The sequence below is a fragment of the Miscanthus floridulus genome, chromosome 2 (genome assembly GCF_019320115.1).
Source record: "Miscanthus floridulus cultivar M001 chromosome 2, ASM1932011v1, whole genome shotgun sequence".
NCBI lineage: Eukaryota > Viridiplantae > Streptophyta > Magnoliopsida > Poales > Poaceae > Miscanthus > Miscanthus floridulus.
Genome location: NC_089581.1, coordinates 13,571,136 through 13,641,139, shown reverse-complemented (window position 1 = coordinate 13,641,139; position 70,004 = coordinate 13,571,136). Strand labels below are relative to the sequence as shown.

The window sequence follows — 70,004 nt, the reverse complement described above, 5'->3', positions numbered from 1 at the left end:
GTTATGTCGGGTAAGTCTGGCTGAGTACCTTCTAGTACTCAGGGTTTTATTCCCACTTGTTGCAGATGGGCAGATGTATTACGGCTACTATATCAACTGCCTTTATCCTGCGATGGGTGATGCTTAGGACCATGGGCATGATCATTCCTTACGTCTCATCTGATGCTTTTGTTGGAGATGATCATCCGCTGGCACTATATTTCAACTCTGCGTGTGTGTGTGATTTGAACAAAAGACTTCTGCTACTTTCATTCGAACTGGTTTGTAATAACTATGTTGAAACTCTGATGTATTTGAGATTGCGAACTTTTATGTAATATGTGATGGTGACCGCTAAACTTATTACGATCATGGCTGGGACACGAGTTGGTTTGAAATCCTTCGTGATTTCACGGACTACCGGGTTATACGGGCTTAAGTTTGTCAATCGTCTGCTCTGGTGGATGATTTTCTTACTTAATTTCGTATAATTGGTCGGTTCTGTCACAGCTGGTATCAGAGCATGGTTTAGCGTGTTACTGTTCACAAGTGTATTTAAAACAAAAAGGCATTTGGAAAACGTGATTTTAAAACTATAAAGTGTGCCAGTGATCATATCCTTTATGCCCAGTTAAGGACTTTAGGTGGCTTAATTAAGTACTGACTGGGGTTCTTGCATCATATTTCTCTTTCGTCGCTCATACGGCGTGCTATTGTATGAGTGCCACTTGTTTGAGTGGTAATGAATGGATCATTTGCCTCTATGCCTCGGTAAGTGTGAGTTGTGAGAGCATGATCGGATACATCGCCGATCTAGGGTAAATGCTTATATGATGCCGGAGTAATTACATGTTCTACGCATGTTTTACAAAGGTATCTCATGTATGGGTCTTCCGTCTGTGGAGGCGATGCCGTCAATAGGACGATGGTTCGGGTAGTTACTACCGTTGTACACGTATCTGGGGATTCGTGTAGAGCGTGTAGATAAAACTTTACTGCTTTTATGCATTCATTGGGAATTGGGCTGAAATGAATCTTCTGCAGGTACATAACAACGCTATCGTGTAGAACGTATTAGCTACGTATTTGAGAGATCGTTGTTATGCCACCGAATTCATCGTTAGAAATTATTTATTTCCTAAGTTTGTGAGAACGTACGGCACGTACATACATCATGTTACTTGTGCATTTCATGCATGTCATGCATTCCTCCCCTTATAAATTGATTATCTCATTTTGATAAAAGATGTATCACCAAAAATATGTTTCTCTGAAGTAATAAAAGAACTTTTGCTACAGATGGCCCGCATGAAGCAGACCGCCCGTAAGTCCACCGGAGGAAGAGCACCTCGACGTCCGTTGGCCCTGAGGGAGCACCGCACCACGGACACCTTCTTGAGTGAGTTTGGCATGCCAACTTTGCTTTGGAGAGTGCTCCATGATGTGGGGTATCCAGAGGGTCAAGAGCCGGTGTACTCTTGGAATGAGAGCCAGTTGGCAGATGATGGACTTGCAGTGGTGGAGATCACGGTTCCTGCTCTCGGTGATGCTCCAGATTGGGATGGTTGGCATTTGGAGTTTGAAGGTCGCACTTCAGCTGAGGGTGTAGAGGGAGCAGCCTTCCGTGTCATCAGGGACATTATGAGCAGATTTCCTAGTGAGCTTACAGCAGCTCTAGCTGGTACTTTTCCTAGGGATGATCCTCGTGATGCCATTTGGGTTCAGCCTCAAGGAAGTGCATTGGTCAGAGGTCCAGCTGAAGGACAGGCTAGCGACAACCAGGCGATGAGTGCTATGTTCACCGCCATCAGAGCGTATGAGGGTCTTGAGAGTACCTACTGGACTTTGACTGGCTTGCGCAGTGAGGATAAGCAAAAAGGGAAGAAGCAGAAGAAGAGATAGGCTCGAGCTATAGCTAGCTTGCAGGAGCAGTTGGCTGATATGAACTTACAGCGAGATCAGGCGGTTGAGAGAGGTGATAGAGCTATGCAGCGAGTGCATACGTTGACTCAAGCCAACAACAATGCAGACCGCATGATTGGACAGTTGGTTCAGGAAAGGAATGAAGCCTGGAACGCAAGAAACCTTCTGCTGCAGAGGGTCGATGAGCTAGAGGAATACAATGGCTACTTGCATGAGGAGTTTCACGCGCTCTACAATGGGGTTGGCCCATATGCTCCACCAAACGTCGCTGGCATGGACGTTGACAACGACAACAAGAACGAGCCTGCAGTTTCACCTGGGGGTGATGGTGATGTCTCCGATCCCGACGATGGCCCCGAGGAGTAGGCTAGTTGCTTTGCGCTAGTATCTAGGTCCTGTCGCGATGACCTTTCTTTTGTTGGCATGTAATCCATCGTGTGTTGTTTCGAACGTATGAGACTTGGTATGTGGTTGGAACTTGATTCTCGAATGCGATATCTGAACGCATAAAAAGTCCAGTGTATGTATGCTGGCAATGTGATTGTATGGACGCAATGTTTGCCGTTGAAGTAATTCGATTAAGTGCTGTTGTTTTAATTGGAATGCGATTGTTGTGCCTCTGTTTTTATTGTATGAATTTATTCTCTCCAGTAAATTCAGTATGGCATAATTTTTCCTTCACTCGCAATTATTACAGCGTCACTCAATCATACTTGTTGCTGAAATATGCAGATGACAAACACTCGCCGAACCACGTATGAGGCCGCTGAGCCCGGTGCCAACGGTGCGGGGACCGGTGGTGGTGGTGGTGGTGGAAACCACAGCAACAACAATGAACCTCCCCATGAACCGCATTTGCCACCTCCTCCTCCATTTACCCCCGAGATGTTCCTCGCACAGCTGCTCGGGAGTCAGCGCAACACGGAACAATCTCAGAAGAACATGGAGGATCTTCTCAGAACCATCGCCAACAACGTTCAACGTGGTAACAATCAAGGTGGTGGCATAGGAGTGAACCAATATAGCAGCTTCAAAGATTTCATGGACACCAGGCCACCAGTATTCAAGGAAGCAACAGAGCCACTCGATGCTGAGGAATGGATCAACACGATGGAAGATAAATTCTGTGTGTTGAGAATGACTGAGGTGCTGAAAACGGAATATGCTGCACTTCAATTGCAAGGACCGGCGGGAATGTGGTGGAAGCACCATCGCACCACCTTCCCTCCAAATGCTCAAATTTCTTGGAGAGAGTTTGCTGAGGCCTTCCGTGGAGTCTATATTCCACCCGGGCTGACAAAGATGAAGTTGGGAGAGTTTCTGGCATTGAACCAGGGCACCAAGACCATGACGCAATACCTGCATGCTTTCAACAACTTATGTCGCTATGCTCCCGACATGGTTGACACAGATGCTAAGAGAATAGCCAGCTTTAAGAGGGGTCTCAATCCAAAAATGATGAAGCATGTTGGTACCAACAACCGCGTCAGATTCAATGACTTCATCAGCGACTGTCTGAAGCAGGAGAAGAATAACAATGCCAGCACCGTAGCCAAGACACGCAAGAGAGCCTTTGAAGGTGGGCCGTCTCAAGCTAGAGCACCTATGGGAGGTCGTCCTCCATATCGCCCATCGGCACCTGGCGCTAGATTCAGGCCACCTCAGCCAAGAAGTCAGAATTTCTGTGGACCTCAAAAGCCGTACAAGATGGCAGTACAGCCCAACAAAGCAGCCGCAACTGCGGTACAAGGCAGTTCCAAGGGAGCTGTGGGATCTGCCGGGACAGTAAGAGGACCCTGCTATAACTGTGATCAACCCGGTCATTTCTCGAGGTTTTGTCCGTACCCGCCTAAGAAGAAGCAGCAGACTTATAATGCTAGAGTGCATAGTACAACAGTGGATGAAATTCCAGAGGGAGAGCCCGTCACTGCTGGTAAGTTTACTATCAATGAAAACCCTACAGTTGTTCTATTTAATTCTAGATCATCGCATTCTTTTATTAGTCAAGCATTTGCACAGAAACATGAACAACTATGCACAGAATTGGGTTATGGTTACCGTATAAGTTCAGCAGGGGCTGATGTTTTGACCAACCGGATAGTTCGAGGGGCAACCCTTGAATTAGGTAGCAGAAAGTTCCGAGTGAACTTGATAGTTATGCCTGGGTTAGTCTTGGATGTCATTATAGGGATGAATTGGATGAAGGATTGGGGAGCAGTCATAGATACAGGAAGTCGAGTACTTACCCTTAAGGATCCCCTAGGTAAGGGTACTTTCCAAGTACCAGTGCCTCGAAGGACAGACCTTATAAGTGTTATATGTGCTACGGCAGTCACTCCTATTCATCAGATTCCGGTAGTGTGTGAGTTCCCGGACGTATTTCCAGATGAGCTACCTGGTCTTCCACCAGATAGGGAGATTGAGTTTGGAATTGAGCTAGTCCTCGGAACAGCTCCGATTTCAAGGAGACCATATCGGATGCCTCTAGATGAGTTAGCTGAGCTGAAGAAGCAATTAGAAGATTTGTCGAAAAAGGGGTTTATTCGACCAAGCAAGTCTGAATGGGGATGTCCCGCTTTGTTTGTGAAAAAGAAGAAAGAGGGCACGTTGAGAATGTGCGTAGATTATAGGCCACTCAATGCTGTGACCATCAAGAATAAATATCCCTTGCCTCATATTGATGTTCTGTTTGACCAATTATCCAAGGCCAAGGTGTTCTCAAAAATAGATTTGAGATCCGGTTATCATCAGATCAAGATTAGGCCACAGGATATACCGAAAACTGCATTTTTCACCAGATACGGGTTGTATGAGTATCTTGTCATGTCTTTTGGCTTGACGAATGCTCCCGCATACTTTATGTTTTTGATGAATACAGTTTTCATGCCAGAATTGGATAAGTTTGTGGTAGTGTTCATCGATGACATTCTGGTATACTCCGAGAACGAAAAAGATCATGAAGAGCATCTGAGAATTGTCTTGATCAGACTTAGAGATCATCAATTGTATGCTAAGTTTAGCAAATGCGAATTCTGGTTGAAGGAAGTTCCTTTCCTTGGTCACATTCTGTCAGAGAATGGAGTTTCAGTCGATCCAAGTAAGGTGCAAGAAGTTATGAATTGGAAAGCACCGACCACAGTTCCTGAGGTTAGAAGTTTCTTAGGATTAGCAGGTTATTACCGTCACTTTATACCAGATTTCTCGAAGATCGCCAAACCAATGACAAGCCTCCTTCAGAAGGATCATAAATTTGTGTGGACAGAAGAGTGTGAAGTAGCTTTCCACACTTTGCGGAAACTGTTGACCACTGCTCCGGTTCTCGCACAACCAAATATTGAGAAACCATTTGATGTGTTTTGCGACGCATCAAAAACTGGATTGGGTTGTGTCCTTATGCAAGAAAGGAGAGTCATTGCTTATGCATCATGACAGTTGAGAAAGCACGAGGTCAACTATCCAACACATGATCTTGAACTTGCTGCAGTTGTGCACGCCCTCAAAATTTGGAGACATTATCTACTTGGTAATGTGTGCAATATTTTCACAGATCATAAGAGTCTTAAGTATATCTTTACCCAACCAGAGCTAAACATGAGACAACGTAGATGGTTGGAATTGATCAAGGATTACAACTTGAATGTGCAATATCATCCTGGTAAAGCTAATGTAGTGGCAGATGCTTTGAGCAGAAAGTCACATTACTTGAATGTGCAGCCATTACTTGAAGATGGATTCGATCTAATGCATCCTGCTGTGTTACATAGTATTCAGATTAGTTGCTCTTTGGAGAGTAAGATAATAGAAGGTCAAAAAACTGACAAGGGGATATTCCACATCAAAGAGAAAAGAAAAGAAAAGCCGTCTCAACACTTTAAAGTGGATGAACAGGGCGTGTTGTGGTTTGACAACCGTCTTGTGGTTCCCAAGGATCAAGAGCTTAGGAATAAACTCATGGATGAAGCTCACCTTTCTAAGCTATCTATCCATCCTGGAAGTAGTAAGATGTATCAAGAACTAAGATCTCGATATTGGTGGACCAAAATGAAGAAAGAAATTACAGCCTATGTTGCCAGATGTGACACATGTTGTCGAGTGAAAGCCATTCACATGAAACCTGCCGGTATGTTGCAACCCTTATCAGTCCCTAGTTGGAAGTGGGATGATATCAGTATGGATTTTATCACGGGTTTGCCCACTACTCAAAAAGAACATGATTCAATATGGGTAATTGTGGATCGTCTTACCAAGACAGCTCATTTCTTGCCTGTCAAAATAGATTATCGACCACCTCAATATGCCGAGAGATATATTGCAGAAATTGTGAGGTTACATGGAATACCAAAGACCATAGTGTCTGATAGAGGCTCACAGTTCACGGCTCATTTTTGGGAACATTTACACAAAGGCTTAGGAACTAGTTTGATTCGCAGTACCGCTTATCATCCTCAGACAGATGGTCAGACTGAACGAGTAAATGCTGTTTTGGAGGATATGTTGAGAGCCTGTGTATTGTCTTCTAAGGGATCATGGGAGTCATGGTTACCGTTAGCTGAGTTTTCTTATAATAATAGCTATCAAGAAAGCATCAAGATGGCCCCATTCGAAGCTTTATATGGCAGAAAATGTAGAACACTATTGAATTGGGTCGAGCCTGGTGATAGACGGTATTATGGCATTGACTTTGTAGAAGAAGCCGAAAAGAAAGTGCATATTATTCAGCAGAATATGAAAGCGGCCTAATCACGTCAGAAAAGCTATGCAGACAAAAGAAGGAGACCCCTTGTATTTGAAGTTGGTGACTATGTTTATCTGAAAGTCACGCCAATGAAGAAGAAAAGGTTTGGAATCCGAAGAAAGCTTGCCGCGAGATTTGTAGGACCATACAAGATATTGGAACAAAGAGGTCCGGTAGCCTACAAGTTAGAGTTACCTGAGACAATGAGTACAGTTTTCCCAGTTTTCCATGTATCACACCTCAAGAAATGTTTGCGTGTTCCAGAGGAAAGAATAGAACCTCGAGGTATTCAACTCAAATCGGATTTGGTGTATCGTGAGCAACCAGTCCGGGTGTTAGACACTAAGGAACGTGCTACTCGGAATAGTGTGGTGAAAACATACAAGATACAGTGGGATCACCATGATGAGGGAGATGCAACTTGGGAAACAGGAGAGTATCTACAAAAAGCTTATGAAGAATTTTATAACAAATGGTTCGTAACCCAAATCTCGGGACGAGATTTTTATAAGGGGGGAGGGCTGTAACACCCCGGTGTTATGCCTGCATTTAGGCATTGCTAATCATACATATCGTGCATCATCAAGCATCCTAATCATACATGCGTAATCTTGCATATAACAACTGAAACATTACTTCGAAACATACGAAACATGTTTGTGAAAAGTAAATGATGCATACACTTATTAGAGTTGTTTTGCTCTGATTCTTGCTTGCTAGTTGAGTAGAAACTGTTGGTTATGCTTGTAAATTATCTAGAATTGTTTAGCACAATTTTTGGAGCAAGGTTTGTATTCAAATTAATTCAAAATTTTGCTTCCAAAGTAATTTCCCAAAATTATGGTTTTGAGTTAAAATTTAACTTTGATTCTATAATTTAAAATCTAGATAGAATTGGACTTTGGTCATAAAAGCAAAGTTGTAGGGAATTAAATTCTAAGCAACTTTCATTTTTGGTACATTTTCAAAAGATGTCATTTTCTTGCTCAAAATAATGTTTGAAAGTTGGCATTTAAAAATATCTTGAAAATATAAATTGAAAATCTTCATTTCCTTTTTCCTGGGCCGCCGCCTCGTTTCTCGTCCCACGGCCGAAGCCGGCCCAGTGAAGCCCCGCGCCGCGCCAGCTCGCCTCGCCCTGGCCCAGCCCAGCGCGCTGGCCTGCCTCCGCGCTCGCTCGCCCGCTGGCGCGCCGCGTCGTGTCCCGACCGCGTCAGGGCGCGCTCGCCGCGTGGCCACCCTGCGCTGGCAACGCCCGCCGCGTGGCAGCCACGGCCTGACTCCACCTCCACGCGCGCACCTTCTTCTGCCCCGCAGCGCTGCCTCCTCCTCATTCCTCCTCCCGCTCTCTCAGCCGCAGAGCAACAGCAGCAGCTCACGCCCGCGCGCACCACGAGCTCGCCACCGCCGCCGCCGCTGCCTCGACAGCAGCATACCCCTCCCACGCCTCCATTCCCCGATTCACACCGCCAGCAGCTCCGCCTAGCCTCCCTGCTTCGCTTGCGTTCGCTTGCAGCCGCCGTCGTCGAGGTAAGAACCAAGCGCGGCCGCCTCCTTCCTCTCCGGCGAGCGCACTGCCGTGGCCAGGTGGCTCGTCACGCCGCCGGGCCACCTCCACCATCCCAGCCATTGCTGCTCGGCATGGCGTACACGCTGGCACCACCCGCGCCACCGGGAGGGCTTGTCGCCGATGAGCACCGGCCGGCGGAGCGCCTCCCCTGCTCTCGGTCGCTGACCAGCAGGGCCCAGCCGTAGTGGCGTGGCCTTTGCCCGGCCGAGCTGGGCCAGGCTGGCTTGGGCCAAGCCCCGAGCCAGGCCACCGCTCGCCCCTTCGCTCGGACTGAGCAGGCCGATTGTGGCCGTGGGCCAGTTCGTTTCCACGGGCTGGCCCAGTAACGTTTAAATGATTTGATTTCCATTTATTCTTTATTATTTGAAATCTGAAATGGTTTGAAAAATGTTTGGATGATCAAACTTGCTCCAAATTTGTTGAAACAAATTTTGCTAGGTTCCTTATCATTAGATCTACTTGGGAAAATTATTGCATGTCATTTTTGGGATACTTTTCTGTAGGATTTTATTTAATTATGAATATTGCTGATAACTTGAAAAATATGTAGAAAAATCTATAGGCTTCATAAAAATATGATTCCAAGTTTGTTAATCTTATTATGTAATGTACTTCCTAGGAAAAATATGTTTCATGCATGTGCTGTGGGAAAATTTTGAGGTGTAGTTCAAGTACCATTAATGGCTGAATTTTGTTATTTTTGCTAGAGAGCAAACTTTGTATAAAACATGCATGTGAAAATTTTTGGACAGTCATTATTAAGGATGGCAACGAGGAATTCCCCGTCGGGGAATAAGCCACCATCCCCGTCCCCGCGAGGGGGAATTTTCCCCATCCCCGTCCCCACGAACAACCACGGGGAGCCTTCTTCCACCATCCCCGATCCCCGGCGAGGATTTTGTCCCCGCGAGGATCCCCGTCCCCGCATACAGCAACACACATATGCATAAATCTTGCAACGTTCACAGATTCACACTTGCATAAATCTAGCAGCAAAGGTTCATAGATTCATAAAAGATCACATATTCATAAATTCTGGGATACTCATTAGTCTAATCAATCTAGCAACATAGTTCTAGCAACACACAGACGCATCTTGAATCAATATGAAATGAGATCGTTTCGTTTTACAACTCACAGCCTTCTTCGCGGGGCGGGTCGACGGGGATCGGGGTCGGGGATCAGCGAACCATCCCCGTCCCCGCCATCCCCTATGGGGACCACTTTTCTACCAAATCCATCCCCATGGGGATAAATTTTCCTCCATCCCCATCCCCTAATGGAAGAATTCCCCGCGGGGAATCGGGGATCGGGTCCCCATTGCCATCTTTAGTCATTATATACCATGAAGAACCTAGGAAAAATAGTAATTCTGTTGTTTGACACTTTTCATAGTACAAAGTAATTTCATGCTCATTTTTATGCTATAGCTTGTCATTTTTTGTGTAGGATAGTTTACTTATCCAAATGCCATGAAATTTTTATGGTAGTCTGTTTAGGGTAGTAGTATGCTACTGTAAGTTTCTCAGATTTTTAGGAGCATCAGAAATGTATGTTGTTATTCAAACCTATTATTAATTAGGGTTTAAGCAAGTGTTGCTTTAAGTGTGATTAAGAAAGTAGTAAAGCTTTGGTGTATCTTTGAAGCATTTCATAAGATAGGTTAACTTAACATATTAGTAGTAGAAGAGAATGCAGTAGATGACATATGCTTGTAGTATAGTTCTTAGATGATGTTGACTACCTTGCATTTCAACATATCCATTGTATGCATCTCCTTCGATGCACCGTTGCATAATCACTTACGCGCAATGCATCATACAGGATCGCAAACCGAGAACCCAGTCGTCATACCCGAGGAGCCAGAGGAGCAGCTCGAGGTGCAGCAGCAGGAAGTGCCAGAAGCCGACGAGGAGGACGTTGAGGAACTTCCGGAGTGCCCCGATCACCGTCCGAGCTCCTTCGAGAGAGGCAAGCCCCGGAGCATTTTTCTCCCGGTTTGAAATTATTTAATTAAATACTTTACTTTAAATTGATACATTACGTTCAGGAGTTGTTTGCAACCGTTGCTGCATTATACCTTGCTTACCTTTGTTATACTATATCCTTGTTACCCTGGTATCTGCAGTCGAGTCAATGCTTAGCTGGCTTAGACCGGTAGAAGTCGGGTGAATTCCTGTCACCTGCGAGCTATAGGTGGTTACCTGGATCTGCTTGGATGACTATGAAGTCATGGTATAACTAAGTGTTAAATGAAGTTGAGACCGGACGGAGACTTGTAGAGTTTTGGACTGTAGTGTTTCCGTCTGTGTCGATTAAGGACCGATCGTTGTTGGGCCTCGAGTCATGTTGAACGCATGCCTTACATTTAGCTGGCCGGATAAAGTACCTTCCGACCACGAAGCTGGGAGATTTTTCGGGCCGAGTAGATTGCCCGCAACGCACTGTACCGGAGCAGGTGTGGTAGGACACGGGGGCGGGATATAAGACCAAAGTGTAGTCGGTCGGCCCCCGGGTACATGTGGTTCCTGGCAAACTCGAGATTCCTGGAAAGTTGACTCGGTGATCAATATCTCACTTTAGCGGGTGAGTGAGGTTTGTGTAAGGAATAAATCACCAGCTGGTTAGAAATCGATTCAAATCGCCATCGCTCCTAGATAGTGAGCACTTGACTTGAGTTACTTCATCGTAGTAAATGTTATGAAACACTTGGACAGTTATAGTGAATATGACAGTATGGAAATTGTTTAATGATCATTGGTTATCATTATCTGCTTAATCACATGTTTACTCTAGAATAGGTGTAAACCTAGTTGACAGGTTAATAATAATTAACTTGGCAATAACGCTTTTAGAAAGGTTCTTGAAATGCTAAAATGCTTCTTTTTGCAAATGAGTCAGCTACCCTACTATAAAGCCCTTCATAATCCTTGGTGTCATTTATTTTTGGTTATGTCGGGTAAGTCTGGCTGAGTACCTTCTAGTACTCAGGGTTTTATTCCCACTTGTTGCAGATGGGCAGATGTATTACGGCTACTATATCAACTGCCTTTATCCTGCGATGGGTGATGCTTAGGACCATGGGCATGGTCATTCCTTACGTCTCATCTGATGCTTTTGTTGGAGATGATCATCCGCTGGCACTATATTTCAACTCTGCGTGTGTGTGTGATTTGAACAAAAGACTTCTGCTACTTTCATTCGAACTGGTTTGTAATAACTATGTTGAAACTCTGATGTATTTGAGATTGCGAACTTTTATGTAATATGTGATGGTGACCGCTAAACTTATTACGATCATGGCTGGGACACGAGTTGGTTTGAAATCCTTCGTGATTTCACGGACTACCGGGTTATACGGGCTTAAGTTTGTCAATCGTCTGCTCTGGTGGATGATTTTCTTACTTAATTTCGTATAATTGGTCGGTTCTGTCACACTTACATAGAATAGTTAGTTAATGAACTAATGCTGACTGCTAATAAAATTAAATATAAGGACGCACGTTTAGTAATGCTTCTGTAGATGCAATAAATCCACAAGCCAGACAACCTTACATCTCCTTGGAGTCTTTTCTTTTCTCTCGACGGGTAAGTCTTACTGAGTACAATTGTGTACTCAGGGTTTTATTTCCCCCTGTTGTAGGTGACAGGCGGATGCTAGAGCTGACTCTTGGTGTGGATTCCTCCTGGTGGGCTCAGAGAGGATTTTTTTTACGCTGTGATCATAGTTTTTTTTATTTATAACTCTCACTAGATGTTTTTATAAATATAAGTTTTATAATATGTTGTCATAGTTTATATATCAATGTTTCATCATGTCATAAATAGATATTTATTTTCGCTATAATTCTGATCACATGTGTATATTCCGCTGTTATAATCCATAAATATTATACTCTGATGCTGCATGGAAAGTGATGTAAAAAATGATTTAAGAATGTTGTAAGTTTTATTCTCCCATTTGTGATCCTGATGAAAAAATATGGATTTTTCGAGTTCTCCCTTGGGGTGTGCTCGACGAAACTGCCTAATTTAGTGTCTTCCCTTGAGTACTTAGTGTCTAATGAAAGAAAAGTATTCCTAAGAGACATTAGATTAGGTGGTTATACCACATAACTCATCAAGATAAAGCAAATAGGGAAGGGTGATGCACGGATAACAAATAGATGTGTGGCAGCTAGACATAGAGACCTTCTGTGAAGACGCATCTCGTCTTCTCCAGCAGAGCACACGTGGTGTGGCTCCTCCGACGAGGTGTCTCGGTCGTAGCTACTCTTCTCCAGCCACTCCACGGTCCACGCGTAGATCCTCTCCTCCTTGGCGACTGCGAGGGCGAGGACACCAGCGACAACTGGGCGTCCAGAGGCATTAGCTATCTAGGGACACGCTGTTGAGGCCCACGCCCATGTCTATCGTCGATGACGAGGGCGACACCAAGAAGGAAAATGACGTGCACGCGACGGACAAGGTCTCCACCTGCTGCAGCTACAAGCCTAGAACAATCGCCCTAGAAGGGCCCTCGGTGTTGGTGCTGGGCCTCATCTAGCACTCGGCGAAACACTAGGTAGAACGTCGGATGCGACCGCCCACAATGAGCTTGTCGGTCGTGCGCCTGCGCCAACGCCCGTCGCCGACTCCCGGCTCATGAAGGGGAACTCGAACTAGTCATCCAAGTCCTCATAGCCGGAAGCCACATCGTCCTCCGTCGCCTAGCGACGATGGTTTCCTAGCGGTGGACGCCCGATCTGTCCTCCATGTCTGGCATGTTTTTGCTGCTTGGTTCGACATGGAGAGGGAAAGGGAAGCGACCATGACTCTTTCGTTGGTCGGTGCTCTCTCTCCCTGATCCACTTATATGAGGGTCATTACTAGAGTGTAGCCTATAAAATGGAGCCCTTAAAAGTAGGGAAACCCACAAAAAGAAATGTAAGGGGCCTATTTTGAGGGCTATTTTAAAGTTGCTCTAAGACAATCATAACAATCATTCTAGTGACGATGGCCTTTCTGCAGTGACTGTCAGCAACTTAGCAACCTTTTGTATTCTCTCTTTAAAAAGGCAGGGCAAGGATATAAATGTAAAGCTGCAATGCACTGCTTGAGTAAAGAATAGAAGTTTTCGACTATACTCCCTCTATCTCAAAGAATGCAACTATGGCTTGTGTGTTAATTAAAATGGTTCACATTTGATAGAGTTTCTAGTGAATGATATTCACATTAATGGTTCCAAATCACTTTATTATGAAAATATATTTGTAATTAATATAATAGTATTTATTTGATATTATAAATATTAATATTTTTAAGCTATAATTGATCAAATTTATAAAATGCTAAAACAATTCGGAGGGGTATTAAAAAAGATAATAGAAGCTTTCACAGATGACAACCATTTCAGGCCCAGGCAGGCTCCCGAGCTAGGCCCCACCGGCCCAGGCTATGGACCAAGCATGCGAATTCCTAGCCCAGGCTCCAGGCCCACATGCACCTCAGCACCTGTACGAGAGTATCCCACCTCGCTCACATGAACCCAGCCCATGCACCGCGAGCTCACGTCCACCGCGCCACCGCGGTCACCGCCTCATCCCGCCGCATATAAGACCAAAAAAAAAAAAAAGGAAATGCATTGGTACTTGCAGGCCTACTTGGTCGTCGCGGCGCGGTATCACCGTCGTACGGAGCCGGAGCCTTGCCACAAGCCCACTCTCTCCGGTCTCCGCCGCACAAGAGCAGAAGAAAGAAAACGTGGGTGCCCCGCGTAGCTGCGGAAACACGGCCCCCTGTTGTAGCCATCTGGTGCCTGGTGCCACCACAGAGCGTTCGTTTTCAGTAAATCGACGTGCCGCTTAGCTATGGCTACTATATATCACTATAGTAGCCCATCTCATGATTCGTGTTAGGTATACATACATGGTGTTAATGAGAAGTGAGACAGCCATTCGTTGTTGACGGAGCAGCTTAGCTTCATTTACTCAAACCGGGAAAATGGCACGCATATATCGGCGCCGGGCACACGGTAAACCTATGAATTCCGGTAGGGAACTCCTAGCGCGATCAATGATTATTCGGTGATGTGCTCGGCTCACCAGTCACCTGTGCCATGAACCGGGTGTCCCCACTACGAACAATTGCTCCCGTCAATCCGGTAGGTGTAGCCGTGTAGGCGTAGGCGCCCCGAGGCGAGGACGGGAGGTCCGAGGGCTCGCTCGGCTGCTCGGCATCGCACAAGGACGGTGCACGTACGCGCCACGTCGGCACGTCCTTGGGCCCCGGCACTACTTGTACCCTCCACCACTCTCCTCTTTACTTGCCCATCCATCCCACGCCGAGCGCCAGCAGCAGGCTACCTCCCGCTCCGCCGCTCACTAGTCGCTAGCTACTGGACCGCGCCTCCCTGGCTCCCTCCATCGCGCCGGCGCGCGCGGCTAGCTACCGGAGCCGCCCTTTCATGGTCCCCGCCGTGGTCGGGACGAGATGCATCCGCTCGCATTCCTCCGCCGCTCCCTCCCCTCGAGGTTCATGCTCGCCTCCACAACTTCATCGCTTGATTGAAGGAATCGAGTTCCTCGAGTTTCCGCCAATGGTTTCGTCTCTGGATTGGAGTGCCTGTGTGTGTCTGTTCGCGATCCTGAATTGTGTATGTCTGTCTGTTTGTTTCATGGGCGAAGGCTTGTCGCGCGAGCGTGTGATGGTGGAGTCTGGGGGAGCCCGGGCGTGGCGCGGGACGAGGAGGCGGGAGGCAGCGGCGGAGGACTGAGCGGCCGGTCGGCGGGGGGTCCGTCCGGGGAGTGCTACGCGTGCACGCAGCCCGGGGTGCCGGCGTTCCACTCCACGACCTGCGACCAGGTGCACTCGCCGGACTGGGACGCCGACGCGGGGTCCTCGCTCGTGCCCGTCCAGGCGCAGCAGTCCCAGCCAGCGGCGCCGTCAGCCTCGGTGGCGGCGCAGCACGCGGGCGCCGCGGCGCGGTGGCTGTTCGGGCCCGTGCTGGACCCGCGGAGCAAGCGCGTGCAGCGCTGGAACCGCTGGATCCTGCTCGGCCGCGTAGCCGCGCTGGCGGTGGACCCGCTCTTCTTCTACGCGCTCTCCATCGGCCGCGCCGGACAGCCCTGCCTCTACATGGACGCCGGCCTCGCCGCCGCGGTCACCGCGCTCCGGACCTGCGCCGACGTCGCCCACCTCGCGCACGTGCTCCTGCAGTTCCGCCTCGCCTACGTCTCCCGCGAGTCCCTCGTCGTCGGGTGCGGCAAGCTCGTCTGGGACGCCCGCGCCATCGCCGCGCACTACGCCCGCTCCGTCAAGGGCCTCTGCTTCGACCTCTTCGTCATCCTCCCCATCCCGCAGGTCAGCTGCCGAGTGCCGACACTGGCATCCACCGCCTGCCTCCCGAACTCAGTCTACCATCTTCTTCTCACTGAAAAAAAAACACGCAAATAAACGTTCCAAGCATACACCCAGACGCTGTAGCACTGTAGGTGAGGGTGAGATGGATCAAACGCCCCAAAATTATGGACATGCCTATTGTCTCGTTCTGAGACAGCGCACAACGCCCTTCAGCCCTTGTCGGAACTCTGCAGCGGCTTGTAGGGCACGCGAGTACGGTGCAGGTACAACAGTGTCCAGCAGCGAGCTGATGCGTAAAAAAATATGCATGTTTCGGCCGCTGGACACTGAACAGTGATGCTGGGTAATGTGCAATGCTGGCATTGGCGCGCATGTGTGGTGGCAGGGAGGCTACAGTTCTTGAAAGATCATGACCCGCAGTGATTGCTGGGATTCAGGTCGGAGTGTTTAGCGGTTGTACTCTCTCCGTCCCTAAATATCCGTAGTGTTCGTTTTTCGAAAAACAACTTTAACTAAATATATATTAATACTTATAGTATATAATTAGTATCATTGAAAAAGGTCTTTGAATCTAGTTTTTTAATAAATTTATTTAGAGATATAAATATTACACGTATTTTTTTATAAATTAAGTTAAACTTATGGCATGCACACCAACAACGATATTTAGGAATTGAGAGAGTAGAGGATAAGAGTCTGACGGGTTTATACAGAACTAGTAGTACGGATCAATAATGGCGTAACGCAATGATTGACGGCGGTACTGCGGTAGTATTTGAATATGACCTTGGATGCAATCACATGCCAGGTGAAAAAAGAAACAGCATCAAGGTAGGACTAGATTTGAAAATAACCATAGTTACAATGAGGTAATAACCAACATTGATGGAAGAAAAGTGGATAGAAAACTATAGTTCAGTCAAGCATATCAGCGAACTGCTCATGGTAGGGCGGCCCTTTTGGCATGGTAAGTGAGATATGACCCACGGACCAACCAGATATGAAATCGGATGTTCTCATTTTATATCTGCCACTGCTCGAGACTTAAGACTAGACTCTAACGTGGCTTTTGTTCTAGGGACACAGGACACTTGTCTGATTTTCTGTTCATGCCATTGGATTCCTTTTCCTAACTGTTTAAGGGTCTTTGTCGTTCAGATGATCATGTAATTTCTTCGAGTGACAGCTAGTTTTTGTCGCATAATATAAGAATGCATATTCGTTTTTGTTTCGCATGATTGCACCTGTCAATGTTAGGTGGGGCCTGGCTGCAAGGTGTGTGTGGACAGTGCTTATTTGGACCGGTTGGTCAATGATAGAAATATTGCTTATATCCTTTCCAAATCAATGGCTGGGTTATTGATATATTGTTTATCCTTGCAAAACGATTCAAGTTATTATTCTAAAGGGTCTATCTAACTGATTGATCAGCAGTCGACATGTCTAGTTGTTTAGAGCTCAGACATTCCCACATGTTCCTTTTGTTATACAAGGGTTTCTAGCCACCCCAGTTCCTTTCTCTACATTATTTTTCGATGCTTTGACTATGCAGTGGCGGATCCCGGATTCAAAACCTGTGGTGCCAAGCTTATTGATTTTTTAAGTCAATTGACACAAGCATTACACAATCAACATATATAATTGAAATTTTGTGAAGGGGATTAACCGTATTTTGGGAGAAGCTGTGGGTCCAGCTTATACATACGCTGCACTGTCCCTACTTATTTATCTTCGAAGAGAAAGAAGGGAGGCCATCTCAATGTTATCAAAAATGAATTTTGATTAGTATCTATCAAAAAAAATGGCAGGCACCAATTTAACAACACCTTCCTGAGAGAAAAAAAATAGGAATTGTATTGAGGGACTTTAATTATCACACATGCCAATCATCTGCATGTAGGACCTCGAAGATGGAATATAATAGTTTTCTTTACGTTTTTGTATGTTCTCGAGATTTCCTTTTATGTCAAGGTTCCGCAAAGGAAACATATAGATTTGCTTTACTTTACTTTATAGCTTTTGTTTTCTCAACAAGGCCGTCCATCAAATTCTGCAGGTCATCTTCTGGCTGGTTATACCAAAGTTAATCAGGGAAGAGCAAGTTAAGCTTATCATGACAGTACTGCTGCTCATGTTCATATTTCAATTTCTCCCCAAGGTCTACCATTGTATACACATCATGAGGAAAATGCAGAAGGTGACGGGTTACATCTTTGGATCAATATGGTGGGGATTTGGTTTAAATCTATTTGCCTATTTCATTGCTTCTCATGTGAGTATTCCCTTCCTCATTACTTATAGATTAAATGTGTGGACATGGAATCCCAGAGTCGCTCTCATAGTATCATAGAGTGCATTGAGAAGTGGTAATCATTGATTTCTGGCTGTTGGTGACTTAGTATTATCAATGTTCTGAATTTTTAAAAGAGAGAGGGGGGGGGGGGGGGGGGGGGGGGGGGGGGGGACGGGGGTTACAATTGCTCCATATATTTCAGTAGTACAGCATATTATTTAGGTGCACTAGATTCCACTTCTGTTTTTTCCTACATTTGATTTTTCCAAAGTTGGTACCAATTTGTTGATTTCTCTAGCAAATATGAAGATAATTATAAAGATGAATTGTTCCAGCCTCTCAATGATCATAATGTTGCTGAACATGGATACTGGCTAAACAACTAAATATCAGAAGTGACTAAGAGACTGGATTTTTTTTTTACGGTCAACGGGGGGGACGGATCCCCACCTGATTATATTATATATATGATGGCCCAAAACGGCCCGCATGATAGATTACATTTTTGCTTAACACCACACAGCCAGTGGTGTCTTGGCTTTTACTAAAATAATCTGGGTTTTTGTCTAAATAAGAATTCTTGTCTGCAATTTTTTGGTTCGCCCTTCAACATGTGCATACTGAATAATCTGGGTAAATTATTCATCAGTGTTCTGCCATTTCCAGATTGCAGGTGGGTGCTGGTATGTTCTTGCAATCCAGCGCATTGCTTCCTGCCTCCAGGAAGAATGCAAGAGAAACAACAGTTGTGATCTAATATCGCTAGCTTGTTCCAAGGAGATATGTTTTCACCCTCCTTGGTCATCAAATGTTAATGGATTCGCATGTGACACGAACATGACCTCCTTTAGTCAACGAAACGTGTCTACTTGTTTAAGTGGAAAAGGGTCCTTTGCTTATGGAATCTATTTGGGGGCTCTTCCTGTTATATCGAGTAATTCGCTTGCTGTCAAAATACTCTATCCTATATTTTGGGGCCTCATGACACTCAGGTAATCACTTTTAGAGATTTAGTTTAATTTGTCTCCAACACAGTGTCTGCTCTCTAGGAAACTATTGTCTTAGTAATCTACTATATGACTATATTTTTCTTTCTTATACTGTTTATCTGAATAAACAAGACATCAAACTGATACCCCAGTTCCACTAAAAAAATTATAGTCTTGTTCCATGCATGTATTTATTTACATATTTTTTTTATTGCTGTTGCCGTATTGTGTTCAACAACTGAATATTGGTAAACTTGTACAATTCCTTGCTTGGCAGTACTTTTGGTAACGATCTGGCCCCTACAAGCAATGGTATTGAGGTGATATTCAGCATAATCAATGTCCTCAGTGGCCTGATGCTCTTCACATTGCTGATCGGAAACATACAGGTAAAACAGTGTCATTTTTTTGTACTTCTGTGTGATTGTATTGTATCACACCGCTTCACTAACTACAACTAACTGAAGTCTGCAGGTGTTTCTGCACGCTGTCCTGGCAAGGAAGAGGAAGATGCAGCTGCGGTTCCGGGACATGGAATGGTGGATGAGACGGAGGCAGCTGCCGTCCCGGCTGAGGCAAAGGGTCCGCAAATACGAGCGCGAACGCTGGGCCGCCGTCACGGGAGACGAGGAGATGGAGATGATCAAGGACCTGCCTGAAGGACTCAGGCGGGACATCAAGCGCTACCTCTGCCTCGAGCTGGTTAAGCAGGTACAGTCTCTGTCTCTCGAGAAGAGCCTTTCTTTAGTCAGTAAAGTAACTGAAGTTGTTGTGATTTTTCCTGCTTTTTTTTTAAAAAAAAATGTGCAGTTTTTTTTACATGAATCATCAATGTGCGATGAAATTGTTAGAAAAATTGTCCCTTGCCAGGTTCCGCTGTTCCATGGCATGGACGACCTGATCCTGGACAACATCTGCGACCGGCTGCGGCCTCTGGTGTTCTCCAGCGGGGAGAAGGTGATCCGGGAGGGCGATCCCGTGCAGCGCATGGTGTTCATCCTGCAGGGCAAGCTCCGGAGCACGCAGCCGCTGACCAAGGGCGTGGTGGCGACGTGCATGCTGGGCGCGGGCAACTTCCTGGGCGACGAGCTGCTGTCGTGGTGCCTGCGCCGCCCCTTCGTGGACCGGCTCCCCGCGTCGTCGGCCACGTTCGAGTGCGTGGAGGCGGCACAGGCGTTCTGCCTCGACGCGCCGGACCTGCGGTTCATCACCGAGCACTTCCGGTACAAGTTCGCCAACGAGAAGCTCAAGCGCACGGCGCGCTACTACTCGTCCAACTGGCGGACGTGGGCCGCCGTCAACATCCAGCTCGCGTGGCGCCGGTACAGGGCCCGGACGTCGACGACGGACCTGGCGGCGATGGCCGCGCCGCCGTTGGATTGGCGGGCCCGACGACGGGGACCGGCGGCTCAGACACTACGCGGCCATGTTCATGTCGCTCCGGCCGCATGACCACCTAGAGTGAGCAGGAGGGGGACCATCCTAGCTGTCCGCTGGTCGCGTCATGGTGACTGTACAGTGTACACTGTAATATATGGTTGTATGCTTCGCATGGCTGATTTGTTGCGAGAGAAAAATACTTGTTCGTTGACTGAAAAAGTATGACTTATAAGTCAAACGAACAGGGCGATCATCTTCTGCGTAAGCTAATTAGTGGTTCGGAATTGTGGTTTAAAGAAGATCAATAATGGAGAAATAACTTCTTAGTCCCATTCAATTGTATTTTCCCCCCAAGAATCAAAATTACTTCTGCCGGCCTGCCTCTCCGCGTTCATCTGGATAGACTGGATTGCTGCTTCTGACCTGTGCCATTGCGGTCTCAGCTGCAGCTGCTGTGGGTAGAAGAGATGGCGGACAGAGTTAGGCACGCAGCGAATACAAGTCGGTGTCCAGGATTCAGATTCTCCACCACCAGATTTCAGAAACTGCCTTGTTAAGTTGTTCATCTTCCCCAAAACAAATTAGAATCGAGAGACGCGCTCGTATACTAAAGAGTAATATGCATCGCGGGTACTCTTGTAGGTGCCACTTAGGTCCACAAACTCTTAAATCGTACTTCTGGCACTATAATGTTGTTTAAGTATGCCACTTAGGTACATAACTCATCAGAACAAGGTTTTGACCGACGCGGCGTGGACAGTGTGGCACAAACGCACAGAGGGCACGTGCAAGCAGCATGCACGAGCAGCCGCCGTGCAGCGAGCAGCATGCATGAGCAGCCACATAGGGCACGGGCGAGCATCATGCACACGGCGCAAGCTGCATGCATGAGCAGCCGCACAGGAACATGCACGAGCCGCCGCCGCGCAGGCGAGCCCGCGGCTGCGCACAGGCACGCGCGCAAGCCGCCGCCGTGCAGGCTAGCACCAGCCGTGGGCAAGCCGGCTCCCAAACCGTGCCTGTCACGGGCTGTCGGGGTGCCGCGCTCGCGGTGTCCCCGCCGCCGCCGCCGCCGCCGCTGCTGCCGAGTGCCGGCCGCTGGAGCTGGGCGCAGCCGCGCAAAGGTCGTGCTCGCGCAGCGTCACAGGGCCGAGGAGGCGAGCCGCCGTGCCTGCGAGGCTCGCCGAGGGGGAGGGTGCCGCTGTTGCCGGTTCCTTTCGCCGTTCTGCGCCGTCAGCTCCCGATGCGAATGTGTGTTACGAGCAGCCGGACAGGCACACGCACCATCCTACGCATGCTCCTCCGTAGCGAGTACACGTCGACTGCCACTCACCTCGCCCGGACGCTCCTCCACCACGCCATCTTCTGTGGCAGCGTCGGTGCCGTCCAGACCTTGCTAGCGTCCGGTGCGGACTCCGAAGCTCCCGTGAAGACGTCCAGGAGCAACAGGTCCAGGCCGGTTCACCTCGCCTCGCGCCTCGGCCAGCCGAAGATCCTACGGATGCTGGTTGACAGGGGCTGCGACATGAACGCGAGGGCAGAGTCCGACGACACCGCTGCCATCCTCTGTTCGCGCCACAAACGCGAGGACTACCTCAGAGTTCTCGTGTCCGCCGGTGCAGACGTCGCGTTGTTAAACTCGGCTGGCGACTCCCCGGCCTCCGTCGCTTCCTCTTGGGGATGGAAGACCCGTTTCGAACGGGCTGTTCTTGGTGTGATTCGGTCTAGGACCATCCCACGCTCGAGCGATCGGAACATGTTCTCCCCGCTGATGTTCGGCGTGCTCTGCGGCGACACGACCGCGATGGAAGTGCTACTCGCTCAGTCAGGCGTGGACGTGGACGAGCAGGATTTGGATGGGTGCTCGCCCTGCCAAGATGGGCAACGTGGAGGCCTTCCGGGCCCTCGTATTCGCTGGCGCCAACGTGAAGCTGAGCAACAAGCGCGGCGAGACGGCCATTGGGCTGGCGCAGCAGAGCAAGAAGAGGGACCTCTTCGAGCTGGTCATGCTCGAGTTCACACTGGAAAAGGGCATGCCTGGAGGATTCTATGCGCTTCACTGTGCCGTGCGGCACCTCGCCAACACGGGCTGTGACGTGAATATCCCCGACGGCTACGACTACACCCCGCTGATGCTCGCGGCCAGGGAAGGCCACGTGGGCGTGGGCGAGCTTCTCATCTCCTACGGCGCTCGCTGCGACCTCCGGACATCGCGCGGCGAGACGACGCTCTCCCTGGCGCGAGCAACGCTAGCCACGGCAGGGTTCAGACCGAGGACGTGATCATGGATGAGCTGGGCCGGCAGGTGGTCCTCCAAGGCGCGCACGTCAGGAAGCACACCAAGGGCGCACGCGGGAGGCCTCATGGCAAGTCGCTGCGCATGGTCGCTGCGACGGGCGTGCTCCGGTGGGGCGGGTCGAGCCGGCGCAACGTGATCTGCCGGGAGGCCGAGGTCGGTGGCAGCTCGGCGTTCCAGCGGCATAGGCAGCGGAAAGGAGACGCGTGTGAGCTGGGTCTGTTCCGTGTGGTGACTGCGACAGGGAGGGAGGTGCACTTCGTGTGCAAGGGCGGTGAGGAGGCCGCGGAGCTGTGGGTGGGGGGCATCAGGGCTGTGACCAGGGCGGCGTTTGGCAAGAAGGGCAAGGAGTGAGTGATGCATGGCTACTCTCTCCGTTAGACTCTGTAGGTTTGCAGCGAGGACGTGCTTGGTGTGCGCGAGCAAGCAGTTGCCGCGGTTGCGCGGGCGAGCACCGCCGCCGCCGAGCGCCGATGTGCAGGTTAGCCGCCGCCGCTGCCGCAGCAGCAACACGGGCCGAACACACACGCTAGCAAAGGTGGCTGCTCATGCATGCTGCTCGCTGCGCAGCGACTGCTCGTGCATGCTGCTCGCCCGTGCCCCTGTGCGCTTGCGCCACGCTGTCCACGCCACGTCGTCCAAAACCTTGTTCCGATAAATTATGAACCTAAGTGGCATACTTAAATAACGTTAGAATGCTAGAAGTCCGATTTAAGAGTTCGTGAACCTGACGCTCTCCACAAGTTTAAGGAGCGACGATGCATATTACTCTATAATAACGGCCCATTTACAGCAAGGAACGGCGAAGCCCAAGGTCGTCTTCTTTCTTGGAAGAGGGGGCGCTTACTCGAAGAGCCTTGCTCTTGTCTTGCCTTCGCTGGTTCGCTTCGCCTCCGGCCCCTCCCTCTCGCGAACCCGCACGAAGTACCTCCTGATGGCCACGGCGATGGACGTCGATAGAGCCGGCGGCGGGGAGAGGCGGCCGTCGGAGAAGGAGCTCTTCCGCGCCGCGGAGTCCGGCGACGCCGCCGCGTTCGCCTCCCTCGCCCCTGCCGACCTCTCCCTTCGCAACGAGGACGGCCGCTCCCTCCTCCACGTCGCCGCCGCTGCCGGCCATCCCCAGGCACGCAAAGGGGCCTTCTACTCTCTACTAGGGTGAAAACTGGGTTTAGGGTTTTTGACAGATTTCCGGTGTTTCCCTGGGTTTTAGGTGGTGCTCGAGCTTGCGCAGTGCGGTGGTGACTCCGCGGCGAGCGTGCTGAACGCGAAGGATGAGGAGGGGTGGGCGCCGATCCACTCCGCGGCGAGCTCCGGCAACTCTCAAATCGTCGACATCCTGCTTGAGCGAGGTACGAGACCAGCCCGATACGTGTGGGCGGCGAACTGTACTATTTCTGCTACGGATTTCTAAAGGGGTGTTTGGTTTTCAGTCGCCTCTAAAATTCATGTCACATCGAATGTTTAGATACTAATAAAGAGCATTAAATATAGATTAATTACAAAACCAATTACATAGATGGAGGCTAATTTGCGAGACGATTTTTTAAGCCGAATTAATATGTCATTAGCACATGTTTACTGTAGCACCACGGTGTCAAATCATGGACTAATTAGGCTTAAAAGATTCGTCTCGCAAATTAGGCGTAAGTTGTGTAATTAGTTTCATAATTAGTCTATATTTAATACTGTCTAAATATTCGATGTGACATGAATTTTAGGAGCGCATGTAGAAACCAAACAGGGCCTAAGATTAGTTGGCGCAAAATTGGTAGTACATGATGGGATTGATGTATTGTTGTTTTCCGATAACATTGTTTCTACGTTCAATTTCTGAAAAATGCAGTGAATAGCGCAAATTTTTTAGCATCATGTCTGTCTCATATGACAATGCAAAGCGCAGTATTACTTGCTATATGTTACTTATTTTGTTCTTTGGCTAATTTGACTGATTTATTGATGTAGTTTTGATTTATAATTTGATGCGGTAACATAGTGGTTAGTGGGCACGTGATTGCTGTAGGCTGTAACATTTCAAATCCATATTTGCTAACGGTACCTTGTTGCTCTTGGCTAAAATCGTCATGGATATTGCTCCTGGTTGCTAATGTCCTCCTATTGGTTCTTATTTGCAGAACTTCCATGTTTTGTGTTGCCCTAGTTTGTGCATACTAGATAAGTAAAGCTGACATCCATGGCAGCAGAGCATGGTATCTCCTGTTTTTTATTTTCAGAATGATATGGTTGATTTACTCATACAGCGGTTACAGATAGTTAGGTATTTATTGATAAGGGAGCATGGTGCTTAACACATTAATGGGCACATAGCTGCCATAGGCCTGTGACATTCAAATAGATTTTGGCAGTTTGGTGTTGGTCAATCATCTGACTATCTTGAGGCATGTGGTGCTTGTTTTACTTCTTTGGTATCCATGTATAGCGCCATATCAGTATATCGTGCTATTTTTCCCACATCCTTGTGTAGGCTCCTATTCTGAGCATGCTGATTCGTATATCCTACAGAAGTAAAATGACAAGCTGGCAAAAATTGCCCGAACAGGACTACTTTCTAAAGGATTGCTGTTTTTTTTCCTTGAATAAGCTTTCTGATGAATTCCTATTTTTCACTTGTCCACTTGGAATGGAATGTGCCAGTACCAGTCCATTCCAGGGTACTGGACGTCAACAATTCCATTTCATCACAAACTTATCTTTTTGAAAAAGAATTGTGAAGTATTTTAGCTTACACACAAGTAGTATCTGCTAGTTATAAATTATAAGCATTATGCCACTGTATTCTCTTTGCTTCTATTCAAGTGAGTTTGTGTTCCACCTTCCCTATTGGATTTATTTTTAGGAAAAAATCAGTAGTTTTGTCTATATAAATATTTTGTTTTTCCCCAACTAGTGCAATCATAAATTTGCAATACCAGGTGCTGATGTTAACCTGGTTACTGATGGTGGCCGAACTGCTCTTCATTATGCTGCGAGTAAAGGGAGGCTTAACATAGCTGAAAAACTAATAGCCCATGGTGCTAATGTCAACAAGAAAGACAAGGTTTGTATACTTTCAACAATTTAAAATAATGTGCAAATGGCCTTCTTTGGTGGTGAAACTCACATCCAAAAAAGAGTAAACATATATTGAGTTTCATGTAATGACTGAACATAGGTTCAATGCCCCAGCTCCTGGGCAGTCGATATCTATGAGTTTTTGCTTCTCTTCTAAGTAGATCTTTTTGGTGACATTGAAACTTTGCTAGTGTTGAATTTGAGATGGAAAATATGGGTCTGTAAATGCTGAAGCTTTTTTCTGTCCTGAGGTAATGCAACAGGCAAGGCCAAGATCCTTTAAAAAAGGGCAGACCCAGTGCCGGAGGCTCCCACATGAGTGGGGTCTGGGGAAGGGAAAAACCGAGGCAAGCCTTCCCCCCGCAAAATCTGCGGAGAGGCTGCTTCGAACCCGCGACCTGGTGACTCAATGAGACAGCTCTCACCACTGCACCAGGCCTGCCCTTCCCTTGAATTCTTAAAATCATCAATATAAAATATAATATTTCAAAACATCTTATATGTCTTGTGAGCATTTGATTTGTCATGATGATTCATTTGTTGGCCTATCCTTGGCCTCTATACCAGTTTGGACAAGAAATAATAACCGGGCAAATTTATGTGGTTAGATATAGTTGATTATGTGACTCAGAGATGTGCTAGATCCTCTACCCTGCGTGCCATAAAATATGTTGCTTGTTGTTATGCTATCGCATATGTCTCTACATTGTGCATCATCGAACACTTGCAGTCGGGAGCCAAACTGATTTGCTGAACATGTGAATCTCAACTGCTTTTCAGTTTGGCTGCACACCCTTGCATAGAGCTGCCAGCACAGGAAATGCGGAGCTGTGTGAATTCCTCATCGAGGAAGGCACTGAAGTTGATGCTGCTGACAAGACAGGACAAACACCTCTTATGCATGCTGTTATATGTGAGAACAAAGGGGTATGTTTTTCTGGCTTCATTGCATCAAATCAAATTTGTTGATATGCATGCAGAGATGGCAATTTTCATGTCTTGCTCGCGTGCATCTGTGAAGTAACTAGTAACATTACCTTTTCCGTGCAGTCTGCTTATTTAATGATTTGCTGTGTTCCAAAATGCATCTAGAATGCCCATCTATGTTGCTGTTGACACTTCATTATGATGATTATAGCCTTTTGAACATGTTTTTAACTGGATAGACCAATTAGTTTATTGGTGGGTCACTGCCTTCTGAGTTCTGAATATCAAGGAGTGTTTTTTTTTTTACTTGAAAATTTGATTGAGTGTAGACTTGACTGATTTCTAGGTTGCTCTATAAAGACTTTTGCCTAAATGCCTATACAGATTTTTACTAAATTTTCTTCCTACAATTGTATTCCAGGTTGCTCTTATGCTAATTAGACATGGCGCTGATGTTGATGTTGAGGACGAGGAAGGCTACACTGTCCTTGGCCGAGCATCGAACAGCTTCAGACCTGCACTTATCAATGCAGCCAAGGCAATGCTTGAAGGTTGATTTGGTGCTCTGCTCAAAGATAATTGAAAGTGTGATATGAGAAACTGTTCTGAGTCAAAGTGTTAAGCTTGTTCTGGTGTAAACAAAGGGGCTCTCTACAGAATCAGATTGACCCTGTAAGAATTTTGTCTTTTTATTGCCCTTTTTGGATTTCTTTAACTTGAGACTAACATTTCATCAGCTAAGTTTTGGCTCTCCCTCTCCCCCCCTTTTTTTTTTGTGTGTCTGTGTTCACATGTTGGCCTTTAGTTTCTCCCGGTGTGCTCGATGGTAGGGCAGTCCTTGAGTGGCAACTGGCAACAAATTTCCTTGCCTTGTTGGCTTTAAGCTAACCTTCAGATGTACTGGCTTGTTAAACAGCATCGTCATTTGTCCAAAAAATTCCTGAAGTTTTCTGGAGTGCTCGCTGCACGCTACTTAATTTGGCGTGGCCATTGTTCATGGTTGGCTCGGTACTCAGCTTAGGATCAAGCTGAAAAAGATTAGTGCTGACTGCAACTGAATCACCGGACGAGCACTATCCGTGCCGTGGTGACCGCAGACACAGCATTGCAAACAACAAAGCGTGCAGCGTGCTTTTGTTGATGCCACATTATTAGGCTTCATTGACGCGTGCCCGAACAGACCACCTACTTATGGGTCCACGGCCTCACTCCTCCAGTGTGTGTGTGTGGTCCATGACTCCATGATCACGGCGCAGCATCTGCGGTTCCTTCCGGTGACGGCGGGTTTACGTGTTTTGACGGAGTTGCACCGGTCATACCAGTATACCACTGCTTGTGCTAGGTTAGGCTTGCTTGGATCGGAAAACACTGTGGTTTGTGCGCTGCTAGTAAGCATCAGGCATACGCAGTGTTTATCCTTTATACTCCTATATGAGATGCAAATGACAGCTCAATCACAGCGGTGGTTCGAGCAGTTGAAGGAAAAATTTGGATGCAACGTTAATTTGGAAATTTCTTGTGTGGATACGCATGGATAAATCTGCTCTCTGTGCCAGTCGGCCGGATATGGATATGCTGGATATAGCTACTGGCAGTTTCTTCCATCCCTTTTTGTGCTTGCTTCAAGCAGCACGTTCTCTCCTTTTTGCTTGGTGGTGCGAAGTAATCGATGTGCAGTCGGCCAGCCGCGGCAGCGCCTCTGTGGGCGCGTTTGTTTCCTTGGCCCAGATGGCCGGCCAGCTGCAACTCGGGCTGTTTGTTTACCTGACCTAGCTCAGCAGCCAGCCCCGCACGCACGTTAAAGCAGCGAAGATGCTGCATCCGGGGAAACGAAATTTTTTTCCGTTCCTCCAGAGCCAGGCTCGCTGCGGCCTCGAGCGGGCGTTGGCATCACCTCCGGTAGCCTCTCTCTCTCTCCCCCGGTTGGAAAAGGTGACGCGAACGACGACCACCGCCGATGTGAGCTTGGAGGTACCGGCCGCCACCACGGGCGAGGCTCTCCCCGGCCGCCACGCAGGCCGCCGTGAGCGGGTGATTGAGGCGGCGCGCGGCGGAGCTCGAGGATGCGTCGGCGTCGTCGGTGGAGGCGGAGGTGCCGAAGGGACGGCGGCATGGGAGTGCTGCAGAGCACGCAGATCCGGGAGGCCGAGGTGGAGGAGATGCGCGCCGCGGTGCTGCTCCATGGCGCCTGCCGTGGATGCCACGGCACGCGGCGTGAGCAGGTGATGACCGCGGCTCGCACCAGCACCTTCTCCGGCCGCCTGCCCTCCGGCGCGCCCTTCCCGGTCCCGGTCGCCGCGAGCCTCGGCAGGTCCTCGTTGATGGCCGTGGCCACCTTGCCCCAGCCGCCGTGATGCGCGGTGGAGGAACGCTCACGCCCGTAAGGTGCTCGATGAAATGCCAACGAGGTCAGGAAGAAGAAGGTGGGAGTGGTAAGGCTACCAGATTGCCTGATGCATTGTAGCCGTAAACATCTGTACATGCAAACAAACATGATCTCGGTTCAGCCTGCCTTGTTTAATACATGGAAAACAAACACGAGCAGTTGCACCTAGTTAGCCTGTCCCATTCCAGCATGGCTCTGGCCAGCCATACGAGCCACACTCGTCCAAGCAAACAATCAGGGCCTGTAGATCCCCACCACACCACACCTGCTCGCAATCAAGACCACGTGATGTGTGCACGTGCTTTGCCCGCTGCCGCTTCGCTGGATGGCGCCTGGCATCGCGGCTCGCGGCACTTGGGCACATTCCTTCCTTCCACGAGAGACATGCCGGACCAGCCCTTCTTGTGATACTCTAGCTGTATCGTATAGTGCAACAGTACGAGAAAAAAGGGTTAAACAGCTGCTCAGATGAACGCGGATCGTGGCTGCTAGTGGTGCGCGGATTCGCGATTGCTAGAAAAAACGAAAGAGGCAGAACTCGGACAAGCCATGCTATGCTATGCTACTTTAGACTGACAAAACAGAGGTCTCGTTTGGTAGAGCTCTCGCTCCAGCAAAAACAATTTTAATTGTGGCTTTTATTAAAGAGCAGATTTAATTGGAAAGTTGAAATTATTTTTTGAACCGTTTGGTAAAATATCTTCTCCTGATGATAAGAAATGATAGAATCTCCAAAAATCCCTTTATTTTTTGTTTTTTATTTTTCTCTATTTTTCTTTTTTTTTTTTGCTACCTTATCCTCTCGCTTGTGGTTGCAACAGCCGCACGCGAGTGCCTTATCTGCTCGCTCGCATGGCCGCACACGAGTGCGCGAGCGTCTTCATCCTCTGGACGCACCCGCGCGCTCGGTGAGAAGGCGACTCAGCTGCTGGCGGCGCACCTCTGCTGCCTAGCGACGTGTGCACCTCTGCTGGCGGCGCTCCGGCACCCGCGCGCTCGAGCGTCACGTCGCCCTGCGCACCCCGCCTTGGCGAGACGGTGACCCCGCTGCCCCGACACCACTCCGCCTCGAGTCTACGTCCGTCCTAGAGCTGCGTGGATCGACGGCGATGGTCCAGCGCGGCGGCGATGCTCCGGCACCCATGTCCGACGAGGGGTATTTTCGCTTGGGCCCACAAAGACGGAGGATGGAGCCGGGTGAAGCTCGTTTTTTTTAGCTCCTCTCGTCTGCAGCTCCAGTCAGCGGGAAACGCGGAGCTTCACACACGGAGCACCGCTGCCTTCACCCGTTTGGCTGGCGGAGCCAAAAAAAAAAACAGCTCTGGGAGCCAAGCGAGAAGATGTACCAAACGGCTCAGAATCTCTTCCCAACAGTCCCCCAGACCCTTAAAAAAATACAATTCTAGCACAGTATTACGTTTTAGTACCTTAATTTTAATCAATTATAAATAAAAAATATTCATATTTATAATACCAAATAAATATCGTCAGATTAATTATGAAATATATTTCATAATAAATTAATTTAGAGACGTAACTGTAAATATTATTCATTAAAAACTTAGTCAAACGTAAATCACTTTTCGTAGCATGCAACCTATAGTTGCATTCTTTTCGGAACGAGTTAGTATTTAATTAGCTATTCGACGTGGACAAAAAAAATGTAGGAAAGAGAGTAGTCACTAACGATGAATAAATAATTGATTTATTTCACGTAATCCAAGAATCTAAGAGAGATACACGTGAGTCTAATAATAAATAGAAAATTAAGAATATATAAAATAATCTTTATTTTTGTCTCTTATCCTCGCTTAAGGTACCTACGTAGCTAGCAAAGTTGCGATGACCTAAAATCGCGCAAAGAAAGCAGCATCGATTCGGTTTTTTTTAGCTTGTGCTGAACGCCTCGGATAGCCACGCAACACCAAAAGCCTGTTCGTTTGGCTGTGGCTTGTCATAAATGATCGTAAATTTTAGCCGAAACAGTATTTTTCTCTCACACAAATCAACCAGCAGTACTTCTTCACGAACCAGGAACGATACAACCCAGCGGTCCATGCGCGAAACCTGGCTGCTCCTGCGGATGAGTGCAACCGGGCAAGGACCGCCCATGCGGTCCAGGTTTGCTAACGCATAGGCATAGGAACCGCGACGTGACGCTGGAATGCTGAATGATCCTTTTCTCCTCAACGGGTCAACGGCAATACACGCAGATGCCAGATGCATCGACTCCCCCCGGTCCTTGCCAGGAATGCCAGCAGAACGTCCATTAACCATCGAGACACATAGTCACAGACACCCACGCAGACAGCCTACCGAGCGCTCTGCTCATTGAGAGATTCAGGCTAATGAAGGAGTCTCTTTTTTAGATAAATAAAAGAAAAGAATTTCATTTCAGTCTCTGTAGGAGTTTTGTATTCAGTCATCCACTGTTACACAGTCTCAGCCACCAGCTGACGGGCCGACAAAAGCGTGGGGAGGCTGATAACCAAGATCGTCTCCAGAAAAAATGGCATGGTTTATAACTGTCTTCAACTATCATAGTACTCAATTTTTTAATATTCAAGTTTTTCAATCGCATATTGATGTCTTCTCTACATACTCCTACTTATAATAGTTTAGTTAAAGTAAAAATATGGTGACTTTTCAACCAACCGGAAATCCGGAATCCGTGTAAAGCGACGTCGTTTCCGAGCTTTTTCACTTTTAGCGCTAGAGGCAGCGACCAGAATCCACAATCCAGTGTTGAACGGATCAGAAAAGGTTACCAAAAAGGAAAAGAGGTTCCCTTCTTTTAATCTCCAAATCACCAAGATGAAAAGGCTAACGTAACTTAATTCAGCTACTAGACTACTAGAGTTCTTCACACTTGAAAAATCAATCTCAGCTCAATCAATCGCTTTCAGCAGATCCACACCACTAATTAATCAACCCAACACAACACTCCGGCACCAGCTGCTGTTCCTCTTCAGAGATCAAGCACACTACGGAAAAGAGAGAAAGAGACAGAGGAGGAACGAACAAAAAGGAGTCCCAATTCGAACCAAACGAAGGGGCCGCGGGTAGATTCTTCCCAGCTAGAGTGCTAGACCATCCTGAGGAGCGCGGCGAGCACGGCGACGGCGGCGTAGATGACGGGCGCGTGGGACCTGGCGAAGGCGGCGATGGCGGAGGAACGGTCGCTGGCGGACGGCGGCGGGGACGGCGGCGGCAGCTTCTCGGCCTTGATGGCGAGGCGCATCCCGCCGAAGCAGTAGCCGTAGCTGCAGATGAAGTAGTAGGTCTTGGTCTCGTTCAGCTGGAACGCGAAGCTGCGGCCCTTGCTGTAGTTGTAGATGGCGTTGGTGGCGTCGCACTTGTTGTACCCGACCTCGTCCACCTGCACCACGTCCGCCTGCCCCGCCGTGTAGTAGAACACTGCATGCCGAGGCGCCGCGGGGTCAGAAGCTCAGATCTGAGAAGAAGAGGCACGGAGAAAGAGAAGGGGTGGCCGAGGAAGGAGGAAGGCCAATGCGTGGGCGTGGGGGCCGGGCTTACCCAGCCAGTCGTCCTTGTAGAAGGGGCTGTGCTGCTTCAGCCAGTCGGTGTAGTTGACGTTGGGCTTCCAGTTGATGCTGATCTTGTTCGCCGCCGTCCTCGCCGGCAGCGCCGCGCACGCCGCCAGCACCAGCAGCGCCGCCGCCGCCGCCGCCGTCGCCACGCTCGTCCGCCCCATCACCCCTTCCCCTCTGCTGCTGCCTCCTCCTCCTCTAAGAAGAATGGATCAGCAATGGGCGGACCGCCGGAGCAGTCGACCGAACCAAGCGAAGCGACCAGAGCAGCGCGGTGGTGGCGTTCGCGTGGGTTCCTTCTTGCCTCTTTGTTTGAACTCGCTGCTAGTGAGCTGAGCGGGGGAGTGTGCGTGAACGCGTGATGCGAGGGGATGCGACTTGCGAGTGAGCTGGGGCCAATAGCGGTGGGGCGCCGGGTGCGGCCCAATTAAAGGCGCGGGCCACATGGGGGCGCCCAGGCTGTGTACCGCGCCAGGTTTCATCGCGGCCGTCCACTTGCGGATCGTAGGCACCGGCCCGCGGGGGCCATGTGGTGGCCTGGTAGGCCGGGGCGGCCGGGCCCTATCCCGATGGATGAGTGGGTCCCGCCGAGGTACGTGCGCGGTGTGCCGGTGGCCGGTGCATTGGTGCAGTGGTCAGGGAGGCGTTTGTCAGCGTGGGATCTGGCGTGGAGCTTCGCCGTACTCTAGAAATTAATCTTGTCATATTTTTGTGTTTTTTCTATAAAATTAGCCAAACTTAAAAAATGACTTAGCAGAACTCTAGAAATTAATTTATTTAGGGAGTATACGAGTTTAGTTCTTCATAAAGACTTGATAAGTAGTTATTTTTTATCTTTCGTTTTTAAAATGAAATATGCTATGAACTAGCTTTTTGTTCTATGCGAGAGCTGTTCTAAGCAGACAACTACTCGACTATTGCTATCTTGGAACTCTAGTGGTTTTCTATGTTATTACGTCCTTTTGTCCAGAGATGGTAGGCTTATTTGATCATAATAAAAGTCAAATAAAATATATTTTAATCCATAATTTTCTTATAGTGTGTAGTCAATTGCTAAAGAAACAATATCCAGCCTGCTCGGTTGACTGGTTCATATCGTTGCTGGTTCGTGAAGAAGTACTGCTGGCTGGTTTGTGTGAGAGAAAAATACTGTTTTGGCTGGAAATTTACGATCGTTTACGACAAGCCACAGCCAAACGAACAGGCTGATCATCTAAGAGTCACTTTAAACACATATTTATTGTTATAAGTTTTTTGCCCTATATTTGCACCTGATTTGACTAATTGTTGGACAAACTTTGAAAATTTTGATTTTTCACTCTAGTCTAATACTCTAATACGCTTATCATTTCTGGACAGTGGGGTATTACTTGTAGATAAACAATGTTTCGGTCCGTTCTATCGAATAAATGAAATCTTAAATTTGTCTCAAGTCAAACTTTCTTAAGTTTTATAAAATTTGTAGGAACGAGCATAAATATTTGTATCATCAAACGAGCATAATATAAAAAATATATTTTATGGTGTATCTAATGATACTATTTTGATGTTATAATTTTTTTTTGACAGAGGTAAACCCTGCTTTTATAAAGCAACATAACGTTCAAAAAATACAAAAGCAAAAACAAAAAAAAAACTAGGGAAACCAATTTACACTTAAGTTCCAAACAATTAAACCGATGACGGGACATACTAGCTGTAACACCCTCGGTGTTACCCCTGTTAATCATCTACTAAAACATGTCATAAGTATCATACTTGTGTGTTAATGCATGTGATAAAGTGTGTAGATCAATTTCTGTAACTCAAAACGATCAATAAAAACGCTAAACGAAACTTGACTCGATAGTTCATGCATAACAAGTATTGTTTGAAACCATTTTTTATTAAGCAAAAATGCTATAGAACATGTGTGTGATACTTAAATAGAGTTTGAAGTACAAACTTTGTAGATGACAACAAAATATTTACATTTGAAAAATAATATTGCTTTGTAATATTTTCAATAGCCTAGAAATCGTAAATTGAAATCAAGTTCAGTTCAAAACTTAGAAAATTTTCAAGTCTGTCAGTAGCTAGACGCTGCTATGTTTAGCAATTTAATTGGAGAGGTTGAGTTAAGAAGTGGTGTAGTGCTATGATTCGATTTAGTAGTTCCATATGCCATCTTGAGTGTAATGAAGCCGGTTTAGGTTTGGGAGCAACGATTTAGTCGTCATCTGCGTTTTAAAATCCGTGCGCGTACTTGTCTCGGGTGGGTTGGCGCCGGGTGCGTGGTCACCGTGCGGCGCGGCCTCCCCACGCCGCGCACATGGTCGCGTCTCGCACGGTCACCCTACACCGCCACGCTGGGTCGATAAGGCAGCCTGGGCTTGGCAGAGGCCGGCCTTCAGCGAGCCGTTGGCCTCGCACCCTGCTGTCCTGCCTCGCGCTGCCGCCATTGGTGCCACCGCGGTCGCGTTGCCGCTGCCATCGCGTCCGCCCACTACTGCCGGTGTCGTCGTGTCACTCCCATAGTCATGTCTGCTCGCTGCATCATGCTGCCCCCTCCCTGGCCCAGTTGGGTGCCGTCCGTCCGTGGCCGTGCACGCCGTCGTCACGCTATTAATGGCATTTGTAACACCCCAGGTGTTTGCCACCAGTTAAGCAATGGATTTGAGCTCAAACATGGCATATTAAGTGATGATGAAAATGTCAAGGTCAAACCTATGGAAATGAGCCCCGACCTAAACTTGGATATTGCACCATTGCTTTACATATAGGCCCTTTTCAAGATATATGCTTGGCTGGTGTTATTGGAATATCTTCATGTGTCTCACATCAATACCCATCTATATTGATCCATGGAAAAGTTTCGTGAAGTTTGGAATCAAGAAGTCACATGAAATGACGAGTTATGTCCTTGCTTGAATTATTTTATAAAGTGAATGGAATTCTCGATCGTCAACCAAATCTTGCAACCTTGCCAAAATGACTCTAGATGAACTCTACAACAAAAGTCATGAAAGGTTCATGTTGGGCAAATGCCAAGAAAATGCTCCAATGGATCAAAAAGGATAATTTAAGCTTCATCGTGATCCTACTTTGGTCAAAGTAGAACAGTAGGTTCTATACCAGTTTTGAGGTTGGACCTTAAATGAAAGTTGTAGTCCATATCATGTAGAACAAACTTTGTTTTTGGACGAAGAGCTAGATCATCTTGGAAGTAAGTCAAATCGAGGTCACAAGATCGAATTTGCTGCTGATTTCAGGACTTACAAATATTCTAAGTCTAGAAATTCATCGACGTCGGCATTGACGTCTCGCGTTCTCCAAATTTCGTTAAGTAACTTGACTTGAACCCAAAATGGAAGTTGGAGCTAAGTTCATGGAGAAGGGCATGTAAAAAGATGGCACTCGTTTGACCTTGTTATGACACTCAATTTTTGGAGTTTGTTAATCGCTATCAACGCATTGACACTATCAACTTGAGGCTTGATTAGCTACTAATCCGAGAGTTTAATGTCTAGGCACCCTTAATAAAAGTTGGAGAGCAGCTTGTGCACAACAACTTTGCTACAGGCGCCCAGGTCCGAATCCAAGCCGAATATGCCGTTTTGAACTGCAAAGTCGGGAACTCTCTCGCGCACCAGGTGTTCGACGGTGGGCCCCAAATGAGACACGCGGTCGCCATGCTCCTCGCCTCTGCTCCACGTGTCGAGGGCGCCCTACCGAAGCCACCTGCCCCTGCCTGCGTTAATGGGGAGCACCGGAGCGCCCTCACTCGCCTCTCTGCTCGCCCTGCTCTCCTTCTCCCTCGCCCTCTATGCCGCACGCGCGCGCCAGAGCGCGTCCGCCATGGACAAGCCGAGCGGAGCTCCTCACCGCTGCTACTGCCTCCACTCCATCCCTCCTCCGTCTGAACCAAGCGTAGCATCACCTTCTCCTCCTTCCGCCGCGCCTCTGGACCTCCTTGACCGGCGCCTTTGGGCGCTGTTGCTCCCCGCCGTTGGAGCAGCTGCCGTCGCCGCCGCGGCTACTGTGGTCGCGCCACCACAGGTCGCGTCGGGCCAAGCTAGGCAGCCCAGCGTGTGCGCATGGGACCCCTGGTCCTCCCCGCCACTCCACCGCCGCCATCGACGCCCACAGCCGGCCGGAGCCGCGAGTCGGCCGCTCCTCTGCTCCACCGTCGGGAGGAAGAAGAAGAAGGATCACGCGCATGAATAGGATCTTTTCCAAGGGGTTAAGTGAATAGACAGTGACTCGGATGAATAGTGCCGGAAAGGATCCATTTGTTCGTATTTAATATATGTTTTCTTCAGGGTCCTCGATGCAAGATTTAGATTCCTTTTCTTTCTGATTTTTGCAGATTTGAATGCTCCACTTTGAAAATTCATAGTAATTCGTACAAAAATCGTAAAATAGAAAATGAGGACTTTTTGGAATCCTTGTGAAATTATCTATGCACTAGATCTATAATAGGGCATGTTTTAGTTTAAATATTTTGCTGTAAAAATAGATCTATGCAGCTTGGTTCCTGTTACTTGCCATGTCTTGTGTTTTTCATAACTGCAGTTTTTATGCTCAAATAAATGTGAATTTTTTGTGGAGTGCTGCTAAGGTGATTGTTGTTGTCTAGTAAAAATTTCAGGAGTTTAGGATTTATAGTTTAAGAGTTATAAAAATAACAAATGCCCTGTATTGCTTTGCTTCTACTCTGAACAGTTCTGCATGTTTGAATTAATTGGCTCAGTTAAGTTATGAATCATGACTCGGTGAAAATACATGAGTTGTGGTACTTTTCTTAAGCTTTCCAAAAAGTTAAATATCATGATTTTTGGCTAAGTAGATCTTGAGTTATACTTGCTTAAATCTCTGTGTCTGTTTCTGCCCAAAACCAGAGAGGGTTTCCTTGTTCTTATTGTGGGGCCTTCTTAGTAGTAGAATTAGCTTTAGGTGTTTACAACAAAGTTGCTTATAATTTGCTAAGATTTCTAAAAAGTCTAGAACCACATTTATTGGACATGTATAACTCCATTTATAGCTGTTTAAAGTGGCATGTCAGTTTCTGTTTATGTTTTGGACAGAGATGCAATTATTGCATTAGTTGATCCTTCTAACTGTAAAATCATCTTAATATGAGAATAACAAAGTTGTAGATAATTCATGTATCTAGCTTCTATTAAAATTTGGTGGTATTTGTCCTTATGGTTTGTGAGTTATGCCTATTTAAAGTTGGGTTTCAGAAATAGCTGCTTTCTGTCAATTGTGGACCAGTTTCTGTAAATGGGTATAATTGACTTAGTTAACTTGAGAATCATGCTAAGAGGATTAAAGATGAATTATAGAAAATGTCATAAGCTTTCCAGATTGTCTTGTTGCATGTCTTTTGGATTAGTACAACTCCTGTTATGAGTAAAATTAGTTGCTGCTGTTGCAGCCTTGACTCTGTGATTGCTGTGAATAACTTGTTTGCTTGATATGAGTTGATGTGAGTAGCTTGCTCTCTATAGTTAGTTGTGTGAGGTTGGTTAAATAGCTATTGGTGTCTATGTCTTGCATAATCTTTTGTTTGTCTTGAATGTTTATGTGATGCATCTTGTGTTACAATTCATCACATTCATACACATGCATCTTGCATCTTATTTAGGTACGCTAGATGAACCACGCGAAGGATGTGATGTGGTGCCGAACTCGAAGGTTTGGTTTGGTAGATCTATCCCGAAGATGGAAGGACTAAGCGAGTGCTAGGACTTGAGACGTCACCAGGATGGTGCAAGCTAACTGAACTGACTTGTGTCGGTTCCCAGGCAAGCCCCGGAGCATTATAAGTCTCCTAATTTATAAAAGAAATTCTTTCTATATATATGAGTTTATATATTATTGCATTAAGTTGTAGGAGTTGATTGAAACCGTTGATGCATTTATTACTATCCTTGCCTACCTTATTACCTTTTACCCTGTTAGGTCAGGATCGAATAACTGCTTAGCCTTGCTTAGACCGGTAGCGATCGGTGATATCCGATCACCTACATTATAGGTGGTTACTGGAAGAATTTAGCTATGGAAAGAATGATATCATGGAATTAACCATGTGTGATGGATAATTGGAGACCGGACAGAAAAAGTTGGAGGTAACCAGATAGGGTTCTGGGGTGCTATTAGTTTCCGTCTGTGTCGATTAAGGACCGACCGTTGCTCGTCCCTCTTGTCATGTTGAACGCATGCCTTACGTTTACCTGGTCGAAGAAAGTATCATTCGACCGCGAAGCTGGGAGATTATTCGGGCCGAGTAGATTGCCCGCAGCACACTGTGCCGGAGCAGGTGTGGTAGGACACGGGGGCGAGATGATAAGACCAAAGTGCAGTCGGTCGGCCCCCAGGTACATGTGGTTCCTGGCAAACTCGAGATACCTGGATAGTTGACTCAGTGATCAATACCTCACTTTAGCGGGCGAGTGAGGTTTGTGTAAGGAATAAATCACCAGCTGGTAAGAAATCGATTCGAATCGCCATCACTCCTGGATAGTGAGCACTTGACTCGAGTTACGGCATCGTAGTAATTATTATGGAACAATGATGGTTATCTGGATGATATGGGATATGCTAAATCTAAGTTGGTAACTGGATGTTATTGGTTAATCAAGTGATTGCTATAGTACAGGTGCTTACCTAGATGGATAGGTCATAATAAAGATGATGCAAAGTACTTAAAATGGTTTCTTCATGATAGCTTATGCTTTTCGTAAACAAGTCAGCTAGCCCACTAAAGAAAGCCGTGCATAATCCTTGGTGTCGCTTTATTTTAGTTTAAGACGGGTAAGTCTGGCTGAGTACATTCGAGTACTCAGGGTTTATCCCACCTTGTTGCAGGTGAAGTTCTCGACCTGTTGCTGATGGTGGCTAACCGCCGGTGGGCTCGGTGATTCTATACTTACTTCTCATCTATATGCTTTTGTCGGATGATGTCACTATGCTAGCAATATATTTAGAACTTATATTAATGTAATCATTTGAAAGCTATGTTGTTTTCACTAAGCGGTTTTGAAACCCAAACGTGCACTATTATTTGTTAACCCCTTTGTAATATTATTTCTGCTGCAACCCGATGTATGTGATGTGTATTTGCTTAATCACGCGATCTTGGTTGTGATGTTGATTTACCGAGGTCTTTTAGGACACTCGGCGGACTACCGGGTTTATATGAGTGAAAGTATGGGTGTGTCAACATGTTAGCAGGGACAACCGTACTTGATCTTGTATAAATTGGGCGGTTCTGTCACAGCGTTGCAGCGTGCGGGCCATGGCCAGTCGTGGACGCTCGCGCTCGTCCCCTCGTGCTTGGACGTAGGTCCCTTGGCTACAACCGCTCGTGTCCCCCCAAGGCAAGGACAAACTGAGCTCGCCTGTCGCGCCCTATTTCTCTCTTTCTCCCTCTGCTTTCCGTCGTCGTCGAGTCGTGGTCACGTTGAGCTAGAGAGCAAGCACCTCTCATCAATTCCTCGTGCCCGCGTCTCCGCATTTACGTCCTCTTGCCGACTGCCCCACTACGCCTTGACTACGGCTAGGCCAAGCTCCAATTCTAGAGCTTTGCTCCCGCCGTCGCGCCATTAAGGCCTAGCCTGCCTCATCGTGGCCAGCTCCAACCTCGCCATCTCGCGTCGATTTGACCGCACCACTAGCCCCGCCTAGAACCCTTCTTCGTCGTGCGCACGCTAGTCGCAGCTCTAGTGCTGCCTCCTCGTCGCTGACGCGGCCGTGCCTTTGCGGTTCGCCGTTCACCTCGCAGCGCGCACGTGGCTAGCCTCGCTCGGGTCATCTCCGGTAGAGTCGGCACCTCTATTAGGTCACTGGTGAGTCATCGTTGCTCATCTGCTACCCCTACTGCCTTGTTGTTGCTGTGGCTCACCAGAACGTCATCGCCTTTGTCATAGGATGCCCGTCGTCGTGGATAGGTCCTTCTATGGTGTCCCGGCTCGTGCAACCGTCGTCCATCGCCTTGCGTTGACCCCCTTGGTGAGATTCAGCCTCTTAGCTAGGTTAGCATGGGTCCCGGGTGGCCGGTGCTGTCGCCAGTGCCACCGCTCGCTGCGCTGGAGCGCGCGGGGGTGGCCAAGGACCATGCTGTTGTAAAGAGGAGAGGGTACAATGGTCTTTTTGCATAGGTGCTGTCTTTAGGAATAGTAACGTGGACTGTGGGTTGTTATGTTCATAGTCCAGGGGCGTTTTTGCTTATATGTCAACGCGCGTGGGATTTTCCCTCCATGGGTCGTCTCCGCGTGGTCCGCCACACGCTCGCGTGTGCACGCTGCATCGCGTGGGCCGCATGTGTGGGCCGCGCGGGAGAATTCGATTTTCTTTTTCATAAGGAATTAGAAATAGTTTTCTAATATAATTTTTGAGGTGGTCTTTGATAAATCATATAAAATCATGTAGGTCTCCAAAAATTATGACACAAATTTTGTTAAGTTTCTAAAATTGTGCTCTATCTATTAGTGTATTTAGTTCGTATATGTACATGTTGATACCAGGAGCTATTAAATCATTTGAGAGTGCTTAATATTATTAGGTTAAAAATTATATGAATTTTTGTGGTAAATTGGTGATAGCTTTAATCCTGAAATTTTTATGGTAGTTTTTCTGGTATTATTATGTGCTCGTTTAGGTGCGGATGACGGCGAATCGACGGAGGAACAGGAGATCGCCCTTTCGGCCGTCGCTCACTACTGTGTCGCTCTGGAAGGGACGAGAAGGAGCTCGCGTTTTTTTAGATGAAGGTAGGATATTAATTCACTTTAGAAGTGTTTACATCAACAAGTACAGGAGGGGACTCAAGCCATATATAACTTCCAGAACTAAGAGTACATGCAGATTTTGCAAGCATATGAGCCTCCCTATTAAAATTCCTACCTTCATGTGCAAACCGCACAAAACTAAAAGACTTTGATCTTTGATGGATATCTTGGAGAATCATCATATAAGAACATGGAGGCATCTCCCGGATTTTTTTTGACACGAGAAGGAGCTCGCGTGTGCTGGTTTCGCGCTACAAACCAATAACATTAACATTTTGGACCTAGCGGGCCACTTGGCCACCTCGTTCTTTCATCCCGCATCCATCTGGCCTTTGGGCTTCATGGGCTCACTACCAAACCTAAAACCTAACGGCCTCCGAGGTACATTGTACTCAAGTCAAGAGCACGGCCGGTCCTCGGCGGACATATAAATGCTGCGCGATCCGTCCTTGTGATTCCATCCCGTACCAAGCACCAACACCACCAGCGCTGGGTCAGAATCCTCTCGTCTCCCATCAACCACTAAACAGTTGTCAGCCACAGTAGTAGTAGGCCAAGAAAAAGCTGCAGGCAAAAAGTACGGTCTCCATCCCACAGTGCCATCCAGCCAAATCGAGTTTTTGCAGACGCGAAAGCAGCAGGATCGAGTTTTTGCAGACGCGAAAGCAGCAGGGGCCGCTCCGCTACTTCTACTTGTCTCTGTTTTTCTTTTTTTTGGGTGGGGGAAGAAGTGAAACGCCTCGCATACGCTAAAGCGGCGCCATGCCATCACGCCAAAGATTTTCTGTTCGTCCGGACCATCCGTCGTTGTGGCAAGACGCGATGGTCCATTCCGGCCGCCGAATGCGCTCGTGCTTATCTTAAGGCGCAAGGTTTCTTTCTTTCTCGCATGGAGCGGTCGCTGCCGGCCGGATTAGATACCTGCCGGCGCAAGGTTTCCAATTTCCAAGCATAATCACGACCAGAGAGCTAGCACTAAATACTAATTTCGTTGGTCATTGTGAGCTAGCGTTAGAGTAGTATATATGAGTTTGAATTGAATTCTTCAAAATTCTACAATCCCGAAAGAAGTGTGTTTCAGCGTTTGTTTGGGTTCGGACCAATCGGCATCCGTAGCCTGAAGTAATAAAAAATTATACAGTAATTTGAGCTGGACGGAGTCACGATACGAGTAATTAATCTATTCTTCTCTCTCTGTCCTCAAATATTGTTGTCTGGTTTATTTTCACTATAAATAAGCCGAGAATCGTCATTTTCGCTTGAGCTACTTTCCAACTTATAAATCAGTGTTTTCCTCGTACAGTATTAGCATCGGCCTGCGTACGACCAAAACTGCAAAATTATTTGGGCCCAGTTTAGTTGTCGAAAATTTTGGCAAAACGACATTATAGCATTTTCGTTGTTATTTGGCAATGAGTGTCTAATCATAGTCTAACTAGGTTTAAAAGATTCGTCTCGTGAATTTCGTCTAAACTGTGTAATTAATTTTATTTTTTATTTATATTTAATACTTCATATATGTGTCAAAAATTTGATGTGACAAAGAATCTTGAAAAATTTGACGTTTTGGAGAAGAACTGCCCTTGGTGTGATCGGGCGAGTCAGGGCGACGCAGCTTTGGCCAGGCCTGCCTCTGCCTTTGCCTTGGCCTGCGCCTGTCACTGGCAGCAGGCGGCGGCACAGCCGCACGGCACAGGACCTGACTGTCCGAGACTGCGAGCCTGTCAGCCCTGCCCTGAGTCGATCAGTTCTTTGACCCAAACGCGGAACCGGTCCTGGCGAGCGAGCGGCCCTGAGTCGATTAGTTCCGCTAAACGATCGTGGATTATAACTAGAAATACACTGGCGCGTGGTGTGAGAGAAAAATTATAATTTTATAAGCCGAAACCAACCGGCTGCGATCGCCATCGGTCCACCGTGCGGTAGCAGCAGTCTGTCAGGTTCTGGGGCCCGTGCGCCCCGGCCGGGATGGCCGGACAGAGGGACAGCGGCAGAGGGGGAATTAACACGTAACCTAAATTTGCCAGTTCTAATCAGGCAGGTCCCCCCCCCCCCCCCCCCCCCCCCCCCCCCCCCCACACACACACACACACCCCAGCGAGGCTACGTGAAGTCTACTTTTGCTCAGATCTCGGGCGTCAGCAGTTAGATGAGAATTACGAATAGATAGATGCACTTTCCTCGTAGTTTACTACACATACAAATCATTCTGGTGATCTGGTCTCCCTAGTTTGTTTGTGTCGATGCAGCTATGAATTGTGTCCTCTGAACAGGTAGGAGTAGGATCGAGACTGCATTGGTTGGTTCATTAATTCCTACAAGAGGCTATTCACAGCAGCAAGCAGACTTACAACGTACGGGCGTGGAGAATCCTTCCCCCAATCAGGAGACGCGTGCGTCCGCTCGTAGTACGCGTCATGGAAAGGCAAAGGATAAAGCTACGCAACCAAATGCTCATCACCAGAGAGGCTTTGCCCCTTCACCTTTCCTCTCTTTCGCTCCCCATCGGACTATCTCAGAGGATGGATTCATCAGAGGCAGCATCCACATGAACCCTAGATCTGCCTGCGCCTTTTGACCCAACCAACCAACATCAATGACCACCTCATAAAAGAGAGGAGAGGAGCTATGTAGAAAAAGGCGGCGACGCAAAGCTAGCTACACGCGTCTCCGGATGGCGGGGCCTGTAGTGGTAAGAGTCCCTCTCCAATTCTCCATGGCGCAGGCGCGGGCCGACCGCCAGTGACAGCGGGTGCTGTTCCTCACGTCGTGGCCGGGCAGTCGGACAGAAATTATTAGACGCCGGCCGCCGCGGGCGGCAAGGGAAAGTGGCCCTCGATTGCTTGCGCCGCTTTCCTTGCGATGACGAGCCTTTTGGTTGGGTCGTCTCCTCGCTTTCTACAGGTCTCCACTTCCATGTGCCGCAGGGGATTATTAGGGGCTCTCGCACTACGAAAACCTCACTTCTGTTTAGGGGTTGTCACCTTCACCTTCGTGAAAGTGAAAAAGGAAACACAACCAATGCTCTTACTGACTTGTCAGCGATATTTATTTCTTTCATCCAGTCTGTTTGTACTTTGGCGAGTCAGTTCTGGAAAACAAAGTGCGCCGATGACCACGAGTCAACGATTTTATTATTTCTACTCCCAGGAAAACAATGGGCTCCGTCCGGTGAGAGTACCAGCCAGCCAATCGAAGGGCAAAAGCAGACGAACGAGGTAGTAACTTGGAAACTTAACGTGCCGTAACATCGGATGTCACAGGTCAACTTTTCCGACCCCCGACCGACCTAACGAGTGCATTGAACTGGTGCAACTACACAGATCGGCGTTATCCGAGTCAAAAGGATGGGCCAGGGCGGTCGCCTAATCAGCGTATCAGGTCTCTCGGTGCAAGGGACGCGCACGCACACATGGACACGGTATGTGTGGCCGCCCGAGCCCAACCCACCTCACACGTGCATCGGATTCCACTTCCCCCCTTCGAGAGGGAGGGTGGATGGATCCGTGGCGTCGCGTGCCGCTGGAGAACGGGTCGAACAGCAAGCAACGTCCCCCGGGGGGCCAGGACGCCAGACGCGCGCGGACGCTCCGCAGAAGATCCGCGCGACCGTATCGCCGTCTCCAGCTTGCCGAGCCCGCGCTGATTTCGTGAGATTCCACGTCCACTCGCGGATTCGCAATCGCAGCGCGGACGTTGAGACGGAAGAAAACACGCTCCCCCCTCGCGCGTCACGTGGGCCGGCCGGCCCACGCGGCGGCGGGCAGCCGATTCGAACCAAGAGGAGATCAATGCGGAGAAGCGGGCGGCCGGCGGGGCCGAACCCGCCCACAAAATCTCAGGCGCGAGGAGGGGATCCCGTGTAGCTTACGGGAAACGACGTCGTGGAGCGTCGCAGAGGTGAAACAGTACCCGGTCACAGAGAAAAAAGAAACTTCACTGTTCGTATCACCGAGATGGCAATCCTCGCCTTTATAGCTCACCCGGCTCGCGATGCAAGCGGACAGAGAGCACGATCTACGCAAAGCAGCTGGGGCGCTCCGGCCATGAACCACGATGCGCGTACGTACAACAGATCTGATGTCTACCCGGAACAAGTGGGCAGCATCTGGGCGGGCCAGTCAGCTCCAAGCCAGGCTCCAGACGAGTTGGTTGCTTTCACAGAGGGGCACCGCTGCCAGCCAGCCAGCCCCGCCAGCAGACGCGGACGCGCGCGCGCACACACAAACGGACATACGAGGCGCTGCCGGTGGGCCCCGCGCGCAGGGACCATGGCTGGAGGAGCCGAGCCGAGCGTTCCTGCCCTGCGGTGGCCATGCCCTGGCCATCAATGCGGCGTGAGACCTCCTCTTGGCGCCGGGCGGTCTGGGTCCCTCCTGTGCGCAGGCAGGGCGAGAGCGAGACGAACCATAGCGCAGTGCAGGAGGCTACAGGGCAAGGCATGGACGTTTGGTCGTTTGCACAGTAAATCGTGAGGCAGCACTAGTCGAAGACTCCTGCCGTCCTGCGTGCAGCAGTGGAGATCTAGGGATGGTTTTTTCCGTTTTCTTGCTTGCTAAGGGCTTCTCCAGTGAGCTACTGGAAAGTGACTCATGGGTTGAGTTGAGGTGGCGGGCCCTTAGTCGACTCATGCCACTGGAGCAATCGACTCATCCGTTGACAGAGATTGAACCGACGTGAGTCGATTCATCGCCGGTCAAAAACAATTAAGATGACTCATGGTGAGAGAGCGGCCGGACAAAAGTAAGTAGGAAACTATTTTTTTATTTGGCAATAAAAAGTAACAGTTGTAATAGTGTTGTTTATTTATGTATAGGACACGCTTAACTCACAAATCGACTCATCCAAAACTGACGTGGCCATCCTTTTTCTTCGATGCATCGACTCACCACTAAAGATGTCCTTAATGTAGCCGTTGCTCTCCTCTCACATATGCACATGTATGTCCCCCTGTTGGTAGTGGCAGGGCGAGCTGCCTGTGTGACTGTAACCAGGTTGAATCGACAGTTCGATGCTGTAATTTTTTTTTGACAGTTGGAAGCGATCGGCTTCATCCTTCTGAGAAACCACAAGGTTATTATCCGCATTAATGGGTCAGCGCCCATCACCAGCCTGTACCTCGTCGAGGCCATCCGCATTGGGAACATAGGTCTGGCGATAGAACCACGAAATGGTATAGTTAATATTTTTGTTAGGCTTTTGATGTGTACGTAATCATCGTACATGAGACGTTGGCCAATTATGTAAACTTGTACAGTTGTACTCGTACTAATACAGCGCGTGGTCCTGCTATTGAAGCACGTCATCTTTTAATTTGTACCGGCACATGCTTTTGACAGCCTAACTTATCTAGAAATATGCCAACATACATGAATACACATGTTACCCGTCACTGCAAACCAACATCTTCGGACGACTAGCATTTGTGAATATCGTCTCCGTGCAAGAGATTGCTGCTAGTCGCGAGCAATTGGAATTTCTGTCGGTGCCTTTTGCCTGGCAGGAATTTCACATGGATTCCTAATCTAGCAATTCTGCGTTTCTGCCTTGCTTGGGCACACGATGGAATTGATTGAAGCCGACTGAACAGTTCCACACCATATAAAAATATATAAAGCGAGAAGTTACAATTCCTGCTAACAGTTACTCACAGCCTATGATGGATCTGTTTAGCAAGTAGCAGCACACTAGTTGGATGGAAAAGGCCTGGGTAAAACTGAACGTATTAAGGGCCTGTTTGGATGGTGACTGCCAGGTAACTCAGAAGACAGGTAAGAATGTCGGGCGTCCGATTTCTTGTGCCTGTGGCCAGGATGCGTTGCCTGGCAGGCAGCCAGGGGTCAGGGCGTCATCCAAACAGGCCCTAAACACAGGCTAGGCAGGCTGGGTAAAACAAACATCAGCTGTCAGTCGCAAAACTCCAGACTTGGAATCTGGAAACCGAAGAAGCCGCGGGGCATATTCGTTTAAACTTATCAGCTATAATCTACAGTATTTTTCTCTCACAACAAAACAGCTTCAATCGACTTTAAAACAAGCCGAACGGACCCGACTGACAAAAAAATCTCTCTCCCGTCACCCCCGTGGCGTGTGGTCACACGTTCCATCCAGTCCAGCGTGGTTAATGTAACGATGGGATTAAGCCCAGATGATGGAGTACGTGCGGCTGCCTTTATTCCTTCTCGCAGTTTCCTGGGGAGCCTATGAAGGCGAGTGACGTCCCTTGGTCTCTAAGCATACGTACCGTTGTCCACTGCCCGGTGCCCGCCCGCTGGGGCCCCGCCATTAGTGCGACGCAACACACAACCGAAACGATCTAGGAGCATTCCAAAGCTCCAACGGAACCGATCGCTTGGGGATTGGGACGGATCTTGGAGGCTCGGACTGCAGCCAGCGCCAGTCGCCAGACCACGACCGTCGGTACGTCGCCCACTGGCGCCCGCCGCGTGGTCGCGTCGTTCCGAGGCCACCAGGGCCGTCGGATGCGCACGGGAATAAGAGGGCGACACGCAAACGGACGGGACAGCGGGGGAGGATTTGGATTCGCCCTCGCCGGCTCGCTACCCGGCTCGCGGAATCCGAGGTTGAAATGAAATAAATCCAAATCCAATCCAATCCCCGCCTAAACCCGACAAGGGTCTGTCGCCATCCCCGCGTCCGGTCGCCCGGATGGACGGCCCAGATTACTACACGGGGAGTATGTGGATTAACACCACCAGCTCTACTACTACGTGAGCAGGAGGATTCTGTGAGTTGATTAGTCTAGTGCTCCTATAGTCCGTGCAGCATTACGGAAGACACGCTGTCATCGGGCTGCTCCTCGTGATCCTGGCAAAAGGGCGTGCGCGGGGGGCCCACATGTCAGGTCGAGGTACCCGGATGGAACCAACCGGGCCGCGCGCGCATCGGCATGGCATGGCATAAGGTGGTGTTGGATGCGGTGATTAAAATTTAAGAGATGTGTCGAAAGGACGTTGTATGGAGTGTTTAGATATTAATAAAAAAAATAAATTACAGAATCCATCAATACTCCACGAGACGATTTTTTAAGCCTAATTAATTCGTCGTTAACATATGTTACTGCAGCACCACATTATTAAATCATAAACTAATTAAACTTAAAAGATTCATCTATTAAATTAATCGTAAACTAGTTTCGTAATTAGTTGTGTCAAACATTCAATGGCACACCCCACGAACCCGAGCTGGCTGCGGTACTTTCCCCCAGGCCTCACTCTCAGTCTCAGCGCCTGGGTGGGCCCCGCGTCCAGGCCCTTTGGGGGCATCTGCGGCCGCGGCCATTGGATCGATCAAAAGAGCGAGAGAGAACAGCACAGCGAATAGGATTACGGTACAGCTGATTGATTGTTTTTCTCCAACCCCACTTTATTACCGTGCTTTATTATCTCTCTCCTCACTTTCTCTCTCCTGTTTCTTCTTCTTCACTTCCTTTAACGTGCTGTGAGTGGAATTGCTGATGTGCACTGTTCATTGATGTTTTGCCAAGCCACATGACATGCAAGAGCACACGTAGATAACTGATAACCTCATATTAGTTCAGTTTCATCACTTAATAATAACCCGGATGTGGCCTGGCAAAACTATACACTCCAGCTAGCGGCGACATCTGCCGGGCGGTACGAGCCAAGATCTTCTCAAGCTGGTGCTACCTCACCTGTCAGCCATCCTTTTCCATTTGTTGCGGGATTTGCAGCCTCCATCACAACAACCCATCATTTCTCTTATACTAATAAATAAATAAACAACCCATCATTTTCTTTGCTGCAACCTACTAAAACAGGCGCCCCAGATCCCCTGGTTCGCAAGGAGAAAGGTTGGTTGTGTTTTAGGTATTCATTTATCACGACGCCCGACTAAACATGTGGTGGCAAAGATTATTAGGGCCTCGTTTAGATTGAAGAAAATTTCAAACCGATGAATAGTAGCACTTTCGTCTTATTTGGTAAATATTGTCTAATCGTAGACCAACTAAGCTCAAAAGATTCATCTCGTGATTTCCAACTAAACTATGCAATTAGTTATTTTTTTACCCACATTTAATGCTTCATGCAAACGTCCAAAAATTAATGTGATGGAGAGAGAATGAAAAAACTTGGAACTTTAAAGGGAACTAAACAAGACCTAGGAAAGCGAGTGCTCGTGAATTATGTGATCCAACTGCCGTTGAATTTCTCGATTTCCCATCCAATCGCCCGTGCTAACAAAAGAGCCTGGATTAAGCAACACGGAGAAAGTATCAAAACATATCACTATCTGATAGAATGATGAATATACCCTATATACACTATATATTATTTTTTAGAAAATACACTATATATTAATATAAAATGCAGAGATAAAATCTAACACTTGTATGGATAATTCGAAAAGGTTCACAGCGACAATAATACGGTGACCTAGCCGCCGGAAGAACTGGGTACGGAAGCTGCAGGGGGTCATGTGAGCTGGGGGAAAAAAAGTGTCACGAGGAGTAAAGACGGCCGATTTTTTAAAGCTCTGGAAAGGAAGTTTGGTGCTGTGATCCTCTGGAGCAGCATGATTTTTATATGGAGCTGTTTCTCTCTCCCCCCACCAGCAAGCAAAGGGAGCGGACAGATTCTCTCTCTCATGTCACGAAGAGTCACAGTCCCCCTCCGGACGGAGTCTTTCTACTACTGCCACCAAGGAAACACGGAGATAAATCAATCATGACACGAAAATCAGCTGATACTACTTTGTTTCAATTTCAATAAATACTAATGGAACAGCTTGGTTACCACGGCTGATCGATTATGATAATCATACTATTCGCTGGTACTGAAATTTAATTTATATTATAAAAAATAGTTCTGAATAAAATCAAACGAACGCGACGAATATAGTTAGTTCCGGAGGAGAACAAATTCTGATGGAGACAGCAGCAGGTGGGGGAGTTAAAACAAGTGTCTGTCTATTTTTTATTTCGATTTATTTATTCTGATGACGGAGGGTGTGTGTGGGGGCCAGTAGAGAGAGAGAAAGCGAGAGATGATGGGGATAAAAGTGGGCGAGGAGGACTGAGGAGGAAGGATCAGCAGAGTAGAGAGAGAATAATAAGACCAGATGTCAACAAATCTGCCTGTCCTTGCACGTAGTTAGAAGGTCGTTCCATTCCCTTCCTCAGAGGAGAGAGAAAGCAAGAGAGAGAGGGGGTGGCAGAGGCAGAGCACATAACCAAACAACACCCATCCAAAAACCCCAAAAGGAGGAAAAAAGGAGAGAGAAAACCACACAGTCGTTTGTTCAGACAAAACAAGAACAAGAACCCACCAGTACGCACTTCCTCCTCCCCTCTCTCTCTCCTCCTCCCTCCCTCTCTCCCTCCCTCCGCCAGTCCCGCCCCCCTGGCCCATCAGATCCAATTCCTTCCTCGACCCCCATCCCGGATCCGCCGCAATTCCTTCGTGCGTCGAGCTCGATTGCTCCCTGCCCGTGGAATTTGCTCCTTTTTTCCCGCAAGAATCCCACCTTGGCCGGCGACTTGGAGGGGGGACTTGCCAAGGTTGGGGGGCGCTCCTGCTGGGCGTAGCGGGGCCATGGGCGTGCTGTTGCCAGCTAGGCTGTTCGTGCGCCGGATGCTCAGGGTCGTCAGGCTCAATCCGCTGCAGCGCAGCGCCGCCAAGCGTCGATGAGGTGAAAATTTTACTCCGCTGGTTTCTTCTGTTAGCGCTCTAGCTCGGTTGTTGTGAAAAAGACGCAGCTTTTCTGCCTTTTTCTCTTCTTCTTTGAGCCGTCCAAGGTTCCGATTTTTTTTTCTTTTCTGGGAATTGGGTTTCTGCTGCAATCAGTTCATGTGTCAAATTGGGGTTCGATTGACGGCAGGAAGCCGATAATTAATTGCATCTAACCTTCGCAGCCTTTCGGTTTCCACGTTTGGTAATGATGATAGGGCGGTTGAGGGAACTGGTTCTTAGGATTTATCAAGCGCGTTCAACTGTCGGGGGTTGACTTGTCTTTCCTCCTTCAGTTCCTTCCTGTCTCGCGAGTTGACATCCAAACAGCTGTACATGCATATATTCTTTTTCGTTGTCTTGGGCCTTCTGTCCTGTTTCGTTTGATCTTCTGTATGTTTGCTTGATTATGGAAAGGGGTAGTGTGTTTCGATCTTGCATTCTTGTTTCTTAGATCTCTTACCTTACTCACTGCAGTGTCTTAATCATTTAATGGGCAGGTGATTTCTCGTGAACGCATTCAGCACGGCAAGTTACTATTGGCTGTTCGTCCAGTTGAGCAGGTCGAGCTATCCATTTAGCTCGACACAGTGAGGAACTGAAGATACGCATTGTGATTTGCTTGTCTTGCGTGGCTCTCAAACATCCTGCTGGTGTGCTGTGCTGTGAAGGTCACATAATCCACTTGGCTATATGCCGGGGTGGGTAATGTGAATCAGGGCTTGATAAATGCAGGCTTGTTAACTTGGTAATTAGTCAATGAAATCCAAATTCTTTAATGACTCCTTTTGTCCACTGTTAGCCTCATTTTGATATTTCGTTGCTCATTAGAGCATTGTTTTTAGATGGTAGCTGAACATCTTCCAACTGTTTATGTCATACGCCTAATGGGGCCTACAGGCCCATCTAGCCCGGACGCCAGCTGCAGCAGCGCCGCCGCCGCCGCAAGGGGCAGCAGCAGCGCCGACGCCTAGAGGGAGCCGCACAAGCACTTATCTCTCCTTCCCCTCTCCCTCCCTCCTGCACCGACCCTCTCCCTCTCCCTCTGCCCTAGCGCTGCCGCCCCTCTCCCTGCCCGTCGCCCTCACCTCCCTCAACCCTAGCCGCCGCCACCTAGGAGCCCCCCCCCTCCCTGCCGGGCTCTTACAATTTACATAATATATGTCTGCATTGTTGTTGTGCTGATGCCAGTAGAATTAACATTTAACAAGTAGTATCTGTTCATTAGTGAGTTCATGTTTTAGTGCCATTTGTAATTGGCAATTGAATTGCACTTGGAGTTAGACATCATGCTTGTAACTGAAATGTGCAAACTGCCACAATAAAGTTGTGATATCCAGCTGATTGAAAGTTTGTCTTTTCGTGCATATACTCTCAGTAATCATCATTAAATTTATCAGGAGTTGGTGTTCACTTGTAAGCTGCCAATTTCTTTGTTTCTTCTGTCAACCAATGAATAATGCATGCTTGTCTTTTTCCACAATTAGGACAATATTGCAGAATCTTTTCTGTGATCTATTTTATTTTATTTTATTTTTATTATTCAATTGAGGGTTTGATTCACTGGTCTCTTGCACAGTTTTGCAACAAGAATGGGGGCAAAAGTAGAAGGGGAAAGCTATATGCCTGGATATTATGCCACGGGGGATCTCAACGTGGAAGCAAATGGCAGGTGGTCTCCATACTATGAGGAGATGACATCAAATGGCCAGTTATGCAATGGCTTCACAACAAAACCAGCAAATGGTTATTCGGAATTTGACAAAGAAATACTCAAGCATCAAATGCTTGAACATGAAGCTGTGTTTAGACAACAGGTGAGTTTACACAAATTCTAAGCAACATAGCAAAACATATCATAATTAAATTTTCTTATCATTTGTTTTTTTTTCTTTCTGTCAAGCCTCACAACCCACTCGCTATCCAGGTGTATGAACTGCACCGAGTTTACAAAATACAGAAGGATATGATGAAACAACATCAAAGTAAAGAGGTATATTCATACCCAACTTTGGCAGTTGCATCACATACAAATTCTCCGTCACAAGTGCCACCAAACGGTGCAAAGATGATGTGGCAGATGCCAGTTCCTCCTGTGTCCACAACATACAGGAAAGCTGTTGGAGAGCATAATGATACAAACCAGTCCTCCATGAAGTTCCTTAGAGAAGGCAGTGTGCAGTCCTCTCCAAATGGATTTCTATCAAGTGATGCTGGTCCAAGAAGCAGGCAAGGCACTTTTGATCTTCAACTTCCTGCTGATCATTATATAGATGACGATGACACTTCAGATAACAAGCCCATAGATTTCCTTGGTTTGGCATCAGATACCAAACCCCGGAATGATGCTGAGCTTACATTAGTTAGTGCAGAAGGCTTGGGCAAGTTCAGTGATAATAGTTCATCCTCAGGTTTGCGGACTACAAATAATCTTGGAAGCCGGCAAGTTACTGACCTGAATGAATCAAATACTGGCTTCTATATGGGTAGAGCAAATGGATCAGTTTCCAGAGGCCTCCCACATACCCTCGAGAACTCGTGGCACCAACCAATATTGAAATCAAACACAACCAATTTCAGTTTCAGTAAAGAATACTCCAAAGAAAAGCACACAGATGAAGGTACAAGCTCAAATTTCTTTGACACAAGTGCAAAAATAACACACGAGGACAAATCATCAATCAATAAAGGTAACAATAAGGTTCACTTATAACACCTTTGTTTGTTTAGGCTGCAGAGTTCTTTCCATGGTCCAGTATATCTGTTAATACTTCATATCATAGTTACCTTACCATATTTGTCAGCTATGAGACAGTTTGCCGTAAAAACATATGTGTTTGCTGTGTATTTTGGGAGGAAAATTGGTTTACCTGTACTGTGACTCATACATTGTTGGTAACATGGTTAACGAATGCAATAACATGCAAACTGTATCTTTTTACTATTTACCTTAGTCATGCCAGTTCTTTTATTTGGTTCTGGGCATCCTTTTCTTCGTCCTTGCTGGAATCTACTGGATTGCAGCATGAACGTCCTCATGGGTCTTAGCTTATCTTTTCACTGCCAATGGTGGCCTGTGAGATGTGTACTGTCAAATCTGGAATATACTATGTTGCAGGCTTCTCTAGTCCGTATTTGGCTCCAATCTGTACTAGAACACATACTCATTTCTCTGTGGTCTACTGGTTTACCAAATCATATCACAGAATAGTTCTGTGTATTTTGTGTTTCAGTACTTTGTTCACTGAAATTTGTAATCCCTAGTTTCTTTCTCACCCGTTAATTAACTTGCCCCTCATGAAAGTGGGAGGAAAAAGTAAGACAACGGTAATGCTGAACTACAGCTTGTGTCTTTCCTTTTATGCATGGTGTGCTTGCGTAATTTTATGCTGTGAGATTAACTAGTTCTGTTGATCTTTTTTTATAGCTTTCACATTCTTCCACTGCACCTGTATTTTCAGTTATCTTAGTCCTATCTTATAATCGTTTTCTCTTTCTTCAACCCTTCAGGTAAACAAGTCAGCAGTATAACTTTTTTAGCACCCAGATATAATGATGCTGATCCTCCAAAATACTTCAAAGCTGCTGATGGGAGGCCTGCCAGTTATAACCAATTTCTTTACCAAGGTCAGAATAGTTCAGTTGGATGGATTGCACGAAGTCCTCTGGAACCTTCTGTTATCAATAATTTTGCTAGAGTTGACCGTCCACATCATTCGAATATGGGTAAATTTACTGTCCCCATCTCGATTCCTCAACTAGACAATCCTTCAATTGTCTCCCCAATGGGTTCTTGCACAGCAGATCCAAGGAGCAGCGTTATCAATAATCCTGCTTTAATTCCAAGATTCATTGGATCATCAGCTGTGAATTCATACACCAGTCTTAGTGCTGTGACGCAGAGCATTGGAACTTCAATGCCAAAGCTGAAAAATGTGGATAACTTAGATAAACGCTATCCTGGTTTTCCACTTGATTCATTTTCTGTGTCCCACTCACGACATCAGGTAGCAATTTCAAGTAACCTGGAGCAAAAGAACTCCGAGAAGTTGGAAGATTCAGATCAACAGTCCCATGGCAAGGGTATGAAGAACTTCAATTTGAATGAGACACTGTCAGATTGTCAGGAAGATGGTCTTGTAGAACAAGATGGGAGATGTGCTGCCAGTTTTCAGCATGGTAAAGATGGGGGGTCAGTATTCGGGATCTCTTGGCTCAAAAATAAAGCTTTGTCTGCTGATCCAACAGCTCTGGAGAAGCCAGGGAAGATTTTTGGCCATTCATTTGGAACTACAATGGAGCTGAAAAATACTAAAGACCAGAACGAACCAGCCGTGACTATTCGAAATTTGTCAGATTCTGCTTCGACATCTCTTGGCTGTGGAATTAAGAAGGATGGGCCTTCAGAAGACATTGTCACTGGAACTCTTCTTGTTTGTAATAAAGCCCAAGTGGGTGCTACAAGTTTACCTCTTTCATGCCAGAAACATGTGCCTAAAGATGGACAAGCTGCTGAAGGAGTCATCAAGAAAAGTGACGCCCCCATCAGGAATTTCATCGATCTCAATGATGATGTACCAAACGATGACAATTCTGAGGAATCAGTAGTGTCACATGAATGCCAGGTGGAACCTTCACGGAACAACCATCCTAAACGAGCATTTGTTATTGATTTAGAGGTGCCGGCTTGTGAGGAGGATGCTGCATGGGATTTTGATCAAGAATGCGCACAGCCTAAACTCGATGCATACCAGGAAGTTGATGACAGATCTGATACATCTGCTCTAGCTGCAGCTGAGAACATCGTGGCGTTGGCAAGGAATATGCCAACAGCTGCAGAGGCATCTGATGATATGTTGCAGTGGTTTGCAGATCTCGCAGTATCAAACATCAATGACCTTGCTGAGCAAGTTGAACTCCAAGCTTGTACCAATGATTCCAGTAACGACGAGTCTGATTCATTTGAATCCTTGACACTGAAGCTGGAAGAGACCAAGATTGAGGAGTACTGGAGCAGGCCATTGGAACCTGAAATCACAACCGATGAACAAACAGTTTCAACTGCTCACCTCCTCACCAAGCCCAGAAGGGGCCAGCAAAGGAGACGACGGCAGAAGCGAGATTTCCAGAAAGATATCTTGCCTGGCCTTTCGTCACTTTCCCGGCCTGAAATCGTAGAGGACGTCCAATTGCTCGAGGGGTTAGTCCAGGCTTCTGGTGGATCCTGGGAGTCAAGTTTAACTAGGCGAGGACGTTATGGTGGGCGGACTAGAGGTAGGAAACCTCGGAAAACTGTAGTGACTGTAATTGTAGAAGAGGAGGAGGTCGAGGTTAGCCCACCGCCGAAACCTGCTGGCACTGGGGACTTAGAAGCTGATGATAGGGGTATGATTGGATGGGGCAGAACAACAAGGCGGTGTCGCAGAACGAGATGTCCGTCAGGTAACAACATGGCTGCTGCGTCTTGAGAGAGGGTATTGCCAGCAAGCATTGGACTTGATTAGGTACTGGGTGGTTCCGAATTGTTATAGAGACTCCGATGGATGGACATGGACTGGTATAAGGTGATCACAGTCATGAGTGTACATTCTCTGTCGGCCTATTGGCCTCACCCCAACTTTCATGCTTTTGGGTCGAAACATGGTTTACGCTCTTATAATAAGTTCCGTAAATTAGCTGGTAAAGACATTTCTGCGACAGCATTGTATTAAGCTGTCTCAGGTTACGAGGTCCGGTATAAATTCATTGTGAGAAAAACTGCAATGCCTGTAAACCACCTTGATCTCTGAAGAATAGCTCATCACATGTGCAACAAAGGGTGTGAATGAGTCTCGGAGTCTGTATTCTTTTTGTAGCTGTATATATGCTCTGCCTAATTGGCTAGTATTCAGCATGCGAAATGCTAATTTAGTTTTATTTAGCCACCCTGCAGAATCCGTGGTTCTTGCCCATGTCGCGTCCCAGTGTTTCTGTTCCCTTTCGACCAGTATATGGCAAATGTTGTAATTGTTTAAATATTTGCCAATCTCGATCGAGGGCCTGTTTCGTCTAAACTTGAAGTGGTTTAAAGTTAGCTCTAAACTTTAGCCCACCGGATATTAGACCTTAAAACTGAGCTAAGGATTATAATTCAGAACTACTGGTACCTTAAAATTAATCTCATGGCTAATTATTTTGAAAAACACGGTAACTTTTTTTTTTTGAGAGGAAGGTAGACTCTTATTAATTCATAATGTTTTGAGGTACATGCAAAATTTCTGGACGGTGGCGCGATCTGGAGATAAGGAAAACACGGCAACTAATCATTGGTACCGGAGGCCCGGAACTACTGGGCGTAATCCGCTTCAATACTCGGCCCACGATGCAACGGGAGATAAAGTTTTCCCCGTTCGAATTTCGGAGCCCTCCACTCCACGGTTCTGCAGTTCGCACTACACTGCCAGCTCCCAGCTTGCCGAGGGGTCGCGCCGCGCTCGAGACCCGTCGATGGCGAGGCGGAGCCTGGCGGGCGACGCAACCGCAGGCGCCGCATCCCGGGTTCGGTTCGCGCCCACCTCCAACAACCTGCTCGTCTCCTCATGGGATTCGGTGAGAGCTCCCTCCCCGCCTCGCGGTTCCTTGCGGCTTAGGCATCCTCTCCTTGCCACTTCTGGTTGGGTCGAGTTTGAGGGAGATGGGAACAGTTCTAAAATTTATTTGAGGTTGCGGGGTTGTATCTTCAGTAAATCGCCCGGGGTTAGCTCATTTCGGATTCCAATTTGGGCGCGCTCAGGTCGATTTGAAATTTGGGGGGAGATCGTTAGCGGTGTCTGATAGGGTTTTCCGTCCGATTCGTCGCAGGGGCTGCGGCTGTACGATGCCGACGAGGGCACGCTCCGGGTCAACGCGGAGTCGGAGGCGGCACTCCTCGACTGCTGCTTCGAGGATGAGTCTTCAGCGTTTGCTTGCGGCTCCGATGGATCTGTGAGAAGGTAAATTTAAAAAGGGTTGCAATTCGTTTCTGGATTGTATCTTGAAGTCGCATGCCCTTGTAGCATTTCCATTTACTGTCTCTGGCTGCATGATAGCAGGAGTGCGAGTATGCTTTTTGTACTGATAGCCAAGTTCCACATTGTAATTCTGTGCATTACTGATGCAAATAATATATGTATTTTGATTGACGTGGTTACAATTAAGCAAAGGTCTACCAGTTGCAATCTGTTAAGAACTAATCACAAATCTACAGTTTGACCTTCGGTTGCTTTCTTGAGATGACATTTAATGCTAATGCATGACAGTGCAAATAAGGTATGGTAGTTCCATTTATCCTTGTTTTGTTTGCATATTTGCATTCATGGCATTATTTCAGTGTGACATTTATAGGATAAACAATAATAGTACTTTTATATGTGGCAACCTGCTGATTTACTCCACTAGCAGTCTAGCACTACTATATGTGCAACTGCAACTACATTGAATTAGAGAAGATTGTTGTGCCTGCTGCTACTGCTGATTTACTCTATCAAGTACAGTCACATTCTCCATGTTAACTTAGTTTAACTTCCTTTTTAAAAAAATCCTTTTAAGAAACATTTAGTTTAACTGGAACCGTATACCATGCCCATTACGTTACGTGCAACATTGTCAGGTACGATTTCCACTCAGGTTCGCAGGATACAGTGGGGCACCATGAAGATGTGCTTGCCTGCATTGAGTTCTCTTTGATGACTGGTAAGGAAGATAGTAAACAATCTTATATCTTGATGATTTTGTGTTTGATTCCCTGGTAGTTCTCTGCAGCACCAAATAGCTCTATAGAACTGTATGTACATGTTCTCATCACCTGGTTCTGAAGTATTTGTATTGACCTGATGTTTTGTTTGCACAAAATATTTTATTGTACTCAATTTGAACACCAATGTTGTATCTGAGCCACCTCAAATGAGTTCACTGAAATGAACTGGATATATTGTTTAGGTGCTATAGCTTTAAGTTTATATTGCCTTCTATTGATATTAGTACAGAATAGCTAAGGTTGGTTGCTGTGGGCTGTGGCAGCCGACATATTACAGCCCAAAACTAGTTTGACTAACTTAGCAGCTAAGCAAATATGTGTAGCGGAAACAAGAAGTATACTAACACAAGCTTTATTTTGTAGTGCCACATTTAGAAAGGATTTTTTTTTTCATTCTTGAATCTTTATATGTAATATCACAACTGTCAAAGTTTATGTTTACTATTAGTATTGTGTTATATGTTTTTCAGGTCAGGTTATGACCGGCAGCCTGGACAAGAAGCTAATGCTTTGGGATTTAAAAACAAGAAATGTAAGCCCGAGTGGCACTATAATCTTAGATTCAGATGTGGCATCACTTTCTATATGCGGCATGTATATATTAGCTGCAGTTGCGAGAAATGTTTATTTTTATGACATGAGGAATCTAACAACACCAGTAAATGAAAAAGACTGTCCTCTGGAATATCCAATTCGATGCCTTCATGCTTCTCCAGAATGGAATGGTATATGGCCCCCTACCCCACCCACCACTATCTTCTTTTAATATTTCTCTGTTGTGTTTCTTCAAAGTAAGGTCTTGAGTCTGTCTTCATGAAAGCACTCACAAGAATCACTAAATTTTTGCAATATGTCATTTAACCAAGAATCACTAAATTTTTGCAATATGTCGTTTAACCTTTGTTGTTTAGCAAAAACGAGTGCATAGTTGATCATTTTGGGATCTTGTATGAGTAAATTGTTGGGTTTTAATCCTTACCTTCCAATGTTTAACAAGTGACACCGTAAAAAATCTGCACTCTTCATTCAGCCATAGATTTTAGATCCAGGTTTGACACCGTATTAAAGTCATTAATGTTCAGTCTTTGTTACTGTTCTTTTTTCTTAGCTTATGTTGCTGGCTCTGTGGATGGAGCTGTGGCATTGAAGTATCTTGATCGTGGAACCGACAGAGATTTGGGGTTAGTATTGATACTTTCTTCCATCTCTTTAGGTTATTATTATTATTATTATTATTATTATTTTTCCGTATCTTCCTATATAGGGTCCCTTAAAGGTAAGTTAAGAGTGTTAGTGGACACAGCGGTTAGTAGGCGTGTAAATATCTTATGCGTCCAAGAGACTAAATGAAACAGGCAGAAGGTAAAGGAGGTGGACAATACCGGCTTCAAGGTCTGGTACACAGGGACAACTTCAAATAAAAATGGAGTACCAGTTTTGATTGATAAGAGCCTCTAGGATGGTGTGGTGGAGGTAAGAAGGCAAAGGGATAGGATCATCTTAGTTAAACTTGTCATTAGTGATATGGTCTTAAACGTAATTAGTGCATATGCCCCCCAAGTAGGCCATGATGAGAGTGCTAAACGACTTTTCTGGGAAGACTTAGATCGCTTGGTTAGAACTGTCCCTCGTAGCGAGAAGCTCTTTATAGGAGGTGATCTTAAGGGCCATGTAGGTACATCAAGTGCAGGTTTTGAAGCGGTTCATGGGGGTTTCAGATATGGTAGTAGGAACCAGGAGGGAGAGGAAGTCTTAGACTTCGCCATAGCTTTTGATTTGATGATAGCTAACACTTTCTTCCGTAAGAGAGTCTCATTTACTGATCTTTAGTAGCGGCCAATACTCTAGTCAAATCGTCTTTGTCCTTACAAGGAGGGATAAACGAACATGCGTGGACTATAAGATGATACCTGGAGAATGTGTGGTCGCTCAACACAAGCTGGTGGTGGCTGACTTCCGCTTTCTGGTGCAAGCTCGTGGGAATAAACAAGCTAGGGTTGCTAGAACGAAGTGGTGGAAATTAGAAGGGGAGGCATCAAAGGTCTTTAAGGAAAAGGTCATTGAAGATGGTCCTTGAAATGATGAAGGCGATGCAAACAACATGTGGGAGAAGATGGCAACATGCGTTCGGAAGGTTGCTTTAGAGGTGTTTGGAGTGACCAAAGGGAGCGGATGCGGCTCGAAAGACACTTGGTGGTGGAATGAAGATGTGCAAAAGGCTATTAAGGAAAAGAAGAAGTGCTATAAGCGCTTGTATCATGACAGGTGTGCAAACAACATAGAGAAGTATAAGGTGACAAAGAAGTCTGCAAAACGAGCGGTGAGTGAGGCAAAGGGGCGGGCCTATGAGGACCTTTACCGACGTTTGAGTACGAAGGAATGAGAGAAGGATATTTATAGAATGACTAGGGCTCGCGATAGAAAGACAAGGGACTTCAACCAAGTCAAGTGTATAAAGGATGAGAGGGAGCAGCTATTGGTGAAGGAGGATGAGATCAGACCTAGATGGCAAGTGTATTTTGATATATTGTTCAATGGTGAGAACGAGAACACCATCGTTTAGCTGGACGACTCGTTTGATGACACTAACAGACGCTTTCTGCGGAGAAATCAAGAATCGGAGGTTAGAGAAGCCTTGAAAAGGATGAAAGGGGGCAAAGCGATGGTTCCTGATGGTATCTTAATCAAGGTGTGGAGATGTCTCGGGGATATAGCTATAGTATGGCTAACCAAGATGTTCAACAATATCTTTTGATCGAACAAGATGCCTGAGGAGTGAAGAAGAAGCATATTGGTACCAATCTATAAGAACAAGGGAGATATCCAAAGTTGTACTAATTATCGGGAAATTAGGTTGATGAGCCACACTATGAAGTTATGGGAGAGAGTCATCGAGCAGCGCCTGCGAGGAACGACGCAGATATCAACAAATCAATTTGGTTTCATGCCCGAAAGGTCAACCACAGAAGCAATCTTCTTAATAAGACAGGTTATGGAGCGGTTTAGAGACCAGAAGAAGGACCTCCACTTGGATTTCATTGACTTGGAGAAGGCTTATGACAAGATACTAAGAAATGTTATGTGGTGGTCTTTGGATAAACATAAAGTCCCATCAAAGTACGTGACCCTCATCAAGGACATGTACAACAATGTTGTGACTAGTATTTGAACAAACGATGGTAACGCAGATTACTTCCTGATTAAAATTGGACTTCATCAAGTGTCAACCTTAAGCCCGTATCTATTTGCTTTGGTAATGGATGAGGTTACCAGGAACATACAAGGGGATATCCCTTGGTGTATGTTGTTCGCTGATGATGTAGTGTTAGTGGACGAAAGCCAGGCGGGAGTAAATAAGAAACTAGAGTTATGGTAACAGACCCTTGAGTCTAAAGGTTTTAGATTGAATAGAACTAAAACCGAATACATGATATGTGACTTTGACGGAGTTGTACAGGAGGAGGGAGATGTGAGTTTGGAAGATCAAGTAGTGCCTAAGAAGGATACCTTTCGGTATCGGGGATCGATGCTACAGAGGGATGGAGATATTGATGCGGACGTTAGCCATAGAATTAAAGTAGGGTGGATCAAGTGGCGACAAGCTTCTGGCATTCTCTGTGACAAGAGGGTACCACAAAAGCTAAAAGGCAAGTTCTATAGAACGGTGATTAGACCGACCATGTTGTATGGAGCAAAATGTTGGCCTACAAATATTCGACATGTTCAACAACTGAGTGTTGCAAAAATGTGTATGTTGCGATGGATTTGCGGTCACACAAGAATGGACCGAGTTCGGAACGATGATATACGTGATCTCCTAGAGGTAGCACCAATTGAAGAAAAATTTGTCCAAAGGAGACCTCCAGAGGGACCGGTGCATTGTGGAGTCGTAAGCCAAGCTAATAATATGAGAAGAGGTAGAGGAAGACCGAAATTGACATTGGGGGAGGCAATAAAAAGAGATTTGAAAGCTTGGGATATACCTAGAGATCTATGTTTGAATAGGAGTACTTGGAAAGCCGCTATTGAAGTGCCTGAACCGTGAGTTGGGGCTCTTGGTTGGTTTCAACTCTAGCCTACCCCAACTTGCTTGGGACTGAAAGGCTACGTTGTTGTTGTTGTGTCTTCCTATATATAATGATTAAAGACAGGGTATGGAAAGCTACCATGTTATGGAAGAAAAAAATTCTTATATATTGAAGCGATATATAAATTGCAGTTAGCATTTTAAGTATATTTTCTCATATATCCTATCATTTCTTATTAACCTGGTGAATTGTCTTATTTTTGCATTCATGTAAAACCTTTTCATACCTATAGTTGATTTCTATCCATATGTTTTGTAAAAGGACCAATCAGAACCAATATAAGCTATAGCCTCAAATTTGGACATCTTAGAGGTAGAGGGAACAAAGTAAGTCCCTGGAGTAAGTAAATAGGCATCAAAGTGCAAATGATCCTTTGTAATTCACTGGGATACCTGTGTTCTTGCAGATACGCATTTCGTTGTCATCCAAAATCCAGAAATGGAAGATCGAATCTGGTCCCTGTAAATTGCATCGCAGTTCATCCCTGGTAAGCTTTGTGTAAAGAAGTTCTATAGCTTTCTCAAAGTAAAGATAAATTCATATGTTTCTTGTCACCAGCAAGAAAACCTTTGTTACTGGAGATGATGAAGGATGCACTATTGCCTGGGATGCTCATTCGAAAAAGAAGCTGACTGAGGTGATATCAAGTTTTTCTTGAAAATATACATTTATTTCTCAATCTAAAAGAAGTTTTTGTGAGTGGTACTTAGATAGATCATTTGAGTGAGACAACTCTACTCTCTACCCATATTCTCGCCTGCTAAATCATGTGTTGTATACTCTCCTTTTTCATATTGATTATTTTGTACCTTCCAAAAAATACTATTACTATCTGTCCCACAGATTCAGTGGCAAAAGTTATTTCTTAGTAAGAAAAGGATGAAGCGCAACAACATTGACTCCCCACACCCAAGTCTTTTCTCCTTGCGCTAACGTTTTCTTTTTGCACTCATTTAATTATTCACAAGTGCACTTTTTTGTTCTTTGATTTAGTGACTTAAAAATAGCAGTGTTTACTATCACAGCTTCCAACCTATTTGGGCAGTGTGGCGTCAATGGCATACAACCATAATGGCCAACTTCTGGGGGTTGCGTCAAACTATTTTTTAGAAGTGGATAAAGAGTGAGTGGCTTCTAAACTTACAAGATGTTATTAATTTTATTCATTACCATCAGATTTATCTTGAATGTTGTAAAAAAGGCCACAAACCAACATAATCTATCCATGCTCACACTTGAATTGTAGACAACTCCAGTAGGGGTGCCTTTGAGCTATCTGCTATTTAAATACCTAAATAGGCGCTTTAACACAAGAGTCACTTTTTCTTGCCACATGCAGGATATACTGCGCTCTTATTTTGTTGTCTTCAAGTCTAAGAATAGCACACCCCATTAGCCATTGCTTTCTCTTCTCCCTAAGCACCCATTCTTTTGTAAGCATCTCGCCTTCTACGTTGGGGTATGTGGTAGTATGACAGTGCAAGGGTAAATTAATAATAACCGTTTCTGAAAGAGTGATATCCTTCAATTGTTTGGCGAATCGTTGGCTTCAATTAAGTCATGGAATGCACAGAGGAGTTTTGTTTCTCGCTTCTGCAGCAGATTTTTGCATCCTAACTTAAAGCATTATATGTCTTCATCTCAAAGAAATCACCGAGCGTGTCTGATAATCATTTCATTTACTTCCACGTTTTCTTTGGCCAGGGCGAGCGACCACCACCAGATATTCATTGAAACTGAGGACTTCAAAGGCAAGTCCCGTGTGGGATAGAGCCTTCTAACAAAAAATGTTCTGTTGTATTCTTTGTCTAACATACATATTCAAGGTCACGAAGACGTGACAGCATGTTGTATTATGTTGTATGGCTAAGCATTTTTTTTTTTGGAAAAATATAGTATGGCTAAGCATTAGTTAGTCTAGCTAGTCTGAGACCGTTGTGTGTTGTATCTCTTTGAGCTTTTTGAACCTGTATTGCTGTGCTGTTACCGCAGCCATCCCTGTTACGTTAGTAAACTGTCATTTGCTTTCAATAGAACCTGCGATGATCTCCTTTTCTTTTTTCTTAAAAAAACTTTACTCCCTCGATTCTAATTATAGTTCACTTCAGTTTTGTATGAGTCATACTTTTCTTTGATCAAGTATTCAGAAAGATTATAGTTCACTTCAGTTTTGTATAAGTCATAGTTTTCTTTGATCAGATATATTTGCATATACAAGTTCAATGAACTATTATATCTCATGAATAATTTAATGAAAATAATTCATTGCTGTAGATGGTTGTGTATTTTTCCTCAAAACTTTGTCAAAGTTAGAAACATTTTGACTTAGAATAAAACTAAAAGTGACTTATATTTTGAAACGGACAGGTATAAATTAGTTGTTTTGGCCTCTTCACTGTTTTAATTTTGTACTCGACAAGTGTTTGGATGGTGGGTGACGTTATCTTGGAGCTTGAGCTAGCGAGCTTTTTGGCTTGCTTTCTCAAAAGATATTAAAGCTTGCTTTCTCAGGCGAGAGATCCTGGTTCACCTGGGCTGGTAAGGTAAGGATCTATTTGGTTTGAACCTGGGCAAGACATGAATCCCAGACGTCCAATTTTAGAGGCTTAAGGCTGAGATTGCTGCTGGCTGGGCTAGCCCTAAGTCTTGCTTGCACCGGCGAGGCAAGGCAAGCTAGCCAAGAAACCAAACATGCCCTTAGACTTACGCTAGAGTGTTTTTTTTAACGAACATGCTAGAGATTATGGTTTCGCTAAAATATTAGGAGTCGAAGCTAAGCTATGAATTATGATTCTTGTGCTGAATCATAGCAAAAAAAGATGGCCGGTAGCAGGAGTGCCATGAAAGGAATATTGCTCATTTGCTCTTTGGAAGATGTTGCCTTTGTCTGGAGTAAGCTCTGTTCGCTTGGCTGATAAATTATGACTAAAAGTACTATTGACTAATTTGTTGTGAGAGAAAAATACTGTTCGTTGGTTAAAAAAATATAGCTTATAAGCCAAATAAACAGGGCGTTTGTCGTGTTTCGGACCCCCGGTGCAGTGGGCATCCGGCAGATGTTTGGCCCGGGCGTGCGGCAAACTGCTGTTTTCAACGATGAAAATTCCTGGCCGTGACATTGCCTCGTCGCATGTGGAAGGGATTGGATTGTTCTCAGGCCTTGTTTACTTCCAAAAACTTTTCTCAAAAAATGCTATAGTACTCGTCACATTAAATCTTGCGATACGTGCATGGAGCATTAAATGTAGACAAAAAAAAAAAACTAATTGCACAGTTTAGTTGGAAATCACGAGACAAATGTTTTGAGCCTAATTAGTCCATGATTAAATACTAATTGCCAAATAAAAACGAAAGCGCTACAGTAATCAAATTTCTAAATTTCACCCAACTAAACAAAGCCTCAGTTGTGTTTGTGTAGGTTGCATAGGGAATGGATTGGATTATCTGAGCTTTGTTGCTCTCTTTATATAAAGGATTATGTTCCTCTGAATCTCTTATTTACACAAATTTATGATATTGCCTTGTGAAACTTGTGATTAGCTACTTATTTTCTGGCTGATAAGTGCGGCCACAAGAAGACTCACAAGTCACAACTCATGTACAGAATCAGATATTCGCATGCTTCTCCTATACGCAATCTCACAGAAGATAATGGGCGGCTTCTCAGTGCCGCCAAAAGCCGGTGGTGCACCTAGTTTGCGAAATAAAATTTTTTAGATATCACATCAGATATTTTGGAGATATTGGAAGGGTTTTCGGATACTAATAAAAAAATTAATTACATAGCTCGCCTGAAAATTGTGAGACAAATTTATTAAGCCTAATTAATCCATCATTAGCGTATGCTAGTTACTGTAGCACTTATGGCTAATCATGGACTAATTAGTCTTAAAACATTCGTCTCGTGATTTCTAACCAAACTGTGTAATTAATTTTTTTCGTCTATATTTAATACTCCATACATGTGTCGCAAGATTCGATGTGATAGTTTGGGGTGGAAATTTTTGAACTAAACCAGGCCCAAATTTCGGGAGGGCCGGAAGTGTCCAAGTCAAGAAACGTGCCGCCAGACGTCAACGGCCCGCGCAGCCACGCCAGCGTCGCCGCATATATTACTCGCGTGCTGCGCCCGTGCGGAACCCTAGTCAGCCGCTGCGTCGCCCCCGTCTCCCACCTTCCTTCGCGCGGCGCTTTACTCGGTGAGCGTCTGCCCTCGCTGTCCTCCTCCTCTCTCTCTGTCCCCCTCGATCTAATCCGGTGAGCTGGTAACCGGTTCTGATGTGTGTGAGATTCTGTTTTTGGTGGCAAGGGCTTCGGTCGGCCTTGGGAGATGTCGGACTCCGAGGAACACCACTTCGAGTCGAAGGCCGACGCCGGTGCGTCAAAGACTTATCCGCAGCAAGCCGGCACTGTCCGCAAGAACGCTACATCGTCATCAAGAACCGTCCGTGCAAGGTACAGATCCTGCTTCTCGCCTTCCCCTTAAGTCCTTGTTACTGTCGTCAGATTCAGTACATTCCGGAGATGCTCCGTTTCAGCGATGTGCTGCTCTGCTTTTGTTGCTAATTGGTAACGCAATAGCTTGCTGTTTTGTGCCTTCAGTGTGCTGGTTGTATTGGGGGATGTGTCGTTGCACTGGATATCTGATTGATGGTGCCAGTCAGTAATTGGTCAAGTTCCGTGGTCTGGTGTTATCTGTTGTGTGAGCCTTTGAGTTGTGATGCAGTAGGCCTGTTGATTTTATTTTTCTACTTTTGTGTGTGCTTATTATTCTTGTTCTCTTGCCGTTAAACTGTGGTAGTAGCAGGTCAGTTTATTTCAAGCACCAAAACAGTGGTGGCTCGTTACTAATTTCCAACCCGTTTTCTACCACGTCCTTAAATTTGAATTTCATTTGTCTTTTGCGGACTATGCCATGTGATTCCTTAAACCATTCATGTTCTGAGATCCCAGCTTCTATTGCGATGTCCTTTCTGTGCCCACTCTGCATCAAAAGGTTTAGTACTACTTTTTTTTTTAAATCTTGGCTACCAATTGCTTGCATTTGTGTGTATCATATTATTATATAGGATTTGTATTCTGTTGTTATGATGGTTCGGATGATTATGTTGCCCTTGGCTCCATTGTAATTGATATTCCTTGGGTTTGACTAAGTTTATAGAAAATATTATTAACATTTATGACTCCAATTAGGTATACTATGAAAATATAATTCATGGTGAATCTAATGGTAATTATTGGGTATCATAACTAATATTATTTTTCATATATATTTGGTCAAAACTGAGATAGATTGACTTGGTAGAAAGTTATAATTTTATCCTTTTTGGGACGGGAGGAGTACTCACATACCGTTTCTATCATTATACTTCATTTCTGACTTGCCATGCTATATATGTTCTGTTGATGTCATTCACATGCTCATGTAGGTGAATTGTGAGCTTGTAATTCTGTCTTGATCATTGGTTGGTGTTGACTAGTCTTTTGGTGACTTAATTCTTGATAATTAATCAGAGTTGCTGCTCGATATCCCATTCGCATTTACTTGAATGTTGTAGAATCTGGACTTAAGGTCTTTATTGCAGGTTGTTGAGGTTTCCACTTCCAAGACACAGGGAAGCATGGGCATGCCAAATGTCACTTTGTGGCCATTGACATTTTCAATGGAAAGAAGCTTGAGGATATTGTGCCCTCATCGCATAACTGTGATGTAAGTGTAAACCATTGTTTGTTCAGTTCTTACAATGTAATGTGTTTGATCATCTTTTATTGTACCATGTAGATTCCCCATGTCGACCTTACTGACTACCAGCTGATTGACATATCTGAGGATGGATTTGTATGCTTCTTTTGACTCTTCTAGTCACTGATGAAAATCTGCTCGTATTGATTTCTTAACTCTGTACATGGTCAACACGTAATGCAGGTCAGCCTGCTGACTGAAAGTGGAGGCACCAAGGATGATCTTAAGGTCCCTACTGATGAAACTCTGCTTACCCAGGTTAGAGCTCTGAATCATATTTGGTTGTCAGCAGGAGCCTCTTGGCAAACTGTTTTTCTGGTCACTTACTCCCTTGCTTTGCTAAGCACAGATTAAAGATGGATTTAATGAGGGGAAGGATCTGATCGTCACGGTGATGTCTGCTATGGGTGAGGAGCAGATTTGTGCTCTGAAGGATATCGGCCCCAAGAACTAGAGCTGAGCTGCATTGCTTCTGCACTGGTTATTTATCTTGTCGTCTATTTACTTGGGAGGTGGTTGAGTTGATATATAAACGTTTTGATTTAGGGTAACATGAGACTTCCGTACTGTTGCTTTGTCTTTTATGCACAGTGATGTCGACGTACCTTGCTATCTATATTGTTCCTTTGAACAAAGGAGTTTTGTTCTCAGCGTTTGTAATGAGTAGGCTATTCGGGCTTTTGTGCTGTCCATTTTTTCCAGATAACTTTTGGGAGCGATTAAACTCTTAGGTCTCTTGGGCAATCTGTTGCTGGGCTCACTACACTGTGTGTTAACCTGTTGGGGATGCCAATGGCCATGTTCACGTTCCCATCTGTGGCCCGTACGATTTTGAGACAATTACCGGCCATTATAAAAGATGCCACTTCTTCCTCAGCCACCGGTATCCATCGCTTCAATTTTTCTCACCTCTACATGTCACTGCCGCTAACTTCAGGGGCAACGGCAGCAAACATAGGCGCGAAATGTCTCTTTTGCCCCTCTTACAAGTGGGTCCCATATGTCAGTCTTCTTCCTCGCTCCATGGCCATGGAAGCCAGCCCACTCTTGCTCGATGTCCACCATCAATGCTCAGCTTCCACCGCAGCCGTCGCGTTCTGGCGCAGCACGACGAGCTCCTCACGCTCGATGCCCTCCTGTCCCACGTCGCTGACCGCCTCCAGGCGCTCGCGGCGCACGCCACCTCGAGCTCCCCGCTCCTCTCCCTCATCCCGTTCTTCTCCAAGCTCCTCGACACCGCCTTCCACGGCGTGCTCGCGCTCGGTCCTGTCTTCGCCGCACTGGCCAGGCCCCCCGCCGACCGCCTGGTCGCCGAGCTCCCTCACGCTCGCCTCGCACAGGGGCGCGCACCGCGTGGCGCTTGCTGCTGCGTTCTGCCTCCTCGCTGCTGCAAGAGCGCCTCCTTGTCCTGCGCGCAACGATGTCGGCGAGCCTGTCGAGCGCGTGCGCGGAGAACGGCAGGTCCTGCGTAGCCCA

The 70,004-nt window shown here is 46.5% G+C and overlaps 5 protein-coding genes and 2 pseudogenes across 9 annotated transcripts; 6 read left to right on the top strand and 1 right to left on the bottom strand.

Moving 5' to 3' along the window:
- The first annotated feature begins 14,360 nt into the window (after positions 1–14,360).
- On the top strand, positions 14,361–20,554 carry LOC136517435 (cyclic nucleotide-gated ion channel 2-like). Its single transcript, XM_066510995.1, is given in 8 exon segments — positions 14,361–14,719; positions 14,873–15,548; positions 17,605–17,820; positions 18,508–18,833; positions 19,108–19,219; positions 19,305–19,541; positions 19,701–20,209; positions 20,211–20,554. Coding segments are annotated over 8 exon segments (2,202 nt in total). The 5' UTR covers positions 14,361–14,678; the 3' UTR covers positions 20,296–20,554.
- Positions 20,555–21,117: 563 nt separating this feature from the next.
- LOC136536113 (uncharacterized) lies at positions 21,118–22,860 on the top strand (annotated as a pseudogene).
- Positions 22,861–23,296: 436 nt separating this feature from the next.
- LOC136517497 (uncharacterized) lies at positions 23,297–27,263 on the top strand. The gene is made up of 5 exons (XM_066511071.1): positions 23,297–23,629; positions 23,717–23,855; positions 25,437–25,561; positions 26,356–26,502; positions 26,924–27,263. Exons 1-5 carry the CDS (start codon positions 23,441–23,443, stop codon positions 27,056–27,058), a joined length of 735 nt encoding a protein of 244 aa, XP_066367168.1. The 5' UTR covers positions 23,297–23,440; the 3' UTR covers positions 27,059–27,263.
- Positions 27,264–31,640: 4,377 nt separating this feature from the next.
- On the bottom strand, positions 31,641–32,830 carry LOC136517512 (early nodulin-like protein 16). Its single transcript, XM_066511096.1, has 2 exons — positions 32,426–32,830; positions 31,641–32,305 (listed from the first exon to the last, which is right to left on the bottom strand). Exons 1-2 carry the CDS (start codon positions 32,601–32,603, stop codon positions 31,974–31,976), a joined length of 510 nt encoding a protein of 169 aa, XP_066367193.1. The 5' UTR covers positions 32,604–32,830; the 3' UTR covers positions 31,641–31,973.
- Positions 32,831–50,301: 17,471 nt separating this feature from the next.
- On the top strand, positions 50,302–56,739 carry LOC136517399 (uncharacterized). Of its 3 annotated transcripts, XM_066510964.1 has the most exons (5): positions 50,302–50,885; positions 51,424–51,671; positions 52,503–52,740; positions 52,827–53,613; positions 54,434–56,739. In XM_066510964.1, the coding sequence occupies exons 3-5, from the start codon at positions 52,516–52,518 to the stop codon at positions 56,389–56,391; spliced, it is 2,970 nt and encodes a 989-aa protein (XP_066367061.1). In that variant the 5' UTR covers positions 50,302–50,885; positions 51,424–51,671; positions 52,503–52,515; the 3' UTR covers positions 56,392–56,739. The 3 variants fall into 3 exon arrangements, with proteins under 3 accessions (XP_066367061.1, XP_066367067.1, XP_066367055.1); XM_066510970.1 differs by lacking the exon at positions 51,424–51,671 and having other exon boundaries at positions 52,851–53,613; XM_066510958.1 differs by lacking the exon at positions 51,424–51,671.
- Positions 56,740–56,972: 233 nt separating this feature from the next.
- LOC136517461 (mitotic checkpoint protein BUB3.3-like) lies at positions 56,973–64,821 on the top strand. Of its 3 annotated transcripts, XM_066511025.1 has the most exons (9): positions 56,973–57,511; positions 57,764–57,894; positions 58,551–58,633; positions 59,168–59,422; positions 59,806–59,878; positions 63,192–63,272; positions 63,344–63,422; positions 63,811–63,908; positions 64,490–64,821. In XM_066511025.1, the coding sequence occupies exons 1-9, from the start codon at positions 57,170–57,172 to the stop codon at positions 64,554–64,556; spliced, it is 1,209 nt and encodes a 402-aa protein (XP_066367122.1). In that variant the 5' UTR covers positions 56,973–57,169; the 3' UTR covers positions 64,557–64,821. The 3 variants fall into 3 exon arrangements, with proteins under 3 accessions (XP_066367122.1, XP_066367129.1, XP_066367136.1); XM_066511032.1 differs by lacking the exon at positions 63,811–63,908; XM_066511039.1 differs by lacking the exons at positions 63,192–63,272; positions 63,344–63,422; positions 63,811–63,908; positions 64,490–64,821 and adding an exon at positions 60,053–60,370.
- Positions 64,822–67,115: 2,294 nt separating this feature from the next.
- LOC136517519 (eukaryotic translation initiation factor 5A-like) lies at positions 67,116–69,264 on the top strand (annotated as a pseudogene).
- The last annotated feature ends 740 nt before the right edge of the window (positions 69,265–70,004 follow it).

Coding starts and splice junctions, on each gene's coding strand:
- LOC136517497 (XM_066511071.1), top strand. CDS start 23,441: ATGGCCACGGCGATGGACGTCGATAGAGCCGGCGGCGGGGAGAGGCGG. Junction 23,630..23,716: donor CCGCTGCCGGCCATCCCCAG/GCACGCAAAGGG, acceptor CCTGGGTTTTAG/GTGGTGCTCGAGCTTGCGCA. Junction 25,562..26,355: donor ATGTCAACAAGAAAGACAAG/GTTTGTATACTT, acceptor ACTGCTTTTCAG/TTTGGCTGCACACCCTTGCA.
- LOC136517512 (XM_066511096.1), bottom strand. CDS start 32,603: ATGGGGCGGACGAGCGTGGCGACGGCGGCGGCGGCGGCGGCGCTGCTG. Junction 32,306..32,425: donor CTACAAGGACGACTGGCTGG/GTAAGCCCGGCC, acceptor CTCGGCATGCAG/TGTTCTACTACACGGCGGGG.
- LOC136517399 (XM_066510958.1), top strand. Junction 52,741..52,826: donor AAGCTGTGTTTAGACAACAG/GTGAGTTTACAC, acceptor CTTTCTGTCAAG/CCTCACAACCCACTCGCTAT. Junction 53,614..54,433: donor CAAATCATCAATCAATAAAG/GTAACAATAAGG, acceptor TCAACCCTTCAG/GTAAACAAGTCAGCAGTATA.
- LOC136517461 (XM_066511025.1), top strand. CDS start 57,170: ATGCAAAATTTCTGGACGGTGGCGCGATCTGGAGATAAGGAAAACACG. Junction 59,423..59,805: donor TGCTTCTCCAGAATGGAATG/GTATATGGCCCC, acceptor CTTTTTTCTTAG/CTTATGTTGCTGGCTCTGTG. Junction 63,909..64,489: donor TTTTTAGAAGTGGATAAAGA/GTGAGTGGCTTC, acceptor TTCTTTGGCCAG/GGCGAGCGACCACCACCAGA.